The following is a 72,089-nucleotide window of genomic DNA, read 5'->3' on the forward strand; positions in this document are numbered from 1 at the left end:
CCCTTAAATTACTACCATTTTGCTTCTCCTGAATGGTATTAACAAATTCAGCATTGACATTAGAATAAGACACAGGATTAACTTCCAAAACACTTGATTCAGTAGTGAGGTTAGAGTGTGAGCGTACCCCCCCAACAGGTCTACCCCTTCCTGTGTTGCAATGTCCATCATTTCCGCGTGACCAGAAATATTTGCAAGCACTCCCCTGTCCGGCGTCTTTGCATTCATGATGTGTCCCAAGGACGATCTTTTGACGTTTAACAGTTCCTGTGAGAGGCGCCTTTCCAGAATAGTAATTTCGTTGGATAAAAGCGAACTAGCTCTGATAATAAAGTTATCCAGTGTTCCTACTGTGTTAGAGGCTGAAGTTATAGTTTTGCTCCTCAGCTCGCGGCCTGCCATCTCAATCTATAGCAACCACCCAAAGATCAGTTTCTAAAACTTGCAGGTCTCCTTACCTCACCCACGTAGAAGCGGAGAAAGCCAAGGAATATGGCCCGGTCTATCAATCAATCAATCAATCAATCAATCATTGCATTTATATAGCGCACTACTCACCCGGAGGGTCTCAAGGCGCTTCGGGAGGGGGGGTCCGCTACTGCTCGAACAGCCAGGTCTTGAGCTGCTTCCTGAAGGCGAGGGGGTCTTGGGTCAGGCGGAGGTGGGTCGGGAGGGAGTTCCAGGTCTTGGCGGCCAGGTGGGAGAAGGATCTTCCTCCTATTGTGGCTCTTCGGATGCGAGGGACGGCGGCGAGCGCTTGGCTGGTTGATCGTAGGTGGCGTGTGGGAGCGTAGAAGTTGAGGCGGCTGTTGAGGTAACTCGGGCCTTGGTCGTGTAGGGCTTTGTGTGGGTGGGTGAGGAGACGGAAGGTGATTCTCTTGTTGATGGGGAGCCAGTACAGGTCTCTCAGATGTCCGGAGATGTGGCTGCGTCGGGGGATGTCGAGGATGAGTCTGGCTGAGGCGTTCTGGATACGCTGGAGTCTCTTCTGGAGCTTGGCGGTGGTTCCGGCGTAGAGGGCATTGCCGTAGTCCAGGCGGCTGGTGACGAGGGCCTGGGTGACCTTCTTCCTGGTCTCGGTGGGGATCCACCGGAAGATCTTGCGTAGCATGCGCAGGATGTTGAAACAGGACGAGGAGACGGCGTTGACTTGTCTGGTCATGGAGAGGGAGGAGTCCAGGATGAAGCCCAGGTTGCATGCGTGGTCTGTTGGTTTGGGTGCGGCGCCCAGGGCGGGGGGCCACCAGGAGTCGTCCCAGGCGGAGGGTGAGGGGCCCAGGATGAGGACTTCCGTCTTGTCTGAGTTCAGTTTCAGGCGGCTGGTCATCATCCATTCGGCTACGTGTTTCATCCCTTCGTGTAGGTCGGCTCTGGCGGTGGCGGGGTCATTGGTCAGGGAGAGGATCAGCTGTGTGTCGTCGGCGTAGGAGATGATGTTGAGGTTGTGTTGGCGTGCGATGGCCGCCAGGGGGCTCATGTAGACAATGAAGAGGGTGGGGCTGAGCAAGGAGCCCTGAGGGACGCCGCTGATGACTTCCGTGGCTTCTGATCTGAACGGTGGTAAGCGGACTCTCTGGGTCCTTCCGGCGAGGAAGGAGACGATCCACTCCAGTGCCTTCTCCTGGATTCCGACGTTGCTGAGGCGCTCCACTAGGGTGCGGTGGCAGACGGTGTCGAATGCCGCGGAGAGGTCCAGGAGGATGAGGGCCGCTGTCTCTCCGTTGTCAAGCAGGGCACGGATGTCATCGGTGGCAGCGATGAGGGCGGTCTCGGTGCTGTGGTTGGCCCTGAAGCCCAACTGGGAGGGGTCGAGGGATCCGTTCGTCTCGAGGAAGGCGGCCAGCTGCTTGTTGACTGTCTTCTCGATGACTTTGGCTGGAAACGGGAGGAGCGAGATGGGGCGGTAGTTCTTGAGTTCGGTGGGGTCCGCTGTTGGTTTCTTTAGTAGAGCGCTGAGTTTGGCGTGCTTCCAGCTCTCAGGGAAGGTGGCGGTGTCGAAGGAGATGTTGGTGATGTCCTTCAGGTGTGGTGCGATGACAGCGTCTGTTAAAAAGGGTTCCAAAGACAACCGGTAACCAAAGACCCTTTTATGTTGCCCGGCGGTATCGCCTCTATGACCCACCAATATTAATCAATGAAGAAGCAGGCGCTGGAGACTGGAAGGCAGGAAACGAGGATTTTATTCTCTCCGGAGGAGAACACATCAATTCAGACAGCAAGTATCGTCACGAGGTGCTCTAACCACATCTCTGAGGCCTGGCCTCTTATACTAGGGTTTATGACCTTTATTGCACATAACACATTCTCGCAATACTTTAGTACTTGAAAGAACATCCTCGGAATTTCCCCTTCAGACCCGTTCCCACATACATTTACAGTTGGATTCCCCACCCCGGTCACAACAGGTGATGGTTGTCGCACAGCAGGGCATTCCGCCGATTCACGGAATGCATGGGGTTGATCGGATCTCATGGGGTGGGGGCTTTGATCGATTCGGGGGTCTTTTGATGGGGAGGGGAAGCTTCCTACTGTACGGGGTAATAAACAGTATCCGCAGAGCCAGGTGGCGGCCTGGGAACAGGGAAGACAAACGGGGACACAGGAAAAAGGGGGTTTGCATCAAAAGGATCTGAGGCCATGAAAGGAATGAGGGGAGGTGTCGCGCTGGGAACAGGATGGGATTCCGTGGTGAAGCTGCGCTGAAGAGGGGTTTATGACCCAAGGCATGAGAGAGCGGGGGTTGTCAGCGTGCGGGGGAATGCTTGCGAGGTTAAGAGAGAGAGAGACGCGCTGGCTATCAGCGAGGGGCAGGGAGGCCATGGCATTCAAAATGGCTGCCGCTTACGCGCACGAATGGGCTTGAAAAGGGGCAAGATGACGCCGATAATGTTCACCAAGTTTGAGTTAATTTTCCACAGTCCTCCCTTTAACATTTCCAAGACATCTTGCTGGCCTATTTCCTATCTATACCTGTATGCAGCGATCATAAGTAAGGGAGAGAGGACTTAGGCGAAAGAACTGTACATAAACATCACATTATAAACATCATATTGAAAAATCTCATCATTTAGTAGGCGGGTTCATCGTTAAGTTGGTTGCAGAAAAAGTCATCGTAATGCAATATCAGACTAGAATTATGTAGCGAGGGCGTTGGGTACAGATCATAGAATAAGAACTGGTAAGTTATCATATAAGTTAGTCCTTTTTGTATACGGCGGGTGCATAGTCAGTCCAATGGTGGTTGGGAGAGAAATGAGACACAGTAAAAATATATATATCAGAGTTCTCGTTGTCCTTTGTCGTCTTCTGTCGGCACTGTTGAGCACCTGGATTACCTATCAACAGAAATGTTCATGTGGATTGAGTCGTTGGGGGTCTGCGGGTAGGGGTGCATTCTGTTTGGTTTTTCGTCAGACCTCGTAGGAGGAATGCGTTACGGTTTTGGAGCAGGTGCATCTTCTTCCGCAATGCAGAGCATAGATTTGCAATGGAAAATGCAATTGTTCCAGAATTGTGAGATCTGTTCGTTTCTTGAGTCTCTGTGGTGGGCATTTCCTGTTGGTTCCATCATCTTCAAGGTGCTTGGTAGCGGGCAGAACCACAGACTTTGTTTATCTTTTCTTCGGGGGCGACCCTTGGTGGAGTTCTAGGTCACCGTTCTGGGATTTAACATAGTTCGTTGTCTACTTAGTCGGAGCTCCCTCCCTTCTGACGCAGGGAGTACTCTCCTCTGGGTAGCTCAGTAGGATTTGGAGGAACTTGGGAGTTCGGGTGGAAAGGTGCGGGTGTGAACAGTCCTTATGGTAGGTCGGAGGAGGAGGGGATGGAGCAAGGCCAAGTCGGGAACAGATCAGGGGGACGGAGGGTTTGCGACAGGCGGGTCCGTAACCATGTTCAGAGAGCGGGGACTTTTTGGCACACGTTGATCATAGAGCAAGGGCTTCAGGTCAGCCCTTTCCTTAGCTTTGTTTAAAACAGTGCCCCGTCCTGCGACTCCTTACTGCTGTGGTCTCGCCTCGGCCTCCGTCGCTGATGTTTCCACAATCCGCAGTCAGGCCGCGTGCTCCCACATCCGGTCTCTTTCCCCTCCGACAGTGATACCCTTAAATGAGTGTTGAAAAGACAGTCTTTAGAGATTTTGCAGAAAAAGGTAATTACATAAATCTATTTTCTCTCCCAACACCAAGCAACTGGGGTAAGCACTCGCTACATTTGAGATTTTTGCGGCTAACGTATAAACAATTGATGATGGATTTGCTGGATTCCTTACAACTTCCTTTTGTTGGCTAATTCTTTGATGCTTTGATGATTATTACGTTCATTTGTCATATGTTTATTATAGTAGATGTCAGTTCTTCTGGCAGAGACCCATTTCCCTAGTACGAGTCTTGCAAGGCTAGGCTGGTCTTCAGGGCCTTGTATTTTACAAAAAGCGCAACGTGCTATTCACCATAGTCTGATAGGCATCCTTCTGAGGGATGAACATAGGCTAAACAAGTCTTCATTACATCAAAACATCTTATTTTCAGCAAGGCTTACAGCAACAAGGTCTTTCGATTTTCGATCTAATTTTTAACTTTGCATACATCTTTCTAACTTTCTATATAAATCCTCGCAACCTGGTTACTACAAAAACTCGGGGGGTGGTTTGCGATAATTATTAAACTTATCCTCGGGGAAGGTGGGATCTTATGAAAAACGATTAGGAACACAGCGAATCGGAGCAAGGGGCGTTTTTCAAGTTCTCGTTCAGGGCAGCTGATACCAAACTGGGGGCATTTTGGGTAGATGGGGGTGTCTCGATCATTTGCTTACTGTTTGGGGTACGGGGACAATTTTCAATGGGGATGGTCGCATTACCACAGACACATTTTATCATAGAAGCCACTGACAAATAGTTCCCTGAGAGTGGGTCAAATTTAGGGAACCTTAGTCGTCTTACCTGTCCCTTTCCTATCGGTCAATTTAAATTTCATCCATATTTTAGTAGAAAAGGAGAGGTAGTAACGTGGTACCGATACAATTTTATTTAGGACAAATTTGTGCAAATACTTGTGGTATTTGGGGCCAATCAGGAGGTGCACCAGGTTCGCCAATTAGGTGCCAGTTGCTAGGAAGAGGGAAAGTGTGGAGGGGTGGAAGAGTGAGTGAGAGAGAGAGAGAGAGAGAGAGAGAGAGAGAGAGAGAGAGTAAGAGAGAGAGAGAGAGAGAGAGAGAGAGAGAGACAATAGGCCAAACAGTACACGTGTGACATGGGGAATGACCGTGTATTGTTTGGGCTATTCAGTGCGTTACCCAACGTTAGACGTTTCGGGTTTGTGTTAGGATGTAGAAAGCATGCAGTTTTTGGGACAGAAGAGCATTAGATCAGGTAAAAAGGTTGTGCATTGGGTAGAGCGTCCTTGTTGTGCCGTTTTGCAGCGCTAGTCCGTCTCCATGCATCGGGCGTGACGTGGTTCCAGATCCCTTATGATACTCTAATCGGGATTCTAATGTAACCTGCAGAGGGAAAAAGGGGGAAAAAGGGGAGGTAGGGGGACAACATTCGAACACATCAAATGTATGGGCACGAAAGTCCTTTACTTACCACATACTCGTACTTATCTCTTCGGGATATAATCCCTTAGGGTTTTGGTTTCCTAAAGTCATGGGGGCAGGCAATGTGATAGGTGGTTCATGGGGAGGTTCGAGTAAGGCATTAAGGATCGTGTGTAGTGAAAACGCTAAAAAGAGGAATCAGAGGTGCCTAGCGTGAGGTACCCGGTTTTGTAGATGTATCCGGCCATCGGGATCCCTAAATCATTCCCAAAGCTGTGATGTTCTAAGGCATATCAGTTCTTCGTTCAACCCTGTACCTTAGTACCTTCGACCACCATATCTTTATAACATTTTATCAATCACACCGTTTTACTTTACCCATTCTCAGAAGTCGAGGTCCTTCTTCATACGTCAGTTCCTGAGCTTAGTCGCATATCTTGGAGGCAGCGTATCATACCTTTGATTCGACCATCAACCCAGGGCCGAACAACCATTTCTCGGATAACCTTAAAAAAAGAGCAGAACAGTTGCGCACAGAAAAACCCTCCCACCGATACCCGCATTTACAAAAGTATGCGATGCCTATCCGTAGCTTTTTAAGACCTTTATTTGTAGAATTATTCAGTACGTAAAATGTGAGAGCGCAATTCATATTTTGGCCTGACATGTCGTCGATGGAAGCACATACAGTAGGGGGTTATTTTGTAGCACAAGAACATGTAAAAAAGGTCTAATTAATTATTTGCAAGTAACCAAAAACATTTCATTGCGTGACGAAGGAATCAGGGGCATTTCAGTTCATAAATGGAAACACAGTCAAGCTCATCGTAATCACATTTCCTAGATGTAAACCGCGGGTGTGCATCATAAGCGACGTTATGTATCAGTTACAACAAATATCAAAAATAAATTGTTCATTGAAATCAACATTTTACGGAACCCTTCTTAAATGTTCGCCAAGTGAACCCTCCTCCCTTTAACATCGAGTGCACAATGGTTCGTATATATATATATATCTTAGTACATCAAGTTTCATTAGCTAAGGAACACCACGAGGCATCCGTTAGTTTCCATTGATACCAGCGCCATTTTGGGCGAGGCCGGTTTAGTCCGGAAGTAGCATCAGGGGCAAAATATCCCCGGCAATTGGCGGTTGGACCAGAGTCCCTTTCGGCAGTTCAAAAGAAAACTGTGCTAACAGAGGGGCTGGTGGTGTGGACCGTCAATCAAGAGAGGGAGGGGGTAGAGTCTCTTCTTACCGGGTCATGTTGATGTTCAGCCGGAACTTGCTCGAGTTCGTTAGCCCATAATGTTCCTGGGTGGTTCAGACGGAAGCTGATGCAGACACGAGAGCACCGCCATCTTGTTGCTGTGCCGTGGTTATTTCATTTGAGATCAATGCAACTGTTCCTCACCGGAAGCCTGAAGGGGCCGAGGGCTCTTGGGACTTTGGTAGAATCTTCAAAGTCGAGGGGATGTTTGTCGATGGTGGGGGCTTGCGCCCAGGTGGGCAAGTGCCCGAGTTGCAATTTCGGACAAAGTTACTCCAGCGGCCTAGACCCGCCTTTCGAGGGCCCAGACGCCATTTTGAGACCCTGTGGCAGCCACCTTTGCCGTATCCATCAGGAGTGGAAGAAAACTTCTTGTGATGGCGAAAGACAGAGCATCATGCTGCTGGAGCAGGACATTTTGGTTCGGGGCGCCAGGGTGCAGCAGTGGAGCCTTCATCTGGGGAGGTGAGGGAGGCTCACCCGTGCCGCCTTCCTCTCCCGGCGCATCCTACGCCGTCCCTTTGAATCAGGGGTGCACATGATGACCACCCTACACCCCTGATTCCGACTCTTGGGGGACCACTGTACATCCGGTGCTCCGTAAATATGCCCGTCGGACATTGTATGTCCTGTACTAAGGAAGTATACTAGTCGGGCATTGTATGTCCTGTGCTGAGGAAATATGGCCGTCGCCCGGCTGGAGGACATCGGCGTCGGGCCAGGGCAGGGAAGCCTCCTACCTGTGGAGGTGGAAGAGGCTCGTCCGCGTCGCCTCTTCCTCCCTGCCCACCCTGCATCCGTTCGATGGAGAAATTCGTGATGGCCGGACCAGGAGATACAAGGGAGGGGGTCATTTTCATCCGCCCCCTCCCTACTCGCGGTCCGGGGGACGCCATCCCTGGAAGGGTAGTATGGGAAGACCATTTCATTGCCTGCTGTGTGGAGTCTCCGGTACCTTCTCACCAGCGATCTCTTTTTGGCCCATGGTTGCTGGCAGGCCCCGCCCCACACGTGCTATGTGTTTCGGATGGGCGGGACCATCGAACTGTTACATTGGAAGACTTCCGGAGTGAGCATAAAATGTTTTGTATTTTTCCTATTAGTAAAGTTTGTTTTTTTAGAGAGTTCTACTAGTTATTCTATTTACTGTTGGTTGTGTGTTTTACCGTAATTAAATCCTAAGTTATATAATAGACGCTTGGCTTTCTTGAGTCTTTTCTCTAACGGGGGGTTGTTTACACTGGCCTGCAGTTGTGTTTGGTTTTTCAGAGTGGGGGAGCAACAGAGAGCAATCAGTCCCAGAACTCTAACATGTCGTTAAAATTGGTCTGACGAAATCTGTGCCATCGAGCATAATCAAACGGGGTGGTTCTATCTGTCCTGTCCGTACTAGTCTGATTGGTTTTTATTTCGTGCCTTTTCCCTTTCTGTCGGCCTGTCCTTTCTGTTGATCCTCCATTCCTACCTATGCTCTGCAAAGTCGGACATTGGGCTTTCCAGTGCCCGAGACATTTACAGAAAGCACATTGGTTTTGTTTTAAATCTGTCCGTCCTGTGCGTAATGTCGGGGGATTACCTTCGGGTCGTTGTGTTCCGGGGTTGGCTTGTCGGCACATCCCTTTACACCGTTCGCTTTTCATGTCTACTCCTCGGGACTGTGCCATCGCTGGCCCTTCCCTTTGCCTACTAGACGTTTGGAGGGTTGTCCGTCGTGTCCCTTCACCTTCTCCGAATTTGTCGCCTTCCCTTCGTCGTGCGGCTTCTTTGCGCCACATACCGAGACTATCGAGCATAATAGGTGTTGTTTCATTCCTACGAAGGGCTATTTCTACTGTTTCTATTTTGTCGAGATCAAAGGATCCTCTCAGTGGCCACTGCCTTTCTCGATCCTTTTTCGTATATTTATGCCACAGCTCACTATAGGCTATAGCAATTAATCCGTGCTTCATGAACATGTCCTTATTAGGGGTGCCTTCCAGCGGAGCCGGATGGTTCATCTCTAATAAGCGGTCCGGGTAAAACAGGCTACTAACCAGTGGGGAGAAGACAGGCATGACGGATCACAATGGGATAATAGTCAGCACTACCTATCTTATCACTGCGCGCAAAGACTAGACAGAATATTTCTATTCTACGTTGTTTGCACGTAGTGAATACCTCATGAACCAATCTTGAGCAATCAATCAACGTTAGGCCAAAAATAAAAAATCAATATGGTCAATGGGGAGAATAAGTAGGCTCGCAAAGGTTCGCGTCACCTACCCTTTCACTATCTGTAAAGAGGGGACCTATTTTTCCCTGTTTGCAGACAGAGAATCTCCAGAAAACAATCTATAACAGTTAATCAATGGGGGGAAGGGGCAATTGTTCAGTGGGGGAGAAAGATAGGTCCGACGGGTGCGTACCTATCCTTCGCTGTTTATAAAGGGAGAGCCTGTTGTTTCTCCGTTTGTAGACAGTGAATCTCCAATAAATTAACAAAAAGTAATACTAGTATTTTCTCAACAATTATCAATCACTTTCAATTATCTATCACTTTCGCAATTCGTCGTGTTTACACGACCTTACCCGGACCGCATGGACAGTTTCTCGTCTTCCGAATCCAGCGCCCGATCGTCCTCTTCTCTTCGTACTTCTCGTGGCACTCCTGATGGTTCCCAGTCAGGACCGCAGATCACTCGAGAGAGGTCTGTTCGGAACCAGTGAAGTTCGGATGATCGGCTGTCAGACGAGGGTCTATCGGACAGGGTACCTTCCGATCGTTGCAGTCGTTCACTCTGTCGTCGGGACCTCTCCCACTGGATCCACGAGTCGCTGATGGGCCCCACGTTTGGGACGCCAATTGTTAAAAAGGGTTCCAAAGACAACCGGTAACCAAAGACCCTTTTATGTTGCCCGGCGGTATCGCCTCTATGACCCACCAATATTAATCAATGAAGAAGCAGGCGCTGGAGACTGGAAGGCAGGAAACGAGGATTTTATTCTCTCCGGAGGAGAACACATCAATTCAGACAGCAAGTATCGTCACGAGGTGCTCTAACCACATCTCTGAGGCCTGGCCTCTTATACTAGGGTTTATGACCTTTATTGCACATAACACATTCTCGCAATACTTTAGTACTTGAAAGAACATCCTCGGAATTTCCCCTTCAGACCCGTTCCCACATACATTTACAGTTGGATTCCCCACCCCGGTCACAACAGGTGATGGTTGTCGCACAGCAGGGCATTCCGCCGATTCACGGAATGCATGGGGTTGATCGGATCTCATGGGGTGGGGGCTTTGATCGATTCGGGGGTCTTTTGATGGGGAGGGGAAGCTTCCTACTGTACGGGGTAATAAACAGTATCCGCAGAGCCAGGTGGCGGCCTGGGAACAGGGAAGACAAACGGGGACACAGGAAAAAGGGGGTTTGCATCAAAAGGATCTGAGGCCATGAAAGGAATGAGGGGAGGTGTCGCGCTGGGAACAGGATGGGATTCCGTGGTGAAGCTGCGCTGAAGAGGGGTTTATGACCCAAGGCATGAGAGAGCGGGGGTTGTCAGCGTGCGGGGGAATGCTTGCGAGGGTAAGAGAGAGAGAGACGCGCTGGCTATCAGCGAGGGGCAGGGAGGCCATGGCATTCAAAATGGCTGCCGCTTACGCGCACGAATGGGCTTGAAAAGGGGCAAGATGACGCCGATAATGTTCACCAAGTTTGAGTTAATTTTCCACACGTCTGCCTTGTTGAAGATGTGGTGAGGGCAGGGGTCGGTGGGAGATCCGGAGTGGATGGAGTTCATCATGCGGATGGTGTCTTCGGTGTTGGTTGGGGACCAGGCGCTGAGGGTGGTGGTGGGGGGCATTGGTGCGGGCGTGGGGAGCGTTGGTTGTGTGCTGAAGCTGTTGTGTATGTCAGCGATCTTGTTGTGGAAGTAGGAGGCGAGGGAGTTGCAGAGGTCTTGTGATGGGGTGATGTCGTTGATTCCGGCGTTAGGGTTGGAGAGCTCTTTCACGATGTTGAAGAGTTCCTTGCTGTTGTGTGCGTTGTTGTCCAGTCGTTCCTTGAATGCTGTTTTCTTGGTGGCGCGAATCAGTTGATGGTGCTTTCGGGTGGCGAGCTTGAGGGTAGTCATGTTGTCCGGTGTTGGGTCTCTTCTCCAGGCTCTCTCTCGAGGGCTCGGCAGTTCTTCTTGGAGCTCTTGAGTTCGTCGGTGAACCATGGGGCCTTCTTGCTGCCGGGTCTGCTGGGCGGGGTCCTCAATGGGGCGAGGTCGTCTGCGCAGCTGCTGATCCACTTCGTGAGGTTATCGGCGGCCTGGCTGGGGTTTGCTGAGCTGGCGGGAGGGTGCTGGCTCAGGGATGCGGCGAGTTGGTCGGCCGTGATCTTGTTCCAGCTTCTTCGTGCAACCTGTTGCTGGTGGTGGTGGGTCGTGGTCCTTCTGAAGCTGAAGTGGACGCAGCTGTGGTCCGTCCAGTGGAGTCCGGTGGCGTGGCTGAAGGTGATGTCTTTGCTGGATGAGAAGACGGCGTCGAGTGTGTGTCCGGCGAGGTGGGTGGGGGTGGTCACCAGCTGCTTGAGTCCGAGGTTGGCGAGGTTGTCAAGCAGGGAGGTGGTGTTGCGGTCGTTTTTGTTCTCCAGGTGGAAGTTGAGGAGGATGTAGTCGGTAGAGGGGAGGGCGTGCGGGCTGATGAAGTCGGCGATGTCTTCATTGAATTGACTGCGTGGTCCCGGGGGTCGGTAGATCAGGGTAGCTCTGAGGGTGGTCTTGGGGTCGGTGTGGATCTGGAAGTGCAGGTGTTCGGCGGTAGTCAGGGTGTCGTCGGTGTTGGTCGTGATGCGGATGGTGTTCCTGTGGATGATGGCAATGCCTCCTCCAGTCTGGTTGTCGCGGTCTCTCCGGGTGATCTTGTAGCCCTCTGGGATGGCGATGGCGATGTCGGGCGCTGAGGAGGCGTTCATCCAGGTTTCCGTGAGGAAGACAACGTCAGGAGCTGTGGTGTCGAGGAGGTTCCAGAGTTGGACGGCGTGTCTGTGGACGGAGCGGGTGTTGAGCAGGATGCACTTGAGGTGGTTGCTGCTGGTGCTCGGCTTGGCGGGGGCTGGTGTAGTGCAGGTCCAGGTGCAGGCGAACTTGCAGGAGCGGCAGCTGAAGGGTCCGTGGGTGCGTCTCGGGGAGGCCCATTAGCATCCTGGGATTCGGCCGGTGTTGAGTGCGTTGAGGGTGGCGGCGTCGTACGTCTGGCGGGTGGGCTGGGGTCCGCGGGGGCCAGGGGTTCGGGTGCTGGGCGCGGTCCAGGCGCGGACGGGCGCAGACGGGCTTACCTTTGGCGCGCCTTTGGCGCGCTTGGGGCTCGCCCGCTGCGCGTCAACGCTGCGCGTTTGCCACTCTGCCATAAGTGGAGAGTGGGGGGGTGGAGCGTGGGAGGAGCAGCTGGGAGGCGGGAGCGGGGCGGCGAATGGGTGGGAGACACAGGGGAGTGAGCGGGGCCGCAGGGGGGCAGCGGCGGGGGGGTGGCGGGAAAACGCGGCAGGGGCTGGCCTCAGCAGGGGGACAGGGGACAACGGGGGAAGAGGCTGTAAAAAGGACGGGGAAAAACACAGGCAGAGAAGCCTAAACAAACGGAGACACGGCGGTGCTCAGTGGCAGGGGGAGGAAGGAGCAGGCAGCGCAGGCGGGGCACAGCTAGGAGCAGCGGCCGGGGACCAGGGGCACCGCTGGAGCCGGGGAGCAGCGAACGGGCCAGGAGCACGCCTGGAGCAGCAAACGGGCAGTGGCGGCCCTTGGCAGCAGCGGGGGCACACTAAGCTCTCACCAGGAGGAGTGTGCTCGGTGCGTGGGGTCTGGTCTCTGCCGGTCTCGAACGGGCTCAAACGGGCCCGCCCTTGGCCTGGGCTTCGCCCGGCGCACGTCCGCGCACGTACTGCGTTGCGCTAGGGTAGGTCACAAATATAGGTCAATGGGGGAGGGGCGGGAAGAGCACGCAGCCTCGCCGCGCGGGCTGCTGGTCCTCGCAGTCCCGCCGGTCTTTGCCCCAGAGTCTCCTTGCTGCCAAAACGTCCAAACACTAACGCCTTACTCGAGCGGCACCCGCGGATCGGGGTCCGCAAGGCGCTATTTAGCACACCTGTGTGGGGAGGGCGGGAAGAGCACGCAGCATCGCTGCGTGGGCTGCTGGTCCTCGCAATCCCGCTGGTCTTTGCCCCAGAGTCTCCTTGCTGCCAAAACGTCCAAACACCAACGCCTTACTCGAGCTTTCACTCTCTTGGGTCAATAAAATGAGTACAGTAACATGCAATAGTATTTCCATGATGTTATGCTAAACCGGATCACAATAAAAGTCTTCTGACAGTGGGCAACATACCTACCACTACTACTTGAATGACGTGCTCTGCTTTACTTGAACAATCATTTAAAAAGAAGGGAACTTTCTCAAATTGTCAACACACAAAAAATAGCACAGCCATAAATTAATAAAATCATGCATTTAAAAAAAGATGCTAAGATTGGACACGCGCCCTCTCCCTCTGTGTTTCAGAATATGATTTCAAAAGCCGTGGTACAATATGCTACCATCTAGTAATGTGACGCTTAATTGCAGAATCATTTCTGATTACCGGCGTCGATCGGAAAACCTTTGGTCCAGAGCGTATGCAAATGAGGCAAGCGGAGTATGAAGAGCGGCGGTTCCTGCGTGTGACTTTGACAAAGTACCCGTCTAAAGAATGACTTTATACAATCTTAATGGAGTGTACCAGCCGTGGTAGTGCAAGAAGGAGTTCAACCCGGGGGAATTATAATACAAAAAACAGGCGCTTCCATAATAGGAAGCAGGCGTCCATTTTTTTCTGCATTTTCAAGCGCAGCAATACAGAGGTTCGTCATGTGCTACCAATGGCCAGGTTGCTGCAGTTTGAATATTAGTTTCAGCCATTGTTGCAAAACGTCTTCAAATCGAAAAAGTAATAATCTGTGCAGAAGAGACAGAGTTCTTGAGAAGCTCGGTGCTTGTTTTTTTTCTCCCCACTGCCTGCTGTGAATATCATTGGGAAAGGTCACCAGAAACCTGCATTCCTGCACATTATGAAACCCTTGCGAAGATAAAGCCATTGGAGCGTGGCAAATGATAATATGATTTTCTGTAAAATATTAATCTAAGATGTGGTATACATCCCCTGAGCAAACCTAAGAACTGCAGCTTGCCAACAAGGTTGGCAATTTCTCTGATAGATTCGATTTACTCTGGCTTTTTTATCAGTATTCTGGCATATATCTCTTTCTGTTGCTGCCTACCAGTAAACGCAGCACGTTACCACGCAATGGGATTTGGTGGTGTAACGGTGAATGTTTTAGGATCTTTTTTTACTACATACATTGAGTGGCGCAGAGCTTTAAGTGGGCTGGGTCTTATCGGAGCTGGACACCGGCTGTTTTTTAAAGGGGCCTCGAAACAGTTCTCTAGATGTCTCTGTTTGAGCCCTGTGACAAGCGGTCCGTTTTTTTCTGGACTGCAGTGGCAGCAGCACATCGATGTGCACTGCTCACGTTGCTCACTTCTCACTAGTGTGTGCATGCGCCCACTGCTCGCTTCTTACTAGTCTGCGTGTGCTCACACTGCTCACTTTTCACTATTGGAGAAGTTACGGCATGACGTAATTGGGCTCACCGGGCTTCAGCCCCCCCCCCCCATCGTGTGTCAGCCCTCGGTAAGACAGCTTTGCGGGGCGGCGACCATCTAATTGCAGACGCCCCGAGTACTTCACAGGTCTTTAAAATACCATTTACTTGTTAATGAGGCTTTTGATGTGTTTTCACCCCTTCTTAGAGACAATCTGCCTATGGCTGGAAAAATGTGCCCCCCCCCCTGAAATCTTTTTTAGCCTCCCCCCCTGAAATTTGGCTCTAGTTGCCCGCCTGACGTCATGCCAGGTGAGCGTTGTAGGGGAAGGGAAATCCTTTAAAGAGAGTCATTTCCTCTCTGGATTTCCCTTCTCTTTTTGAAACGCGGGAGCAGCAACATTGTCATGGTGTCACCAGGGCTTTAAGTGGAAGCTTTTTCAATGTTATAAACAAGCCATAGTTGCTGCTTATTTATCTTATGCAGAAACGCAACTAGAGACAAATTTCAGGCGGCTGAAGCCCTTTCAGCCCAATGGGTGTTGCGCGCCTGATCTTATGCAACTAGCAACCATTGACAAAGCCAATATTCCTAACTTCTTCTAGGTTTGATGATACTTTTTTTTGTTGAAATTTCTTTATTGATCTTTTTAACAAACAGTATACATGGTCCATGGTACATCAATTATGCATTGCATTATCACATGGGTCCACTTGTTCACGATGAGATAACTACTATGAGCTGTTCTCATTCTGTTTGTCGATTTCTGCTTACTATCCTGAGTGGCCCCAGTTTTAAATCAGATTTACGTCGTTAATGAAATAAAGACCTTTTTAAACCCCCCCCCCCCCTTTAATGTAACTGGTGTCGCCAGGTACTATTTTAACTCCAAGTCGATCATACCTTATTCTAATATTGTTACCTCAGTGTTCTGGTTGTGGTCACCCATTTCATTTTGGGGTTCTCCCTCCTCCAGTGTAGTAGGAGCTTGTGACAATCCCTGTCCTAGGTCGTCTATCTCTCATATCATTATTCCCCATGCCAGCAGTACCTCTGGGAGCTTAGCATCTCGTCTAGTCTTCCTCATATAGTTTTCTGCAACAATTGCTCATTCTTTAGGCTCCTTTTTCCATTTATCCGCCTGTGGGCCCTGTGGGGACAACCAGTGAATCGCTATTCTCCGTTTGGCGATCGTGAGGCCTAATATCAGGAACCGTCTGGTGGTTTTGAATTTGGGGTTCCTAGGGACCAGACCAAGGAGGCAAGTATGTATCTCTAGGGCTGTGGTCCAGCCCGTGATTCTGTTCAGCTGTTCTAGGATTTCCACCCAGAATATTTGTATTACTGGGCAAAACCAACACGGCTGGTGTATATTGGCACCGCGGACACTTTAGGTATGATGAAACAGTAAACTACAAGTCGTGTGGCACATTAGGTTAAGCACAGGTTTTTACCATACGTGTTTTTAAGCCATTTCCTTAATTATATTGGCCACGCCCCTTTGAGAGACCCCACAGTTTTTTTCATCGCACTTAAAGCCCTGGAGTGGCGTTAATAATAATTTAGATACAAGCCCACTTTCCCTATTAGTATACCTTTGAGGTTGATGTTAATTGATTTAAGAGATCTTTTCACACATACGCACGCCTGTTTTTTTTATATTGCTCTTCCGTTTCAAAACATCATGAGCTGATGTATAGTTTAGAAACAGGGACGTAGCTTTCAAAAGTGCAGTAAAGCAATAAACGCAGTGGTAGGTACCAGGCCACAAGGAGGTGAGGTCTGCGCCCTCCTTCACTCTAAAGCATGGCGTTCTTATGCTGAACAAAAACAGGAGAGAGGCACTTTATTGGCTTGCATTAGGTAGTATGACACCCTTGCTAATCCACTGTTTAGAAATGATTTTTTGTATCTACCAACATTAGGTTTGGATATGGAAATATGGAAAATATATTGATCTGCATATTGTATAGGAAGAAATACCCAACTATGGATTGGAAGTTTATCGACTGTTTCCATACGGTGAAGATTGCCTTTAAAGAACAACGTTGTCATATGTATGTCTCAGCTGCAAACGTCTATCGAATTGCAGGGAGGTCAGCATAAATGCATATGTATTTCACGATGTATGTTGGCAGTGCAAAGGATAATTTGCAGGGCAAAGATAATGAGGGTATATTATCAAGGAGCGACGATAAATATTGCAAAGCACACTTAGCACTTACATGAGGCGATAAAAATTCCAGAGATAGTTTTCTACCATGGAAAATGGCGATATCCTAGATGATAGGGCCTGTGGTCTTAGCCATACAGTCAACCCCCCATGTTAGGTATGCCTTAGTCAGGAATTTAACAGACGTTAAATTCCTGCGTTAAGGCATACTTAACACGATTTTATATATCGCTAACCCTCCTTGATAATATCGCAAAGCTGCCTTCGCGATATTATCCCATGTTGTTTTCACAGCCACGCCTCCTTTGCATCTCATTATCGATGCGAGGCGAGGCGAGGCGTGTGAAAAACACCGATAAGTCGAGGAATCACACCCTAGCGTGTCCTTGATGATAATGCGATAATATTATCGCTGCTTTTCGCCCGAAAACAGGCTCTAAAGCGGCAATAATATTATTGTCGCCCCTTGATGATATGCCCCTTCATTCGTTTAAAATTCAAGGGACAGGCTTAATTGAGCGCTGGCAAAATGGCGCACCGTCTGTGAAAAGGTAATGTCGCAAAGCAAAATATTCAAAACGATTTGGTAATTACTGATGGCATACAAAATGTATAAGCAAACAGAAAATTTGCAAACATTTGAAAAAGAAGCAGCACGTGCAGCAAGACAGAACAGGGGAAATAATGTTCAGTGGATAATAAAATGAGGCCCAAATTGCAATCAAATCCTTCAAAATGACAGCATTGTTTGCAACAGTTATAAAGACACGAACCCTGGCACAAAATATATTGGAACTAACCAGATGGAGGGAAGATCGCTTATTTATGAACAGAATCATGCTGCTTGACCATACCGATGAGGGAATCTTCAGCACCCATATATTTATAAGGCCCATCGTGCATGACCTCCTCATGGAGATTGAGCCTATGAAAACCATGGTACAGAGAACAGCCACTCACAGCCCACACAAGCAGATGTCAGTCTCCCTACACTTAGTGGCTTCAGGGAGCTGCCACTCTAAAGTGATCAGGGCAGGCGGTGCAGTGATACGCTTCCAGATAACTATGTTAAAGGCTACACAAATGCATGTCATAATCCATATCCTTTTCTCTAAAACATATGAGAAATAACAGTATGCCGATTGCAGTCTATTTGATTCCATTCACTCCCATCCTCCAAAGTTGGGTCAACAACTAATTGCTACATTATTATATGCAGACGACATTGTTTTATAAAATGTTACGGGCACGGGTTGGCAAAATGTGTTAAACTCTCTACATCAATACTGATCAACCAACGAGTTGACCATAAATCTCGAGAAATCGAAGGTAGTCATTTTTGGGAAAAGGATAATCAAGATAAAGACATGGGGCAGTGGGAGGGCACGTTTGATAAACAGGTGAGGAGGCCTTATTATTTGGTGTAAAGGAGGATTTTTATTTTCAATATGAGCAGTGACAGGAGTTATGGGTGATTTTTCCTGTTCTTAATCCGAAGTGTTCTATGAAGAATCTGAGCTGGTCTAGGATCCCACGGAAGGCTGGACTGGCTCTTCTTATTTGGTGGAAGAGTGGTCTACCCGAAGGCTCATAGGAGAAGAAGAAGAGGAGGAACCGTGAGATAAGGGATTGTTTCAATAGAAGTTGAAATAACCGTCACCACACCGTTGTGTAGATAGAATTCTGTATGTCCTGCTGGGGGATGGAGGAATAGTGAGGGAAGGGCATTTATTCAGTGCCTAAGGAATCAGAGAAATAGTGATTTGGGAAGGTCTTTATAGTTGGTGAAGAATATATAACCTGAGGCAAAGATAACGTCAGAATGCTGCCGGAATATTCGTGCAGATTCTACTTCCCCACCTATGCAGAACGCTCTCCATTTAATCGTGGCCTGTCATGGTTCTACCACCCGCTTCCCACAACCCACCTTCCCTTGAGCCATTATCACTCACCGGCTCCGCCGCAACTCTCCAGAGTTGCGGCCGCTCCCCAGCCTCCTCCGGGCACCACCAATCTTCACACCAGCTCTTGTCCGGTTCTCCGGTTTCGGCTTCGGGTCCCACGTCTTCTCTCTTGGGTCCTGCATCTTCTATCTCGAGTCCTGTGTCTTCTTTTCCAGGTCTCGCATCTTGGCAGTTCCACGCCCAGGGTTCGTCTTCTCTCCTCAACTTGCTTCCTGTTTCCAGTGCGCCAACCGTCTCCGACCCCTCTTCTTGCTGTACGCTTCCTTTCATTGGTGCCAAAAGAGTGTTTCCGGCGTCCTCATGTGTTGTTTCCGGGTCATTGGTGACGCCGACGTTTTGCTGTGGACAGACACGAGAGGAGCATGGTTATGGTAGTTTGATTAAGTCCCGCTTTCGGGGTGTGGCTTGATGTGTCGGTTCTTCCCAGGATGACGTCCCGGTAAGTCCATCCTGATTATCACAGGTGCCATATGTGCGACGAAGTGGCGGAGGGTATCGTTAGCCTCCTGGGCTTAACCACACGCTCCGCCACTTCGGAAAACGCAAGGCTGCACCATATTCACAAGAATGTGGTGCAGACTTGCGTTTCACCGTGCACTGGCGCTAAGTTTCACAACTTAGCGCCAATGCAGGATCCTTGCACCAGAGTGCAAGGATGTCTGTGTGCAGTGGAGGATTGGCTATGTGTAAGAAGGTGCTCCCTCCTGAACATAAACAATCCTAAAATGCCATTTTGTAACTTTCATGTGTGCTGCTTCATGCAGCATACATAAAAGTTACAAAATGGCATTTTCAAAATGTTTGTTTATGTACAGGAAGGGACACCAAGGTGTGAAAAACATTAAAGCCTCATTAACAAGTAAAGGTCTTTTGAAGACCTGTGAAGTACTCTGGTGTGCCTTTGTATATGTCCCTGAGGCTGTTTCAGCAGGGCTCACTTACACGAGCTGGGGGGGCTGGGGGAGGAGGCTGTAGCCCTTTGAGTTCAATGGACTTCGCTGTGGAGTTTATTTTAATTTGTAACGTTTTATATAGCGCTAGTTTAACCTGTAGGTATCTTAGTGTGCCAGTGGAATGGTGGCTGCTGGTCTCGCCTGCTTTCTGCCACCTCTCCTGGGTCCCACCCCCCCCTCGCACTCCGTTGTCTGTGCATTTTCGCACACCCCTGCCCGCATTCTGCTGTCCTTGGATGGATTTCGCACCACCCTCCCCCTGCCAGCACTCCGCTGTCCGTGATTTTTTGCCCCCGCCCTCATGATAATTGGGATTTCTGTGTGAGAATGACAACACTTGTTTGAAACAAACAGACATGGAGAAAACCTTTCAATCATCCTTTGGATTGTCTGTTGCATGACATTACCTGCAAAAGGGGTGAGTGAAACGTGTGGTCCTTTTGCAAGCCTCTCCGCATTATAACTGGGGGTGTTCAAAGTCTGCTTAACTTCCTTTGCACAATTATGCGAAATTTCAGCAATTATGTTCGGAATTCAAAACTGGCATTTGATGATGTTTGTAGCTTTAGACAGGAAGATGCATTTTGTGCATAAAAAAGTGTTAAATAAACACGCACATTAGCTACCCGCACTCTGTCATTCGGGTTGTTCACATGCATACATGTGTGTGTGTGTACATGTGTGTGTATGTGTATGTATGTATGTATGTACGTATGTATGTATGTATATATATATATATATATTTATATATATATATATATATATATATATATATATGGTTAGATGTGTGAAACGGTGGGTGGGTGGAGGATGAATGGATGGATGAAAGGGTGGATGGATGAAGGATGGATGGATAAAAGGTTGCATGGATGGATGTGTGAAAAGGTGGGGGATGAATGGTGGGTGGATGGATGGATGAAAGGGTGGATGGATGAAGGATGAATGTATGTAAGGATTGAAGGATGAAAGGGTGGGTGGATGGATGTATGGATGGAATGAAGGATGGATGGAAGGATGAAAGGATGGATGGATGTGTGAAAAGGTGGGTGGATGAATGATGAGTGGATGGATGTAAAGATCAAAGGGTGGATGGAAGAAGGATGGATGGATGTGTGAAAAGGTGGATTGAAGATGGATAAATGGATGAAAGGGTGGATGGATGAATGATGAGTGGATGGATGTAAAGATGAGTGGATGGATGTAAAGATGAAAGGGTGGATGGATGGATGAAGGATGGATGGATGTGTGAAATGGAGGATGGATGGATGGATGGATGAAAGGGTGGATGGATGAAGGATGGATGTATGGATGAAAGGGTGGATGGATATATGGATGGAATAATGAAAGGATGGATGAATGATGTATGGATGGAAGGATGAAAGGGTGGATGGATGAAGGATGGATAAAAGGGTGGATGGATGAAGGATGGATAAAAGGTTGCATGGATGAATGATGGCTGGATGTGTGAAAAGATGGGTGGATGGATGGACGGGTGGATAGGTAAAGGATGGATGTATGGATGGAAGGATGAAAGGGTGGATGGATGTATGGATGGATAAAAGGTTGCATGGATGAATGATGGATGAATGTGTGAAAAGGCGGGTGGATGAATAATGGGTGGATGGATGGACGGGTGGATAGGTAAAGGATGGATGCATGGATGGAAGGATGAAAGGATGGATGGATGATGGATGTAAGGAAGGAAGGATGAAAGGGTGGATGGGTGAAGGATGGATGGATGGATGTGTGGAAGTGTGGGTGGATGAATGATGGATGGATGGATGTGATGAGGTCTAACAGGCGCATTTATGGTTGTAGATAGTTGTTGATGATGAGGAGTACCAGTTTCTAAAATCTTTTGTCGGAAGTGGGTCCTTACGCCTAAAAAGGTTTTACAAGGGGGTCCTGGCATCAAAAAGTTTGAAGACCTCTGCCCTAAACCTTAAATGCAGATGTTACAGAATCCTGTTTTTCCATTGAAACTTATATACATGACAGTACATATGGTAACCAAAATCTGTTTTTCCATTGAAACTACTATATTTGACAGTGCATATGGCGTCTGTGCTTAGATTCTGACACCGCTCTTGAATCTAGCAAAGTGCAGTAAACAGAAGTAATACAACACAGCCCATTGCAAAACAAGGTGGGTAGTTGAGCGGACAACCAACATTTTAAATTTGCGACTTATGTGCCTCCACAGATCTGGGAGTTTCCTATTTTATGGCATTTTGCCTTACTGTAAATTGGTACAAATTGTGTTGACTTTGAAGACATTTACAATATTAGACGATCTCACATTGAGGTTGAGTAATCAAATGAGGAACAGGATGACAGCCTAGCTGTGCTTTATGGTCATGGCGAGGGCAGCCTGATTGATGAACAAGCAGGAAGTAATGGAGTGGTTCAGGATTACTTCAAAGGTAAACCAAAACCAATGCCAGCTGCAGGGAGTGCCTGTCCCAGGAACCCTTCACACTGCCCCAAGAGCCAAAAGAGCGACAGGCGTTGCTTGCTTCACTTCTGCTATGTAGCACTTCCAGCTGTCCAACTGCCAAGAAGCCAAAACAAAGGCCTGCTGCTGGGCCTGCCTGTGGCAGGAACCCTTCACGCAGCCACAGGAGTCACATGGGGTAGAGGCAGGTCTTTCTTCACTTGCGCTATATAGCACTTCCAGCTGTCATGTAGCACAGAAATTCCAAACCATTGCCGGTTGCAGGACTACCTGCCCCAGGTACCTTTCATGCAAACAGGGCCGGCTTTAGCGCAGGCGGCGCCAAGTGCAACAATCTATTTTTGGTGCCCTCCAGGGCAGGATTGGTTGTAGCGGGCACCATGCAATCCCGCGGTGCGCCGCATGGATGGGGGGTGCGGTTTGGGGCCCCTGGGGCCGTTTTTGCTGCAAAATCGTCTGTGTAACAAAATCGGCCGAAAACCGGCCCTGGTAAAGAGCTCTGCGTAACCCCCAACCCCCTCCGGGGGTGGGGGGGGGAGGGCCGGCCGAGCACTTTGCCAGGGCCGGTTTTGGTTCCCAGACCCTGGTGCCCTCCCCATGACCTCCTCGGATTCCCTCACTACCACCCAGTAAAAGTGCCCACATCTCTCCCTAGCCCCTCTCTCACATGCATTTCATTTGTTTTAAAATGGTAGTAAAGGCTGGTTTTACTAATCCACTCAGCTATCCACATAAAATACAGATCGGTTCTTTGCAGCAGGCATATTAACCTTCTGTGCTACTTTATGGTGAGCCAAAACTGCCACTAGACAAAAATCTGATCTTTCTCTCTAGCAGGAACATTAAATCACAATGGTTATAATGATTTCTTTATTGCTGACTGAACGCTGGATGCACAAGCAACTCTGCAGCAGGTACTTTTAAATCGTAAGTTATCACTAAAGACAGCACCCCGTTGAGGTCAGTACCCCCATCCAGGTCTGCGCCCAGTGCAGCCACACCAGTCGCACCACCCGAAGGCCGGCCCTGCACGCAGCCCCAAAGTCATGAGAGCGAGAGGTGGGGGTTTCTCTATTGCACAATACAGTGGTCCCAGCTCTCCTGCAGCACAGGCCATGCACGGGCTGTGCTCGGACAAATAACGGGCTACGAATGGACCCATCCACCCCTGTCATTGCCTGGAGGACTCAGGGTTGGGCCAACATCCTTGGCCTCATCACAGGAGGTCCTGAGTTTTTATCTGGCAACTCAGGGACATTCTCAGGTATGACTTTGTTGCTTATTTGTTGAGCCATTTCTTAAGTTGTGCCTGACTGCAAACTGGTGACTTTATGAAGCCCCTTGTCATATTTGGTGCAGTAGCTCATTGTCGTTACTTATAATTCTCCAGGCACTTTCTGAGGTCTTACCTGGTTCACCAAGCAGCATTATTCTTATATTAATATTGCTGGTCATGGGGAAGAAGAAAGCAGCTACCAGTTCCCGGGTCGAACAAATTATGAATAAACTAATTAAACATGCTGCTAACAATTGTGTGGTTGATGAAATTGGCAACCTAATTTAGGAAGTGGAGACCATATTATGCTTTAGTGGGAGGTCACCAGGCCAGTGCTTGACACAAACTGATCCAGCAAAATGTTTTAAGATAAAGGATAAAGTGACTTACATACAATCCAGCAAGTCTCCAGATTCACAAACACCACCTCAAAGCCTTAATGTTGCTTTTGAACCCTACGCTCTTAGAGAGTATCATTTGCAGGATGTAAATGTTGTTTCTATGAACAGATTTACTCTTTCAAAACAGGACTACGCTTGCTCCACTCGGGAACTGGTTGCCTGTTCTTTGGTGGCAGTGTGCTGTGCAGTGTGTTTGTGAGCCAAGAACTCTCAATGTTAAACTTTAAAGCAATTCTTAGTTTGACTGCATCATTGAAAAATTAGGTTGAGATATTGAAACATATTGTAGGAAACGCAACTGGTCTACTCTCTAAATATGTTCCAGGTATTACAGCCCAAAAAATAGGGGGCATGGGGAGCACTCCATTTCTTTACATATTCAACATAGTTCCATCGGGTAATTACAAAGTTCACATTTGCGTGCAAGTCGGATTAGTGCCTAAACCCTGTGGCACCTGTGATAAAGTCCAAGAAAAGGGCAGATAAGTGCCCCGACCGACCGCACAATTGCATAGAGCCTATCTGGCTCACATTATCTTCATCTCATATCTTTTTATCCATAGATTTACTTCTTCAACCATTTTGAATCTCTTTATCTGCAATAGTCTTCCAATACTGCCATCCACACTCAGGGTATTAATGCAATTTTTCACGTTTCTAATGAGAATGCTGTGCCCATCCGGACCTCTTGCAAAATCATGACAGATGCTAGGGTTCTTCAAAAACAGCGTTTATTCAAAACCAATGCATTTCGAGCATCAAGTGCTCTTCGTCAGGGTACGCTGGAAATAATACAAAACATAGCATATTTATTGACTGCATTAAAAAAAGCCATATATAGCATGATCAACCTATTAATTATACTTAAAACTCAAGATTGAGCTAACTGTCATTGCGGTCCGTTAATGTTATACAGTGAATGGTTTCTGAAAACATTTAAAACTTATCTTGTATTGTGTCGAGTAATTCCACTTCAAACATCCCATTTAACTAAATGTAATCTCCCCCTTGTCAAGAGACTTTATGAAACTGCTGCTCTCGAAGTGACTGCCCTCTGTAGTCTAACATGCCATTCAGTGTTAACACCCCACCTTCCTTATTCCGTACATTTTATAGTTATTTTACACTTTTACATCATCAATCATGCTCTCCCCTTCCCTACATTCGTTCCACGCACTCTCCCTTTCTTAATCAAAAAGGTCCTCCCTCTCTTATTCTCACAACACTCTTTACTCAAATGTCAAGGTAATCACCCAAAAGTAAAAACGAACGAACCAACGAGTAACCTAACAAATCATGGACCTTTCAACCTCATTTGCAACGAAACAAAACAATTAATCTTTCTTTCCTTCATGTAACCATGTTAAACAACTAACAGCCTCCCACTTCTAATCTCATGTAACCGCATACCTGCTTCTGATGGTCTCGATACTTCATCAGCCCAATTCGTCTCACTAAATGGCCATAGTAATCACCCTTATTTAAATCCCTCCCTCACAAAGTCCCTCCTACCAATTAAAGTGGTAGTTGTTAGTTTCCCGCCTATGTGGCGCTTTTTACATGAACCTGCGATCTACTGAGGGACTACAATTCCCATGACTCATTTCTTTCTGATATTAAAAACATTAGTAATTCCGCTTTGAAATACAGTTTTTTAGTCCATGTTACATACACAATATTCACGAGTGCATAAACACTCTCCAGCCATAATGTCCCAATAAACATAGTTTCTTCCATTAACCCAGATGTATGCTCCGTACGTGTGGAAATTCACCTCCATTCATTTGCTCTTCTGTGATTGGTGGGTGCTACCCCAAGTTGGGTTTAGATTTAGTAATCAAAAAATAGGGGGTATGGGGAGCACTCCATTTCTTTACATATTCAACATAGTTCCATCGAGTAATTACAAAGTTCACATTTGCGTGCAAGTCGGATTAGTGCCTAAACCCTGTGGCACCTGTGATAAAGTCCAAGAAAAGGGCAGATAAGTGCCCCGACCGACCGCACAATTGCATAGAGCCTATCTGGCTCACATTATCTTCATCTTATATCTTTTTATCCATAGATTTACTTCTTCAACCATTTTGAATCTCTTTATCTGCAATAGTCTTCCAATACTGCCATCCACACTCAGGGTATTAATGGCATTTTTCACGTTTCTAATGAGAATGCTGTGCCCATCCGGACCTCTTGCAAAATCATGACAGATGCTAGGGTTCTTCAAAAACAGCGTTTATTCAAAACCAATTCATTTCGAGCATCAAGTGCTCTTCGTCAGGGTACGCTGGAAATAATACAAAACATAGCATATTTATTGACTGCATTAAAAAAAGCCATATATAGCATGATCAACCTATTAATTATACTTAAAACTCAAGATTGAGCTAACTGTCATTGCGGTCCGTTAATGTTATACAGTGAATGGTTTCTGAAAACATTTAAAACTTATCTTGTATTGTGTCGAGTAATTCCACTTCAAACATCCCATTTTGAATCTCTTTATCTGCAATAGTCTTCCAATACTGCCATCCACACTCAGGGTATTAATGCCATTTTTCACGTTTCTAATGAGAATGCTGTGCCCATCCGGACCTCTTGCAAAATCATGACAGATGCTAGGGTTCTTCAAAAACAGCGTTTATTCAAAACCAATGCATTTCGAGCATCAAGTGCTCTTCGTCAGGGTACGCTGGAAATAATACAAAACATAGCATATTTATTGACTGCATTAAAAAAAGCCATATATAGCATGATCAACCTATTAATTATACTTAAAACTCAAGATTGAGCTAACTGTCAAGAGACTTTATGAAACTGCTGCTCTCGAAGTGACTGCCCTCTGTAGTCTAACATGCCATTCCGTGTTAACACCCCACCTTCCTTATTCCGTACATTTTATAGTTATTTTACACTTTTACAGTAGAGTCTTCTCTCCTCTACTTTTAAAACGATTGAAAAACCCTTTTTTGTGTGAGTTGGACATTTGTTTGTTTTTGGGCTATTGTGCTTTTTCTTCTTTGTTTTCAAATTCTTCATTGCAGGATTAATTTCGCATGTGGAATAAGAGTTGAACAAAGTTCATTTGAAATAATATCAAGAATTGTGTGTGGAGTTAACTTATAGTACCACCATATCTGTAACGCTCAATACCCAGGTCCTAGGACTTTCTTTGGGTTACCCCGTATATAATAACAACTTGAATGTTTCAAGCATAAAGCCAAAGTTGGGCGACAAGGTATGGGGAACTCTGTTAGGTTCTTTTGATGTGTATATTTTTCAAGAAACATGGGCTACCTGTGTGGTATACAGATTAGGTTATGGGTATTGTCAAGCGCTAGCTAAAAAATCTAACATGGGCCACCATCAGGTGGCCTGAGTATATGGATAAGGATGTCTTTGTGTTGTAGTATAAAACAAATTGCGACCGGGTCTCCTGATCTATTAGCGCTAAGGCTTTACCCATAGAGCAAGACAAGTATCCTTTTACTTAATCTCAATAATAGAAGCTCTCCACGCTCTGCTGAAACAGTAACATTAAACTGCCTGTGGAACGTTGTAAGCACTCACAGAGGCAAACCTGTTCTTATAATTGTGGGTGACTCTTAATACTACCTTTGAACTATCAATGCTACTCATGTAGGAGACTGAAGAAGAAAACGATAATTGGGACATTCTGAATTTGTTAGCTCCTCTGAGATAAAAAATTTCAAATTGGATCTGTAATTAATAGATATTTTCCTATTGTTTGGAGTCCGTACTTGCAACAGGCGTACACTCTCAGGCAGAAAGGAGGCTCCAATATTTAAGAGAGGATAATATCAAAGTGACATTTATTATATGCTTATTAAGGTATTAGACAGACAAGAAAGTGACCATAATCCTGTGGCATTATACTTAAATGAATCCCTAATTCCTGACTTGCCCAAAGGTGTGAGACCGAGCAGTAGATTTTCTAGTTTTCTGAAATAGTCGGAAAAAATGGCAAATGGACTAGTGTCTGTGGCAATATAACTGTTATGAGCACCATGTATGTGGTAATTAGAAAGAAACTGGAAATTGCCAGCCCTAATTTAGATAATCCGATGTTCTTAATACATGAACTGTTGTTGTTGGAACTAAAATAAAAAAAAATTAAGAACGCAGGGATAGTTAGCTCTTCAAGGAATGGTAAAGAATGGTTTACTGGGACTGTTTCTCCAAGAAGTTTGATAATATTGCTGCTATTAAAATGAGTGTCACAGATTAAATAACAATTTCTAGGCTTCTTACAAAATTGTGATTAGAGAATCTAGAATAAAATGGGAAACATCTAGGATGATCTTTTAGGAAGCAGCTTCTACCAAATACTCGAAAAGCTTCTGCCATTTAGTGTCTCGTAGGGGGAGTAATAGCTCAATGAGACCTGAAATCCATGTCCCGGCCGACGACTGGGTCACTCCAATTGGAGCCCTTTATGGTGACTCCGTGAGTTCAGTCTATTCAGAATTTTACTTAAATATTGTCCATATTGAAGCTGCTGCTTCAATTTTTCCCTAAAGGACAGCAGGAAAGCTTTAGATACCCAGAAGGCAAGTAAACCTTCTGGTGTTTGTAAAATTCCAGAATGCCTTTTTAAGTCTGACCAGATGTATGGGTTCCCTATATTTACACTGTATCCAATGCTGACCCTATCCCGAATACTTGGAATTGAGCAGTGATAGGTAATATACACAAACAGGGATCACATATTGACACCAGCAATTATTGTTCTATCAGCTTCGTCACTAGCCTTCAAAAGATCTTGTGCAGGAAGGTGCTTGACAAACTAACAACTCAGGGCTTTATTACGTCGGGCAGAAACTTTCCGTCTGACTCCTTCTCGGATTTGGTTCTGACCGACTCCCGATCGGCGGTTCCTTCTGACTGATTACGATGCTTCTGAACACTGTTCGGAAGGACTCCCATTGACTTCTATGAGAGCCGGTGTTCCAACCGACAACACAGGCTCCTATGAGGAAAATTGATGTCTGTGCAAAAGATTGAACTCTGCGGCCTGCATCCCATGGTGCCTGCCACGCAGTGTATGGTCTTACAGGGGGGTCACTTCAGTACACACACCGACCCCAACCGGTGGCCTTAGGATGAAAGGAGCCTGCACGGGCCCCCAAAGTCAGTTTCCGACAGCCTTTTTGTGTCAGACAGACTGAGTCGAAAAGACTGTCAGAATCCGACTTCGTAATCGGTTGGTCGGAAATTCTATCCATTGAGCTGCATGAATTGTTTCCGACCGAATTCCAACACAGACTAGGGGAATCCGACTGCTGGTCAGAGCCTTTCTGCACAACATCATAATTGGGCCCTTAGTTGTTGAAAAAAACATTGTTAGTAAGCATGGGCAGATTTTGCGGATCCACGATCCGCGGATTTTGCGGATTTGCGGATCGTGGATCCGCAAAATACGCGGATTTTGCGGATTTGCGGATCCGCGGATTTGGGGCGGGGCTTCCATGCGCGTGCACATGCCTCTTGTGTGTTTAAAAGGTCTGAGAAAGATCAGTTCAGCAGATGAAGAGAAAGAAGCCCCTGGTCACAAGAACAGCACGGGTATTGTGCTCGTGAAAGTCAAGGATGCAAAGGCTTCTATCCAGCATCACAGCTAAAGTTCCACGGTAGATTTGGGATGAAGGCACACCTGCCCAGCCTCGACGACGCTCACGATTGTTTTTGGGCTAATGAATGAGTCACTGAATTTGAGCTTCAACTAGTTTGAGCGACCATGTGTGTGTTACTATGCAATCGCCCCGAAGGGCGCAGGGGTTCCTGAGTGAGCTGTCCATCATAGTGGGTAAATGGCTGGAAGACGGTGCACACCGCGAGTGTGTGAGCGGGACCAAACGTGCGGGGCTTCAATGCGAGTTCACATGCCTCTTGTGTGTATAAAAGGTCAGAGAAAGATCAGTTCAGCAGATGAAGAGAAAGAAGCCCCTGGTCACAAGAACAGCACAGGTATTGCGCTAGTGAAAGTCAAGGATGCAAAGGCCTCTATCCAGCATCACAGCTGATGTTCCACGGTACATTTGGGAAAGGAAATTACACCAGCCTGGCCTGTTGTAACTATTTTACGATGGCGCCGGCAAGCTGCCAGCGCCATCCTAAAATAGTTACTAAATTTGCTTCAACAGGAAGCTCTAATAGATAAAAATCGAGCACCTGCTTTATTTTATCTATTAGAGCTTCCTGTTGAAGCTAACTTAGTAACTATTTTAGGATGGCGCTGGCAGCTTGCCGGCGCCATCGTAAAATAGTTACAACAGGCCAGGCTTCAACTTTTGTCCCCGGAATAATCCGCCGCTCACGGATTTGCGAATTCACGGTAAATTCACGGGAGTTCGCGGATCGCGAATTTACCGAAAATTCGCAAAATCCGCAAGCGGAACGGATTTTCCGCTCATACTTAATTGTTAGCCAATACCAAGCAGGATTTAGAGAACACACAAACACAGTCAACCAAGTTTTGCAATTTCTCTTGATAAAATAAAGAGAATCTGGCCTTTCGGGGGGGGGCAGTTTCTGTTGCTTTCAAAGACCTCAGAAAAGCCTTCAGTATGGTCCCAGTGGAGGGAAGTTCTTCAATTCAAGATTTCGAAGCCCCATTAGACGAATTAGATATACATAGTCAGTTACACTTCACCAACTTTGCCCAGGTTAGGTGGGGTCCCAACGAAAAACATACTCCTAGAATAGCAGCTAAAAAGGAGTCCAATGAGGGTGTGTTTTGCCCCCCACTCTATTCTTCATTTTTATTCAAGGATGTATAAACTGTTTAATAAATTGTGTTAATGACTCCTATGTCTTGGCCGGGAACAAAGTGCCTGTTCTCCTTTTTGCTGATCACACTTTGTTGATATCCAAGAATAGAAAAGACCTGCAGATTTTATTTGACTTAATTGTGGGCCCCATTACGATGGTGGGTGGATTGCCACAGCCGGGCCGGCGGTGAGTACAGCCGGCCCGGCAGTTGCAATCCGCCCATCATATGTCCCTAGTTCACCCCCGCCATATTAGGATGGTGGGGGCACCGCGGCGGACGCAAAGACCTGCCGGCGGAAAAGCCGCTGGTCGAATTCTCAACCGGGCAGAAAAGGACACAATATGGTGGCGGTGTCTGCAAGACACCGCCACCTATATTATGATGAAGGCAGAACATCACCTTTCCATGGCGGTGATACCGTCATGGAAAGGCCTGCAGTTCTTGCCGTTGGGGGCCTTTTGCAGGTTCCCAGGGTGTTGGAGGGGTGGGTGGTGCACATGGGGGTACCTATGGTATCCCCTGTCTTTTCTTAGTGCCTGCCAGGTTGTGCATTGCAATGCTGTTGACAGTCTTTTTATGTTGCGAGCGGGTCTGCAGCTAGCAGGTCCACCCGCAATGTAAAAGGCCCAGAATGCACCCCGAGTGTGGCAGGTGCATTCTGATTTGCATGGCAGTACCGTGCTTCGTTACAGACTTTGCCCGATCGCCATTGTAATGATGCCCAATGTTATTTTGCTCCACAAATGGCCTGGTGATAAACAAGCAAAACCTATGGCTTTTCACCCATACAAGAAGTTTTGTGCTAAACTTGCTTTACATGAGAGTCCTCTGGAAAGAGTTAGGGAGTTAGATTCCCTTGGGATACCAATCCCTGATTCCAACTCATGGCTGAAACAAACTGGAAAAATATATGCTCTACTTAAACTTAGTGTTACAGCAAATAAATGATGGATGGAATGCTGACAATGCAAACATTCTCCCCCAGTCAAAAGATCTGGGTTAAATCCATTGTTATTTTGCCCAATATTTCACCCTAGTTTGGACCCAGCCATATGCAAATCAGTCTTGACCCTGTGCCCCATGGCAACTGTCCAGACTGAAACGCCAGGCTAGGTCCTCCCTGGACTAGAAACAAGCATCCTGGGACCGGTTTCAGGGTGTGTCACCCTTCTTCAGCCAGGGTACCTTGAATCAAGTGGCACCGTGCGCAAGGGACCCACATCTGGGCATACCCATCCAACTTAGGGCAAAAAGTGTTACAGCAAACAAATGTTGGACGGAATGCAGACAGAAGTGACGCAACAGCGGAGTAAATGTGTCACAAGGGGCTTGTAAATCTGCCCCAATGTCATATTAATTAAATCAACCTAGATCAGCTTACAGTCGCCCTTTTTAGGTTTCACTTACAGACAGCTATAGCTACCTATTGTATCCAAAGACTTAGAATTGCCTCTGTGTCCTTCCCTTACTGAGCATCCCATTGCTTTCTTGGAAATTTCACTCCTCTCATCCGGTTCACTGATAGAATATCGATGTTCAAAATATCAATGTTCAAAATATCAAAAAAAAATATAGACTACAAAAATATTGACTCTCATACCTATATAGGTAAGTACAAAAATATCCAATAAAAAATATTGATGTAACAATTGTTGGATAGCGGAGGGGTAAAATTTACTATTCCCACTCCAGTGAGAGCAATGGTAGGGAAAGTGTTGGATAGTGGAGGGGCAAACATTACTATTCCCACTCCAAAGAATACAACAGTAGAGACAATGTTGGATAGTGGAGGTGTAAACATTAGTATTCCCACTCCACTTAATGCAACAGTAGGATAAGTGTTGGATAGTGGAGGTGTAAAAATTAGTATTACCACACCACTTAATGCAACAGTAGGATAAGTGTTGGAGAGCAGAGGGGTAAAAAAAATGTATTCCCACTCCAGAGAGTGCAACAGTAGGGAAAGTGCTGGTTAGCAGAGAGGTAAAAATCACTATTCCAACTCCTGTGAGTACAACAATAGGGCAAGTGCAGGATAGCGGAGAGTTAACTTTTACTATTCCCACTCCAGTGAATGCAACAGTAGGACAAGTGTTGGACAGCGGAGATTTTCTTTTTTACTATTCACACTCAAACACTTATTAAAAAATAAATTATAATTAATGAACAAAATTCAAAAACTAAAAACATATAAAAAGAACATATATTATAATACTAATTACATAAAGCAAAAACCTACAAATAATATATAAAATAATATATAAAATAAAATATTAAATACATTTACAAAATATTATTCTTTTAAACAAGAATATATTTACAAAAAATATTTCTTGAAACATGAATAATTTATTTTATTTCCTACCCTACAATACCACACCAATAACTAAAATCTTCCACATTTTTTAATAAATGTGTTTACATAATTAACATAATTAATAATGAATTAAAACATATTATTAATAAAAATAAATAATAAACATAAATTCACTACACACACTTTAACACTATAATATCCACAACATACACCTAAATTACATTATAAAATAAAAAACACAATTAAAATGTACTTTAAAAATAAAAACTATAACTATTAACAAATAATAATGAAATGATTTAACTGTATTTAATACCCACCCTTTACCAATTTAAATAAACAATTACCCAAAATAAATATCAAATAATTAACATTAATTAACAACTATATATAAGTAATTAAACACACCATTTACTCCTATAAAAACCACAACACACACCTAAAATGTGTTACACTATTACCATAATAAATAACCAATTAATGTAATAACAATATTAACAACCAATTATTAATTCCTCAATTAAAAATAAATTACTTCCCACCCTTTACACTTAGTAACACCACAACACACATCTAAAATGAATTGCAAAATCACCAAAATTAATTACTTAAAATTAACAACCAATTAATAATCAATTAATCATAAATTACTTTACACATTTAACACTATAGCATCTCAATTAAACAAGTATGAATACATGCAAAATAATCAAAACATTTAAATTAAATAAATTCCTTCCCACCCTATTTCCCTATAAACCCACAACCTGCTATGGACCTAAAAACACAAAATTCAAACAAAATAAAAAATACATTTAATAAAATGAAACTGCTTCCCACCCTATTCCCCTCTAAACCCACAACCTGCTACAGAACTATAAAGCACAAAATTCAAATAAAAAAATGAATAACTACGAAAAATGTAACACATATATTCAAAATACAAACAATTTTTATACAAAAAACATACTTCACATACAAATAAAATTTATACTAAAATACATAATATTAATAAAAAAGGATATTTTTAACAACAATATTTTTTCAAACACTTCAATATTTTTTAAATCGATATTACTTATCTTAAGTCGATATTCTTGACCATGATATTCTTGCTGTCGATATTTCTGACTCACAATATTAATGACTCAATATTTGTGCAACTCGATATTTTGTACTCGATATTCTGTCTCTGCACCCTCTCATCCATATTCAATGGTTTTCTTCCACGTCATATGTTTGTTCTGCCCAGTAAACATTTCGGTATATGTTCTGTCCGTATTTTCTGTCTATGCTGTCCCCACCTTTCTTTGTGTGCTCTCTTTATTACATAAAAAGCATTATCAACCCCCAATACCGCCTTTCTTAAAATCGCTCCCAAGCTCCAGTAGCTGCCCATGCTGCACTGCTCTTAAATAGTTTTGAACCACTGATGTAACTCTCCTCTCCTTTACCCCACTTTCTTTATAAAATAAAAAAATAAAAATGTACACCTGCCTACTCTCACTTGCCCTGCAGCCCCCTCAAAACCAACAGCAAGTCGAATTGTATTGGAGGGTAGCTATCCTTAAATGATTTTGATACCATTCCACAATGGTATACATGCTAACATTTTAGAAGAAGAAAGTGGATATTTAAAAAAATCTGAAAAGATTATTTCTCCCTTTGACTTCTATGAGGCCTGCATGGGGTCTTTTGGTCTGGATTGGACGTGAAAGTTTGCTTCTGTAGTTTCGAATATCAGAAATGCAAAAATAATCTTTTCATTTACCTTTAGTACCCCATAGAAAGTACTATAGCAGGCGGAGAGAGTGTGACACAAGTGTTGTACACTGGTCAGCAGGAGCAGGTTACTGGCAGTGAGTGCATTCTCCTATTCATACACAAACCAGTCTGCTGAAGGCAAGCGAAGAATGGGTTTTTTGATCGCAAGGGAGCGGGAGACTCGCCTTAGTCTCACGCCTAAATCGGGAAGGTTGATATTTATGAGATGGCCACACATACATGCTCATGCTCAAAGGCACAGAGGCCATCTTCGTGATATTTTTCATACTCCTTGACAAAATAATTGAACGTTTTTTCTGAAAGGAAAAGAAACATAATTTCAAGATTCAGGCCCTTGCATACACACATGCTCAATGGTCAGCTTTAAATTAATTTTCTTTAAAAAAAAAAAAATCCAGTCCAGGGTGCCTACCATGGATGCATGAGTACATAAGGTGCTCATCAAAAAACAGTGTGTCAATGCTTGGTAGCTATTGGGGGTAGGGGATGCAGTACGCTACCCTGTAACAACAGGTGTCTAAGTCATTACAAGCTAGGAGGAAAGTCAAACCTGGTTCGAAATTGTTTCAGAAATACAGTGTAAGTAGCCCTGACCTTGCATATCCCTGATTCTTTGAATTCTCTGCAGCCCCAAATGTTTGCTCAATATAGTATACTCACAATCATTTGTACAATGTCTACTTAACCACAATCTTTTGACATTCCGCGCACTTAATGTCTGGTCTGCTGCTTCATGTATTGTCCCTCTTTATCCATTTTGTATTTTATACCATCATGTATGTCGTTGATTCCTCAGTTTAGCACATCCAACCAACCACGTCTTGCAAAATAAATCATGAGAGAAACAAATACATCAAAAAATCACTTTTAAATGATATTTTTAACAATGTTTTAAAGCACAACATTAGTCATATCAGCACATTATAAGTGGAAGAGTGCACAATCAGGGTATTTACTCACAAAATGTCATGAAATGTTGCAAAATTGTACATTTTACATGCATGTACCCTAAGAAGGTAAGTATATGTTAAGAGTGCATAACTGGGAGAAACAAAAAGCATGGATTTAAAATGTAATGGTGCTGGGGCTGTCTGTATTGATAACATTGTATTACTACGCAAAGGAATCCTTTTCAGCAGCACTATACAATAAATTGAGAAACAAAACTATAATGTTCTAAACTCATGCCTTGCATTTTGCTAGAGGTTTGTTGATACTGGTTCATAGCTCACTGTGCTACATTAGGATTGCAATGTATGTACTGCAAGTAATAAAGGATATGTGTCAAAAGTAGTAACCCACTGACCTATCTACAATTTGTGATTTGCATGTTACACAATGTGCTTTAAAGGAGATGCATTAACCCTCTATGCAACAATATGAATCAAAACTGGAACTTGAAAAACACAGATCTCTCCAGCAACTGTATTAACCAGCAGAGTTGTCTGTCCATTACTATTGTGCCTTAAGATGTCCTGGGCGCACACAAAAATCTCTGGAGAGGGTATTTTAACCCCATAGAATATTTTAAAATTCAGCCTTTGCAATCAATTAAACCCGAACAGATTTACTGTCACATGTGACCTCACTGATATTTTTTTGCTGTAGAGTTTAATAAAAAATATAAATTGGAAGCTAGTCCCTGGTGTGCATGACTCCATGACTGCACCCCTTTTCTGTTGTCACGTCTTGACCACCAATTTATGAGTTTGCACCTCAATGAGGTCTCTGTAGTTGTTTCATGGTGAATTAGCAAAAAAGTGCATGTGATTCTAAGATCAACACCCACTGTACAAAAGCCCAACAGAGCCATTGATTTCCCTAACTCTCCAAATTCTAACAGCACTATATGTAAAGAACTGCACTCTTATTTGGCTGAGTTCACCCTTGAAAATATTTGAACAGTAAAATATTCAACAAACACCATGTTAGAATATGATAAGGTTGGGGGTGTGGCTTGTGGCCATAGGAGATGGCGGCATCGTAGCTCCCGTGAGGGTGACGGGAAGGCAGACGGCACTTCTTCCCCATTGTGCAATATATTAGCACCAACTTAAACGTATGCACGTCGGAACCTGAAGTGACGCGCTGTTCGGCATCTTTATAACGATTTTGAAGGCGAATGTCTGCATTCCTCCGCTAACGCCTGAACGGCTGCCATTTTATTAGCAAGCTCGTTCTGTGAGGAACTGTTGAAACACGGCCTGCTTCAGGTATTTCTCCTGAACTGACAAAATTCGCCCCACACGCACAATGGCTCTTTCAGTAGAACTGCATATCCTATATGGACTTTAATAATGTTGGCATTGCTTTCTGTCCTATGCAATGGTATTACGTGAGGATATTTCTGTGCCCTCTATGATTACCTCAGGTGCATTATATACTGCATTCAACTAACTGGTGAAGGCGTTTAATTAATGGACTGCATATTTCAATTTTACAGCTTTTCATTTAATATTGGCTTGTGGATTGGAGCGTAATGTTCGGCACCACATGAATACATTTGTGGACACAAAGTAACGGTTTTTGCACCTCAATGGAAATGTTTTGGTTTCTTCACCTAGATAACATTCCATAATGCTTTAGGGTTTTGTCTCCACATATACATTTTGACCTAATCAGATATGCATTGGATTTCGGTTTAGTTTTGGTCACCTTCTAATGTTTGTTCCAACAGTTAGCAATATCCCATGTAATATGTGAATGTGGCTAATGATACTGTTTTGAGTCATGCTAGTATGCTATTATCTCAATGCATTTTATTAGATAGTTTATAGTCTCTTACTAATTAGTGGGTTTTGGTGCACTTTTATTCTCAGCACGGCAGGTATTCTTCCTACCTTTTTTATATGGGTGGACTGAAAAAAGACTTTTCTGTTAAACAAAATACTGTCATATAGTTAATGCTTTTCTATATATTGTGCTAAGTTAGCATGAGTTTATTAAATGTTTAAACAACATATTTTCCTTCGGCTTCAGTTTGCACATGGCACATAATTATTATTGTAGCTTTCAACCTAGACGAAAGATGTGATTTACTTGAGAATAATATGTTATTGCTCTGATATCAGTCGTGCTTGGTACACTTGGTACACTGTCTGCACACTGAGAGCTAAAGCCTCTAAGAATAACCTAACACAAGGTTGCAGGGAGGTCTGATCCTCGCACCACATTAGACATAACACAAATAATGTTGCTGCCAACATTGGGCTCTACGCGAGTTTAAGATAGAGTTACTGAGAATGCAAAAACACACTTGATGGTGCTTCGCATGCAGAGAGTTGGTAGCTGATGATGTGATCTTCTTCTGCTGACATTTAGAGGTATGGGCCCGCCCTGCTAAAACCCAAATGAGACCTTCTTAGATATAATATAGTATGCTAAATAGGGTGCACGAAATATAGGTGATACAGATTTCTATAGATTTTTGCATTACAATATGTTATCACCGTTCGCTTACTATGGATTAGTGACTATGCTGATAACTCTGATTTCTATATTATGTATGTTGGTAATATATAAGATACTGCGTTTGAGAACCTTGCATTGAAAAATAAATATTTCAAACTTGCATGTGTGTTCTTTTACTCCCCGTTGTGGTTTGAAATGATTATAGAGCAAAAGAGTGTTCATGTGTTCCACGATACCTGAGGTATTCAAAGTTCATGTTCTGGTTTGTCTAAGTCATTGGGAGTTCATTATGACCAATGAGACACTGTAGCTAGCTCGGTAAGGGGATTTCTGATACTAAGGTGAGTTTTGGGTCACCCTAATTCACTAAGGTTCTAGATCTCTATGCACAGTTCTGTGGGAGAATGGAAACCCTGCTACAATACTAAACGCCAGCTTTTGATACAGTCCAAAATCCGCACCCACTCCGCCCAAATGGATCCAGCACCCAGTTCATCTCCTAAAACGACGGCCCCAATTGTCAGAAATGGTTCATCAGCAGGTAATAAGACTACAACAAAGGGGCCCATTAGGATGTCGGGCGGACCGGGGCGGAAAAGGTTTAATATGGTGGCAGTGTCTATCAGACACCGCCAGCCATATTAGTATGGGCTTTGGGGAATGCCTTTCCGTGGTGGCAATGCCGCCAAGGAAAGGCAGGCGGTCTTCACTTTGGGGGGCCCCTGCGGGCCCCCATGGTGAAAACGAGGTGGGGGGTGCACATGGGGGGTACCAGTGGTACCCCCCTGCATTTGCATACACAGTGTGGCAGGCACAGCGTTGCCTGCCGCTTTGTGTATGCAAAGGCATCACATGCTTTTTTTGCAATGTTGTATGCGCCCGCCACTGTAGCGGGCGCATCCTAATAACCCCCACGGGACCCCAGCCCTTATGGTTGGCGGTTCCATATTCCGATAGGATGGCGGGCGGACTAAGTCCGCCCATCGTCCTAATGACCCCCAAATCTTTTGGAAATAAACTGTCACGATCACACAGGGTAGAAGGTTCAAACAGGCTTGAATGGCTGAATAAATGTTGTGCACTGCATCTCCCATAACCCCGAGGGAGGTGTTAGTCCTGTTGCTAGGTCTATTCTATACCTTCTTCTTAATCCTTTTCAGCCCGGAAGTCAGTGCTTGTCACCTGCAGCTGACGCTATTGTTTTTGATATCTCTCTCAAGTGGATTGTGCCCTGTTTTTTTACTCTCTGGATCATCGGAGCCTTGTGTTTCCCGAAGCGCTTTCTGTTTCCTACTAAGACATCTTACGTTGCTTCGGAAGCGCTAGACTGCACAGAGTTCTGTTGCCGCTGGTATTCATGGCATTGGTGGTGGGCATGTAGAAGAGCCGAAAGAGAAAACGCTTTCCAGAAAGGATTAGCGAGTCTTTAGGATGACGCTACTTCCTCTGCCGCCCCGTGTGCGCAAACAAAGCCATGCTGTTTGCGAGGATTCAGGTGTGAAAGTGTTTCCTTGCGGTTATAATTCCTGAAGCCCTTCAAGTAAGAGATTATTATTTGAAGGCATTACCCACATCATCTCTGGTTGGCTTAATGATATCAGTGCTCAGAACCAGAGAAAACGTAGTGGGCAATTATTTTATGCTTGCATAGAATCGTACGAACCAAAAGCCCTAAGAGCTGTTGAGAGGCTCGGATTAGGCATTACCGTGACTATTAATTTTTTGAGATCAAGTTCAGATGATCGCTATTACTTCAGGACAATATCAGTGGACTAACTGGTATCAGATAAGTCTGTATTATCTGTTGTGTGCAGAACTTCAAGTTTAGAGAGGAGTTATATTTCTTTACTTCTGCTTACCTTGTTTTTTCTTTCTTTCTTTTTTCCTTTTTTGTGACGTTTTTTGAAAGGTGAATGCAGTAGTTGTTTAAAGTAAGTGACTTGCAAACACACATGACTTTGATAGTACACTGCTGGCATTGTGTGTATCATTAAGTGTGATATGTTTTATCATTCCTGTAGGAGACACTGAGTGAGAACAGAAGACAGAGAGGTCCACATTACTCTGCATCAGTGTACATCTACCACGTTGACTACTGCAAGTTTATTGTTTCTTTGTCCCTTTTTCCCCTTTCCCGACTGTTGTTTATCTGCTGAGTGTTTCATTCCTCACAGGTGACTCTATAAGGGGAAGAAGAAAACTAGCATCACATCGCTCCCACTTTACCCCGCTTACAGGTTAGTGTTAACCTGTACTCTGACATAAACCCTCCATCTCCACCGAAGCAATCTTCTTCTTTTTACATGGACCTCCTATTAGAGGAAATTCGAGCTTTGAGACCATTTGTAGAGGAAATAAATTCTCAAATCCAGGTTCTTACAGATGGTTGGAAAAATGTTGAAGATTGAGTCACGATAGCTGAGCAATCCATTGCAACGCTTAACTCCTCTTTCACCACTACAATGGCTCTCCAATCGCAGATTATAAGTCTCCAAAATCAAATTGAAAATTTGGATAACAGGAATCGAAGAAACAGGTTTTGTATTTATGGCTTGGGAGAGGGTTCGGAAGGCTCAGATCCCATCTCATTCTTTCGAAAGACCCTGCCATCAGTTCTTAACTTACCTGACAATACCATTTTAAATATAAAAAGAGCTCACTGTTTAGGTCCAATGCACTCATCAGCTTCAAACATGAAGAAACCTAGAGGTTGTATACTGTATTTTCTTGAATACACTGATCTTCTTAAAGTTTTACAAGCAGCCAAACTCATGAAAAAGGTGTTTTTCTCAGGTACCCAGCTCTTCTTTTCACAGGACTATGCTAAACCAACAGCAGACTGAATATCTTGCTATGAGGCTTGCACTTCATTCTATCGGAGCTTATTTGGTCTTCTGCACCCATGCTTGTTTAAAGTCACCTATAACAACAGCACCAAGACCTATGAAGACCCACTCCAGTTACAAAGTTTTCTTAATGCGCAATGTCCAAATCAGATGGACACTTCTAATGCTCATTTTAAATGATTTCGCTTATGTTCTTCATATTTCTGCATTTCTCTACAAAGATGTATTGTTCCTAATGCAAATTGCAAAATTCTCTTTTTAGGAATTGCATAGTTAACTTGTCTTAGTTGGATAATTTCTATTTTAGATTGTTGTCCTTTACTCCAAGTTTCAATTCACAGTTAACTATAATCTGTGCACCAATACTAATCACTACTCTTCTTTTTAAAGGTTCTAATTCATTTTATTCATCGAATATGTATACACGTCTGTTTACATCCTGATGTCTTCCCCTCCCTTACCCCATGGACTTTTGACATCTCATAACCCCATGTGGTCCTACACCTCCCCGCCTTCCTCAGTGTTCTGACCCTTTTGTAGGTATGTTTTTTCTATCTTTACTGTTTTTTTTATGGTACTGGACGCAGATTATATGTTGTGTTTTCTCATTCTTTTTTCTCGTGTGCCAATGTTTCATTCCTCTTTATTTCATACCTCATTCTTTCTTGCATCTATTTTCCTTCTTTTTTCTTTTTTTCGCGCTGTCCTGTTTATTTCTTTCAGCTGATTTTGATTATTAATATTTTCATACTTTGTAATTCTCTCTTTTCAATTTTTTACATGGCTATTTCTGTAGTTTTTTTCAGGTACTTTTGTGTATTATGCAAATTATTATGACAATTCACTTTTTCTTCCATTAACTTTATATTATCCATGTCCTTGAATATTATTACATGGAATGTTAGAGGCTTGCATTCCCCAATCAAAAGACAGAGAGTTTTGACTCACCTTTCCAAATTCATCGCAAGTATTGTACTAATAGAAGAATCCCATCTTACTGAGAGTGAATCACTTAAACTTAAGAGAGGTTTGGTGGGTGATGTGTTTTTTTCGCCTGGAAACGGGAGGAGAAATGAGGTAATAACTCTTTGTCATAAAGCATTACATCGAAAAGGCAAAAAATGAGGCTACCCAAAGCACACCTTGTAAATTGCTCTTTTGAATTCTAGCTAGGTAATAGCTTATTCCAGGATCAGTATACCCTCTATTGAATAATAAAGCAAAGTACTACAAACATCAATTTCAAAAACGAAGATCCAGGCGGTTGAAAGTAAATTCACTGTCAATCTTCTTGCGATTTCAACAATTCTTTAATAGTATTCAAACCCGATTTTTATACATATATTGTGTATCATATCAATAGTGTCACGCTTTACACTACTCACATAATATAATCTTAATTGGTGAATTGTGCAGACGTTTCCTTAGGGAACACTACTACCTAATTCTTGCAGCATAAAGCATTAAATGTCAAACTTGTTTCTCAAGAAAGAGATACGGAAGGTAGATGGGTTTTCATCAATCTTCTCGTAGAGAAGGCTCCTTTGTCTTTACTCAATGTATACACTCCCACTAATGGTGATGTTATGATGTTATGTTTTGGTCCTGTATATCCCAGCTGTTGCTTAATAATCCATCAGAAAACTTAATTCTAGCAGGCGATTGTAACCAGGTGATGGACCCACACATAGATAGGAACTCTACATCTCCCTTCCAATCAAACGCAGCACATAAAGCTTTCTTTCGAGCGGTCCAACAAATAAATCTACTTGACTCCTGGAGACTTTGCAATACTTCCACTAGAGAATATTTCTCTTTTTTCCCTCCTCACCATACACAATCTCAAATAGATCATATTTTTATTTCATGTAACCTATCTCAATCTCTTCGAGCTGCAGACATAGTCCCCATTCTAATTTCTGATCATGCACCTGTTTTAATTCAATTGGATACTAACATGTCCAAAAAATGGTGTTTCAATAACTCCTTACTCCTTGATTCCAAATGTAACTCCTCCTTTACATCTATTTCCCAAGACTTTTTTTCAACTAACTTTACAATCTATGTCCCCTTTCACACAGTGTGGGATGCTTTTAATGCTACTGCTAGAGATTTCATTATAGGATATGTATCAAATAAACGTAAAGCATCTCACACATCACACAATACTCCTTTAGCCAGAATTAAATAGCTTGAGCATTCCTTTCACGCGTCCAATTAGAAGGAAGACCTTAAAAAGCTTATCAATGCAAAAATTGCCTTTAACGAGTCCACTACTCAACAAGCTTCTCTTTATTTATTAAAATCAACAGCAAAATACTATGTAGGTCATAATAAATCTGGCAAACTCCTAGCCAACTATTTAAAAATGAAACAACACACACTTAATATTGATTTTATTCTAGATGATAACCAGACACCGAAGCTCAAAGACCCCGAAATTCTTCAGGAATTTGTACTTTTTTACAAATCTATTTACACACCGGAAAGTTCACCCTCAGATATAGACCTATCTCATTATTTTTCCACAATTCAACCACACATTCATCCCCAGCTTGATTTGACGCCTCTGGAGGAAGACCTCTTCCAAACAGAACTGCTGAACACTTGAAAACTTCTCAAAAAAGATAAAGCTCCTGGCCCTGATGGATTCACAGTTGAATTCTATATGCATTTTGCCCACTTTATAATCCCACATTTGCACACTCTCATTTTGTCCTTTATTACATCCTCCAAGTCCACGGGTTCTTTTTCCGAGGCCTTGATCTGCCTCAGTCCAAAGGCAGATAAGGATCCACGGCATTGCAAAAACTATAGGCCTATATCTTTAGTAAATGTAGATTACAATTTTTTTTCGAACGTCCTGGCTCTTAGAATCTCATCTTCCCCTGTTGCTTGGTAAAGAACAGTCCGGTTTCATACAAGAACGCAACATTACTGATAATACACACCTTTTTAAATATTTTATCCAAATCTTCTCATTATCCGGACTCCTTGGCTGCCATTGCCTTAGATGCAGAAAAAGCCTTCGATAGAGTGTATTGGCCTTTTATTTTTCATGCTCTCAAATGGTTCGGCTTAGGCCCCAAAATAATTTATTTGATTGCCCTACTCTATTCAGAACCTGAAGCGGCTATATCCACAAATGGTCTTGTTTCTCTTTATTTCTGGCTAAATCGAGGTGTACGTCAAGGCTGTCCCCTTTACCCCTTTTTATTTCATTTGGCGTTGGAGCACTTTATATCACAAATTCGTCAGAATCCGTTAATTACAGGTTTCCTCTCAGATCCTCAGCAAATTAAATTAGCTGCATCTGCTGACGACATTTTAGTTTTTCTTTCTCAACCACTATCTTCATTACCAGTTTTTTTACAAGAAGTGGATGCCTACGGCCTAGTATCCAGATACAAACTAAATAAAGGAAAATGTGAGATACTTAATCAAATACACTTTTAAAGATGATTTAAAAGCTTCTAACTTTAACTGGAATTCTCAACATTTAAAATACCTGGGTATTTGGTTTTACCCCTCGATTAAAACTTCCATCCAAATGAATATGGACAAATGTGCTGCAAAACTTAAAGAACTCACTGCACATTGGCACCCTCTTTATCTTTCTTGGTGGGGTCGCCTTGACACAATAAAGATGATGTTAACTCCCATAGTTCTTTATATACTATCCATTATACCAGTGTCCATTCCTTCTAAATCCCTTCAAAAAATACATTCTATTCTCATTTCCTTTTTATGGAATGCTAAAAAACCTCGCATGGCATTAAATAAGTTAACAAGACCAAAGTCTGAGTGCAGTGTCAATTTACCCCATTTTCTTAATTATCATAAAGCTTTCCAGTTAAGACAATTATCAAACTAGATTGAAAATCAGAATGAATGTTGCCCCCTTTGGGTAGATCTTAAATCCTCCTTCTTAATTCCTTTCTCTTTTCAGGAATACCTTTCTTTTACGTGCAAACCACAAACAATCTCTACTGCCATCATCAAACTTTCTTGTAAATTATTATCCAATACATCCCATTCCATAATGCAGATTCCTTTCTTAATTCCACCATCTGGCACAATTAACACATCCTTATTAACCGAAAACCCATATATTGAAAGACTTGGAGAAATAAAGGCCTACTTTGTGTACACCATTTCTTTGAACAAGAATTAGCCATTCCATTTACACATTTACAAACCCCTCCTTCAAACCTAAATTTCTACTCTTGCAACATGTAATAATTTACGTATATAATACACTCAAAACACTACCCGTTGATCCATCCCAAACATCCCTTTTCCACTGGCACACCCTTTTATTTGTACATCCTAAGGCCTCTACCATATAAAATTGTTTAATGTTACCCCCAATACCCAGACACAAAACCAAAGTGGAATCCTTATGGGAAGCAGACCTTGCAACGAATTGGTCCATCTCCATGTGGACTAAAATCTGGACAAAACTTAGGAATTCTTCTAGAGCAGCCAGCACAAAACAAACACTTTTTTTGTCTATAACCGTTTGTTTCTTACGCCTAGTCGCTTGTATAAAATTCACACCACAACTTGCAGTATTTGCTGGACTTGTTCCCAGATTGATGCGGATCTCAAACATATGCTTTTTACCTGTAAATATGTATTCTGCTTTTGGGAACAAGTTTGGAACCAAATTAACACTATTTTTCACACAATAGCCTCCTCTCTCTTTTGCAAATATTTTTTTAGGCAGTCTTTCACAGGATTGGAACAAAGATCCATCTCAGATACTTCTTATTGATTTATTAATAGCAGTAGATTTTCAACAGATTTCAAAACATTCAAAAGATTCCTTTAAGTTATCTTATTTTGCATGGTGGTATGCAGTATGTTTCAATCACCGCCTTGATACAGCCCTTGTACACCCTATTTCCCTTGCTCCAAAACGATTATGCCTTGGGTCCCCTCTCACACAGTTTCTGAATGAGTCAGCACAGAAATCTTTCTCACCTGCTACTGCGTTCCAAGAAGTTTCAAGCCTCCATAACTACCTTTTGTTTTCATACACTGTTGTTTATTTTATCACTGTATACAAACCTTATGAACCTTTATTGGCAATATTTTATAGTACTATTATTTGGCATTATAGATTTTCTCTCTCTTTTTGCCTATGTATATTTATGAATAATTGTATTGACAAATTACTTGTTTGTATGGTTGTATGATTCTGTTCAATAAACCTTTTCTTGAACTTAAAAAGAATATGATAAGGTTGCATACAATATTCAAGAAAGTGTATGTGTTCACTATGTGTAGGTGTTTCTCTTTAATACATTAAAATATTTGGAAAACATTGATTACATTAAGTGGTTTTAAACATGAACTTCGAAACACTCTATCACATAGCAGGGGTGACTACACTTTTGTGGATGAAATGCATGCTAGTTCCACTACAACAAACAAATATATGCTGTCTACAATACATTCATTCCTGGTAGTGCCTCCAAATGTTGCTAGTTTTTCCCGTTTTATATAGCATGAACTTGGCCCAAGGGCACTGGAGCACTTTGCAGGAGCACTAGTTGCATTACACAAAGACTCATTATTGAGATTTCTTTTTAAGATATGAAGAAATTATGTGATTTGCCTGAGTCAGTATGTTGAAAATGCACAGCTTGGAAACTCCCTTCCCCCTGAGTCTCAATGAGAGAGCAGGGAAAGTTGTATGTGCAGGCCTCAGTTTGGGTTAGCTAAATTATAATACAATTCTTTCAATAGGACCATCCTCCCCTGTGTTTACTTTGCTGAATGCTCTCAAATTAAAGTGTGATTGCAGCCTCTCACCCAGAGTAATTAGGTTAAATACAAAATTGCTGGATGCAAATATCTGTATATTATGACGCCATTTCAGAAGCTTTTCTTGGGGGCCAAACAAAACAAAATATATATTTCTGCTTGCTTGTTGCTGTCATTACACCACACTGCCTCTGCAATGCATTGCAGGCTCCTGACATTAACAGAGCAAGCAACAATTTAGGCCTGCGAGGTCTGTAATCTGCTGCATACCCAGCGTGCCTATGGCAGTATAGCTGCTCTTCTCTCTGGCCTTTCAAAAGGGCCGCCACTGCTCCTCCCACTTTGCCCAGAAAGTGACAGTTTTTACACAGCTCATCTGAATATGTTCATGTATGTGGTTGAGGAGGGGACTCTTGATGTTGTGCGAGATTTGCAAGTGTGTGTGCTCACTGAAGGAAGGCCTTGTGGGTGCATGTGCACTATAGCATGTTAGAAGATACTATGATCTTTACCAATAATTCACACAGTGCAACAGAGCAACACAACTTGCTGTGCTGCACTGCATGAAAGGGAGACAGCAGAAATGCATCATATCTACTAAGTTATGGCATATTTCTTCTGTCTCCTAGTGCTGGAAATGCTTGTGGCAGCCTAACACCAATGCAGGCACCCTTGTTCCATGCTGCAAGAATGCCTGCGTTAAGAGCAAGATAGTTTATTTTCTGGAAGGTGCACCTTCCAGCACAAAATCAATACTTTAAGGCATTTTCCACTTTATGAGTGTGCTGCAGAATGCAGCACATATAGAAATAGGAAGTAACAAGGAAAAATAAAGATATTTCTCCTTGATACGCCTCGGTCAAGGAGGTGCAGAATTTTGTAACAATCCCTGGCTTGCTGGATTAAGTAAATCCAGGACTGTGTCAAAAACCATGGGTGGATGCATAGGAACGCCTACACTTCACCCATGGAACTCCTCCTTGTCGCAAAGTAACGCAATAGCAGCTATAAGCATTGCCTTGCATTACTTTGGATTTAATAAACCAAGCAGAGCTACACAAGGTGGCTTTGCATGGCTAGGTAAATGCCATTTATTTGGGACTTATTTAAGGTGAGACCGCTTCATACTCAAATTTAAAGATACATTTATTCTGTGAGTTCATCCCCTCATATTTGTTGGGCTGCGATCCTAATAGACTGCGATGTGCTCCAATAATCTGTTGAAGGGACTATAATATAATAAGCCTAACAGTCACTGAGAGAAAGACTATGGCAATGTAAGTTGAAAAAGAATGACCTCAATTAATAAAATACAAGAAGATCAAAATGTCAAGCAAGAGGAACAAAGAAACCAAACTTACATCTCAAAACTCCACTTTCATCTTCAGGAAACCGAATTCATCTCAATGCCGCTCATGTAACTGCTGTTAAATTGGTCACTTAGAATTAGAGGGAGAGATTGTAAAGGATTATTTGTATACAGATCTACCTCCACAGAAGTTCTTCAGGCTCCTTTACATTCTTGGGTGAGAGGTAGAAGAGGACCCAGCCAAATACAGTAGCTTTAGAGAAGAAAGGCAGGACATTTTTAGTTATAAAAAAGCCTTTTCTGTTGTTGCCAGAGGAACCTTTTTTGAGTGTGCCTAGCACCTATACCATTCATTCCAAGTTGCCTGGAGTGGTGTCACCAGAGGCAATACTAATTTGGGCAACTACAAGTTTTGAAGTTTCTCTGGGGCCAGAGTTATCGGATCCTCAGTCATTTGACGAAATAATTCCCCCAGTGATACCGGACCTGGAAAACTCTGAAGAGCTACAGGGCCTGTGCACAGCTGTTGTGCCCTGCCCCAGTAACCCCCGTCCTTCAGCTGTGGGGAGCAGAACATTGCCCCTCAACTGAAGTGAAAGAATCAATGCCCTCCTAATATGCCCACTCCCAGACATCCCCGGGACCGACAAAGAAAACGTCAACATTCACCACGGCTTCAAGTAGGAGGTGCATTTTTGCGCATGTTATTGTCCACAGAAAGGGGAAAAGCATGCAGAATAGGACCCGGTATGGCAGGAGCCTGATGTCATTCCTCATTTACAATTCTGGGGGAAAAATCTCTAATCTCCATTATCACACAGTGAGATAACATCAGGCATCACTACACATTGCCTGGTATCTCTCTGGAGAGGTAATGTGGAACTCGGAAGGAGTCCCTAAGCACGCTACATGAACAGCGTTGCTGGGCTGGTAACCTAGCACACAGATTAGAGGTAATATAGTCAGAGACACTTTGGAGCCTTCGATGGACCAATCATCTCCACATAGAGGTGGTGGGATCTGACAGATCTGGGTTGATGCCGCTAACACACCAATTTGGTCATTGATATCTACAGAATCCCTCTCCGGGACAATGTTGCACCTCACCATGACTTAATATGAAGATACTGTGTGCTTGCTGAGTGGAATCGCAAGACTGTGCAAAAGCTTAATAGTTGCATAAAATGACCTAATAATTTTACAGGTTTGCCCCAAAGACGTTTGAAAAAAAGGACCCTACCAGGTTCACTTAATTGGATCTTTGACACTGTACCACAATTCCTGGAATTCGGAGCACTCAGTGGTACATTATCACATGCCTCTGACTGTGAAATATTGTCAAAAGCAGTGTACACCAGCACTTGCAAGCTGTATCATTCTTAGCATCCTTTTTATCAAATTACAAATACATTATTTTCCATTGAGTAGCTCTGTGTGGCAGTTATTGTGGGGCTTCACTTGATTCAGCACACTCATGCTGCACTATTGGGTTGCATCTGAATTCCCCTTCGATCCATGTGGTATAATTGAGATGCTCCCTTTCCACGTGCTGAACTGCCAGGCTGTTGCTCTCAGGCTGAACCCATGTACTTTTATCTATGTGTGCGAAGATGATGCCTCTTATGCTATGATCTGTATGCTCTGCGATCCTCAGTCACTTTCTTGAGAATGCAAGGTCCTAGATTTAATATTTAAAGCACAGGAGCTCATGTGTTCATGAGCAATTTTTGGGCAACACATGTGGGCTTTTATGATGGCCATGATTCTTTGTAACACTTTGTGTCTTGTGATCACTAGTGAAAACATTAGTAAATAACCTCAAAGAAGTGTTGTGGTAGCCCACCATCCACTGAATCCACACCTAAGCCAAGTGGAAAGTACCCTGCAGTGCACCCAAAAACATTCAGCCTCATCATATTGTGCTCTGACTACAAAGGCCTTCTAAATGTTGTACCCTGCCTTCCCAGCATTTATTCGTAAATCATAGCTGTTTTGATCTTAAAATTCAGAGGTCTATGTAAGAAAAACATGTGAAAAAAGAGGTCATAGTTTTCATGAATGAACACCTGCTTAACTGTAAGTCTACCTTGTTCCATGCTGAGGAATAATTCATGGAACCTGTAGGGTATGGTATCGATACAGTTACCAAGGTATTCATCTAGAATGCACTATCGATCCTTGTTTGAACATATTCCAGTAAGGCTCTACATTCCAGTAAGGCTGTTGAGTGAGTGCACCCTGCACACAGATCCTACCGAACTGTGCTTGTGACTGGAGGTTCACTGTTCAGGGGATAATCCTGGCCCCCTGATGTACCTCCTGAGAAAAAATTGTTGTCCGGAGATTTAAATTTCTAATTTGCGATTTTGGATCATTAGAGGAGTCATTTAGCATAGGTAGACGTTGCTGATTTGGGCCAAACTTTTCTGGATGACATTTTTAAAAAGGGGACATGTGTTGCAGTGATGATGTAATATTTTAGGAACAATGAGAGCTATATATTTCATTTTAGTGTCAGAACATAGGTTTTGGGAGTCAAGTAGTCTTATAGATACAGAAAATAACTCCTCATAGCAATCCTTCGATTATTTTCTAAAATGGCGGCTGTATAATAATGTGTTTTAGCAATCATAGTGATCATTTTTTAAAGTTTTATTTCAGGTTTTCAATTGATTCAAAGTCATAAACATGAGTGAAGCAGGTGGCAGCAGAGGATCAATACCTCTTAACTGAGTGTAGTTGACTTCAAAATCTGAGGACTCCTTCAACAAAGAAAAATGCCTCACATGCCAAACTAATTAGAAAGGGAAGCTAACATCAACTGCGGTTGGACAGGAGAGAGTTTGAGATGCTGCAGAAATAAGGCAAGACAAAGTTCACAAAATATTGAAACTGATGGGTGAAGAGGATCAATTATTTTATCATTGTAACAATAAGTGCTACAAGTGGTATACAGTTGAAAAAAGGTTAAATAGTAACAGAAACCAGTGAATCATAAAAAGAATCTGAGTCTTCTGTGTAAGCAATGACAACCAAACCCAATGTCCATCTACTTAGAAGTTCGATAGCTACCCGTCATCCTCCTCCAACAACTGGTCAGAAAGCAGAGGATCTTCAATGTATTATCTGTGAATAGCCAGAACAGGGGCCAAGGGTACTGATCAAAGAACAAAGTTCAGAGCATTAGCTAAGTATAAGCCCAGACATCCTGTCTACCCATGAGTGTCTAGACATATTGGTTGTGGCAGTGTCACCAGGGTGCAAGTCAGACTCTCTTCAGGTTTCAAGGGATCTAAGAGATGCCATGACTAAGGGACCAACTCATCCACCCACAGTTGCAGCCTTTAAACTGCAGCCAAATGTTGTCGGTTGAAACTACCTTAGGGGTTTGCCAACAAACGACTCCAATCTAAGATATGACCAGCCACTGGCTGCCTCACAAGGCAACTCTGCCGGTCTAAAACAGAAAATGATTCATTCTTGGCTTATCATGCCGACAAATTTCCATAATTTGAAGGAATTATCCAATAATGATAATGTATCCTTTCCCATGTTAGCTGATGCCAGCCCCAAGATTCCATTTGAGCTATTCGGAGCACCAACACTTGTAAACCTGGCTGAGGTTCATAGAGTGTCACACATACACAGTATTAACCTTTTGGGTTCATAAAGTGACTAGTTATGGGAGAGAAGAGGCCAAGAAGCCCTTGTCCTCAGCAAAATTGGCCCAACCAACAAATCTAAAGTAAGATCAAGTCCAAGTTACTATAGTTGATCTGAAAATTTCAAATCAAGATAAAAGAAGCTAGAGAACTCATTTGACAACTCATATTTCCTGCTCAAAATAAGTGGAATTATTACGTACACAATGAATCACAGAGGGAAGAGATAGATTCTCAGACTCGGACAATCAAGATCACTCATTGAAAGAAGATCAAGACACCCCTGCAGTACATGCTGTTCTTTCTGCAATTAGTGCAATCAGTTCTAATCTAAAAGAAATTTCCAACAGCTCTTATTGCCGATGGGTTACATTACTTAAATCAATGCAAGAACACTCAACTGTTTGGAACTCTCTAAACAAAAGCCCAACAGGGATGGAGACAAAACTGAGAAGATTAATGGAGAGCACTTCAAACTTGGCAAGAATTTATGACTTCATTAGTCTGTTACAACTTCCTCCTACAAAAATACGCTCAAGTTAAAAATCAGAACTCATGTCAAATTCCACGCTGAATATGGCAATATCTTGCCAAATGGTGCAGTATCGATTTTTACTTCCTCAAACCTTTGGCAAAATCACTAACTATTCCACTATATTAATAGGTTCTCCAGAAATAACCACTAATTCAAAATCATTCCCTGGAATGCAGAGACAAGAATTAAAAGTAAAGAACTAAGAACAAGATTAAATGAAGCACATTGTGGTGCAGTAGAATCCAACTCAGCTCAAAAAGGAACAATGTTGGTGGTAGGGAATGCATCAAGAATTGATGAGGCTCAAGACACCAATGTAAATTGCTTAAGAACATCTTTTGATACTTATGCAAGCAAACTACAGCTGTAAAATAAAAAATAAATAAAAACCTGGATAAAGTGAAAGCTAAGGTCGCATACACCATAGCTGCAAGCAAAGCACCATAGATGCAAAAAACTTTCAGATTTTTTACTAACACATTGAAAGTTAACTCAGAGTCCTCCCCGTAGCAATCTAAACCAACTAATGGACAATATACAGTTGAAGGCGTCTGTGAGGAATTGGGTTGTTGCTTCACACGGGTGCGAGCCCTGGTTAAGCAACATCTATAATTTCTTGCAGGATAACCACAAAAAGTCACTAAATTAACCTTTGCTTAACCTTGCATAGTTTGGCCCAAAAATCAGTTAGGCTTAACTTAGAGGCAATGTGTAAAATATTTCTGCGAACAACAGGAGATAGCCTATAAACCCAGTTGAGACCTGGGTGAGAAGCATATATAACGAATAACAATGTCTCAACAGGTGTCAATTCAAGGCAAGTTTAAGTATATACACAATATTTGTAGAGGAGCAGAGGGATAAAAAAGAAGGGAGACATTAATTGGTTAGCAAAAATGCTAAGAGTGATTTTATGTACAGAATTGGAAAAAAGCACTATGTTACATTTAATGACATGTAACCTGTCCCACTTGTGCAACTTGTGGTCATGAAAACAGTAACCGGCGCACAGTGACAATTGTGACCCAGCAATGGACGGTGCAAAGGAGCAGTGAAGGGTTATACACAAGACATTAGTAATGGTCCAGTCACATTTAACAATCACTAAGCAACAGTTTTCAGGATTGAGAGACCAAAACACAAATGCGCCTGATGGATTGCACTAGGGAGTCCATGACGTTTCAACCTGATACAAGTCCAGATCATCATCAGAACCAGGTTACATTTAATTGGAAGTGCTGCATAGGGCTCTCTGGAGGGGCATGAAGAGAAGACGCTGGGGTCAGCGTCAATATCAGTACGGAGGGGAGGCCACCAGGAATGACTGGATCCTCCAAGAAAAGAGATCCTCGGTTGGGGGCCATAAGTGGAATGGGACGGAGTGTACAAAGTATCGTAAATTCAGAGGAGGGTACTGTCTGAAGGGTAGAGGCAGTGGAAGTTTCAAGAATGGCGTCCAGATTATTGGCCATCTGGCAGCTGCATCATCCAGATAAACAATGTTCAAACCAACTTGAAACTCAAAGTTCGAGTGGCAACAGCATGTGTCCGTGCTGCTCTAAGGTGTCGGAACCGAATTCAGTTGGGTTTTTATGCAGCACACAAACAGTAATAATCTGAAAACCCAACAGAAGAAAAATCCCAAACCAGTTACTCTTGTAGTCCTGGGTACAGGAGAAGATGTAGGGCTCAATAGCAGGTTTGGTCTCTGAGGGTTCAAGGCAGACTCCAAGCAGCAAAGCAGTTCTTTCAGGTATAACAGCAGCCTTGAAGAGTACAGAGCAATTCACAGCAGCAGACAGTCCTCTGAGAGTCCTTCTGCAGGTCCAGTGGTGAAGATCCTATTTTTATTCCCTAATGTCCTTCTTCTGGAATGTGGGAGAAGCTTCTGAAAAGGTTCTTTGAAGTACATGGAATTTCCTTAGTCCCCTGTCCTGGCTACTAGCTGGTTGTAGTGACAATATGAGGTCTTTTGTGGATGGCAGGGCACACCCTATTCAGTTGCAAATGGGGAAGTTCTCAGCACCACCGCCCATCCTGCCAGCAGATGGAGCATTGGAAAACACCTACTCCCTCCATTGTGTAACTGTCTGGGAGGAATTCAAAACATTTAACTGTCAGCAACCTACACTCAGTCATGTGACCCAAGACAGGCTGCAGGCAGAAAGGGCTAAAGGCAGGAAAATGGCAAATTTCTAAAAGTGGCATTTTCAAAATTGTAATAAAAAATCTGACTTTACCATTAAAGAGGATTTATCATTTCAATTTCACAGGTACCAAGATAGCGTCCTGCTCCCAATTGGAAATGGCAGCTTATTAAATGTTAAAAGGAATCTCTGATGTTATCCTATGGAAAGGTAGGCCTCACAATAACAAAAAATTAATTTTGGAATTTGTGACTACTTGTACATGCAAAATTTAAAAGGACATGTCTACATTTTAATCACAAGGCATCCTGCCCAAAGGCTACCCAGATCCTACCTTAATAGTGACTTATTGTCAATAAAAGGGGAGCTTAAAGCTTGGAAAGAAGATAATATTAAATAAATCATTACACAACCCCCAGCACATCATATAGCTAGTTTTAGTCACTTTCCCTTATTCACCCTCCCTCCCCAAACCCTGCTCATCTAGAGATTTAGTACACCTCATTATCTCTACTAAAACATTCCTGAGCCCCTCCCTCTCAGAGAGGGGGTTGTAGCCCACACTACACCTAGGCTTGTAGTGCGAGGAGATCCCCTATGATGAAGCATGCCACCCACTGGTGGGCGAGAGGGATTGTCCTAAGAAAGGGATACCCCTCCACTGTATTTTCAAACAAGTCCAAGGAGCCTTCATTTGTGTCTTCCAAAGAGGTTATATTGCCATTGTCAAATTGGTAGTTTAAAACTAGATTCAGGCCTGAGACATGTTTTAAAGTGCTACTTAGGTGGGTGGCACAATACGTGCTGCAGGCCTACTATTAAAACACACAAGATGATAGAAGGAATGTTGCACAATGGCAAAACATTCACCTCTAGTCACAGATCTGGGTTGAATCCATTGTTATGTTGCTCACCAAGCCACCCCTGTTCAGACATGGCCATATGCAAATCAGTCTTGACCCTGTGCCTCGTGGGAACAGTCCACCCCAAACTGCCAAGCCATGTCTTCCCTGGACCGGAATCAAGCATCCTAGGACCGGTTTCTGGCTATCAGCCGTCTTCAGCCAGGATAGCTTGACTCCAGTGGCGTAGTGAGCACCTGACTATGTCTGGGCATACCCTTCCCACATAGGTTGAACAGCAAAACACACAAGATGATGGACGGAATGTTGCACAATGCCAAAACATTCACCCCCAGTCACAGATATGGGTTAAATCCATCGTTATTTTGCTCACCAAGCCACCCCAGTTCGGACATGGCCATATGTAAATCAGTCTTGACCCTGTGCTTCATGGGAACAGTCCAGCTCGAACTGCCAAGCCATGTCTTCCCTGGACTGGAATCAAGCATCCTAGGACCGGTTTCTGCTATCAGCCGTCTTCAGCCAGGATAGCTTGACTCCAGTGGCTTAGTGAGCACGGGACCCACGTCTGGGCATACCCTTCCCACATAGGGTGAACAGCAAAACACGCAAGATGATGGATGGAATGTTGCACAAGGGTCAAGACTGATTTGCATACGGCCATGTCTAAACTTGGGTGGCTTGGTGAGCAAAATAACGATGGATTAAACCCAGATATGTGACTGGGGGTGAATGTTTTGCCATTGTGCAACATTCTGTCCATCATCTTGTGTTTTGCAGGCATACTAGTAGCATTTGATTTAAACCCCCTTGGTATATGGTACTCCACTCTACAAGGGTTGTATAAGTAGTAAATTATTGATGCCAATTGGGTATAAACAAATGTAACCATGTTTTAGGAAAGTGAGCACAAGCACTTTAGCACTGGTCAAGAGTTGTAAAGTGCACAGAGTCCTAAGGCCAACAGAAATGTGTTCACTCTGTTTGCTGTGGGAACTAGTCTTCGGAATTTGATAAAGTAACTTGCTACCTAATTTGGTCAAAGCTCTCTAGAGTGGGCATGGACTCTAGTTTTCTACACTTGATAATATCTCTACACTCTGAGTCCTGGATGGTAGCAAGTCAAGTTGTCGTACAAGCAGCATGTTTCCCCTACCATTACAATTGAAAACAGGCTAAAGACAGACTGCATATTAGCCCCTTTCCTTTTTTCATTATATCTTTCTGATTTAGGGAATTGCATTCATAAATCAGAATTTCTGCCATCGAAACTGGAAAATTGTCCGGTCAGCGTGTAAGTAGATGGGAGCCGGGTAAGGCTCGGTTCAGGGTGCCTGGTCCTCTTAGGAGTCTGTATGTAGCAGCGAGTGCGCTGCTGAATCCGTGGACCTGCTGTGATAACCGGCTTCCATCTACTCGCACGCTGCAATTATCAAGGCTCCGATAAGGAGTGACCCCCTTCCGGTCCTGAAAACAGGTCCATTTATCCTGAAAAATACAATTTCTCAGAATCACCTTTCCCAGGCCAGCCGGGATGGAAGTACAACCGGCGGAAAAATCGATCACCACTCAGTTATCTTGCCTATAAGCCCTGAAGAAGTCATGGGTTTCCACCCTGACGTAACACATATTGGCTGGGCAATCGATCTACATTAAACGCAGAGAACAGGTGATACTTTGAGTGTTCCTATATATTACCAGTTTTACTGTCTTTGTCTGGTTTTTCCCAATATTTCAAAATTTCAGATACGCAGAATTTGTTCTGCATACTACTATGACGTGTGCACAGGCCTCTTGTACAAATGTTTAGTTTGATGCTCTCTGGACTTTTGGCCAACCACATTCGAGGTAGTAGCTTGCACCACAACCAGTCAACAAGAGATTACAAAACACTTTGTAGTGGTATCCAACTCAGCCACATAATTCCAATCACATTAGTGCTCCATAAAGTTGGTAAACCATATTGTGACATATTGTGTTCCAGGCATTAATTGTTATGTCGAATATTACGTAAAGAAGAAGTTAATTGTTTTACTTTTATGATTCATCTTATATTCCATCACATTTTCTTGAAATCTGTATTAAAAAATGCAAAAACACTTAATTTCCACAAATTCTGGTAACAATAATAAATTAATGTTGGAAAATGGCCCTCTCTGAAGGGTTCCCTGAAACGTTTTGCCTTCCTCTTTTTCTGACCTCCTTTTTGTTGGCATATGCTTTCTCCTCTACACATGGTATTATTGGTATATACCTGTTTGGCAATTGATGAAATTGGTATATCATTAATGGTGGGTAGTTAGCTCCGCTCCGCCAGTGGAGTTTGCTGAGTTTTAAAACTCTGCACTCTGATTGGAGTGCAAAGTTTTCAAAAACTCCACACTTGCCGTAGAGCAGAATTTACCGGTGCCACTTAGGACTGGGAGGAGTCTAGGAAGACTTATCTCCCAAATGGTGGCTATCCACAGCGGTGCAGCCCGGCCACCGGTCTGTCCTACCTGCCACTGCCTGCTTCCTACTCCCTCTGCTGGCTGCACTCGACTTAGAAGCCTGAGCCTCTGCTGCTCTGGCTCAGAAAGAATTCAATGCAGAAGCCACCCTCAGCCAGCTTAGTGAGTGCACCAGCTAATTTCAACTCAAAGGCCAGCAAGAACTGCAGTGCGCATGTTGCGCATATGCGCACTGCATTTCAGGCATTGGTGGCTAGGAGAGACTGGCAGCTGGGCTGCACATCCGTGGATAGCCGACACCGCACCCACCAAGTGAAGGAGGTGGCTCAGGTAGGAGGCCTTAATGTGTGGGGGGATTGCACGCATTGCACAGACGCACCAAGTGAGACCAAGCAAGGAAGGTCTCACTTGGTGCAAGTTACTCTGCCATGGCACGGAACTCCACTCAATTTCACTGAGTTTTCCAGTAACTCAGTGAAATTCTGTGAAGTACAACTCAGCAAGCTCTGCCCAGGCCTATATGTCATATACCCAGGGCCTGTACATCAAATGATTTGAGTGTATTTTTATTGTATTTAAACTTAATTGTTCAGTTAATTAAAACCATAACAAATTTCCTTTGCACTTGTGACACAATATTAAAATTTTAAAATTAGTTAAAAAATACATGTTCGAAATATACATCAAGATAGAATTCAAATACTCGTTAAAAGGTCAATGAGGTTTCAGAAAATCACACTACAGTATTAGAAGTATTAGTCAATCATCAAGCGTTTTTCAAAGACAAGCAGAAACTTTACAATCTTACAGTTGATTTGTGTGTCCGTAGAGTCCAAGCAGCCTATAATAGCTGACCTGCAGGTGCGTAGTCCCTTAGTCAGAAAGTGATTCTTTAAAAGAAGCATTCGCTTCTGTTTCAGCTTTGTACAATGACAAATAATGTGGATTATATCCTCTTTTTTATACTCTCAGAGCCGACAGGCAGTGGATCCCGTGTGTTTCCAGGCTGGTACTTCAGCCAGCGTTGGGTATTTTCCAAATCTTAGAGCCATCAACCTTTTTTTGGTAAAAGCTGAGTATGTAGAGTCCAAGTAGAGCGCTGGACTAAGAAGTTTGTAGCTGTTAATTGCAACCCAAGAATGTGAACGATGGGAAAAGATCTCCTTGTCAATAAGTAGAGAATGTAATTTGGGGGCTTTGTTTATTACCTGTTTAAATGAGTTAACTGGTAAATTTTTATCCCATAACTGGAAGGTGTGTGTTAATTCCAGTGCTTTAGTCAGGAATTTGTTTGCCTCTGATCTGGTTCCCATTTAAACTTCTTGCCACAAAAATTTGTTTAAGTTGTTATCAGTGGCATTCATTTTGATGCGGTACCAGGTTTTAATGCACGTGTATAGTCTTCCCACTGACTCATTCATGAGACTAAATTCTAGGCGCATTTGCGCTGGTGAAGCAGTGCGGGGAAGTTGAAAAACGTTCTTGTAAATTTTGGTAGTCAAGGTATTTAACAAGGCACCATCCTTACCGTGCATTGCTGCGCTTGCGTATGTTAAGGTGGGAAGGGCTTTAGCTGCAATTACCGTTAGTAGTGGTTTAAACGAGGGGCCCTCTAGTTTTTTGTACAAAGAGCTAAATGCAAAGATCAAGGCTCCGGTTCGTTGCGTAAGGTAATGTTTCTGGGCTTTTAGAGTCATCTTATCGTCAACAAAATATCCCAAATATTTATAATTTGAGACCCTTTCAAGCCTTTTACCTTCTATGCAGATATTGTAGTCTATTGAGCACCGATTAGAAATTAACATTGTTTTTGTTTTAGATAAGTTCAAAGTCAGTTTGTTTGTAGACAAAAAAAGCGAAAGTTCTGTTAGTAGTCTAGTCATACCGACTTTTGTTAGGCTCATAAGTACAATGTCGTCCGCGTAGGCAAGATGTGAGAGTTGCAGGTTACCTAATCTCGGGGGGGGGTGAGCATTGCAGGTGTTTAGTTTGCCGGAAAGGTCCGAAAGAAATAGGTTGAACAAATGAGGCGCCAGGACGCATCCTTGTTTTAATCCGGTTCCTGTGGACACTTTTCTTGACAGTCTCGTGCCATCGCCTAGCTTTACTTGTGTCCATGTGTCGGTGTAAAATAGCAACAGGGCCCTTAGTAAGCTCTCAGGTATGTCCCATGATCTTAATTTAGCCCATAGTAGGTCCCAATCCACACTATCGAATGCAGATCAATAAAACATAAGTTCAGCTCCTGTTTGTTACGCTGGCATTTATCAGCTATCAGGCTTATTGATAGAATATTTGAAATAGTTCCGATGCCCGCCCTGAACCCCGTTTGATTGAGTGGAATCAAATCTCTGTGGCCTGACCAAGTAACCAGGTCTGTTAATAAAAGAGATGCAAAGTATTTTGCTTCCACGTCCTGCAGTGTTATTAGTCGATAGTTAAGTGGGTTGGTTCTTTTACCTCCTTTATATATAGGCGTTATTATGGAACCATGCCAACTTTTAGGAACTTGACTAAGTGTTTGAACATCAGCAAAGAGGTTCTCTAAAAGGGGGCTCCAGTATTCAGGTGCGTGTTTATATACCGCTTGGGGGATACCGTTTGGCCCCGGGGCCCCGTTACTCTTGCCCTTACTAATTACTTTTGTAATCTCTTCCGTAGAGTAGGTTCCGGATGATATATTCGAAATAGGTGCATTGCTTGGATTGATTGGCGACTGTTGTGGACTGTTTTTCACCTCACTTGTCTTTTTTTTTTGATGGTGCACGTAGGGTTGATTCCCTGGAATGTTTAGTATGTTTCCTTTAAATTTTAGCTGGAGGAAGGTAACCCATTCAGTTTCCTGCACGTTTGATGTAAGAATGTTCAGCGGTCTGGTTAGTTGATTTATAGTTCTCTAGAATGTAATTGCGTTCAGAACTTTTCCTTGGTAACTTTTTTGTGCTCCTAGACGTTCTTTTTATAGCGCTTCCGTAGGGCCAAGAAAACGTCCGTTTGACTAGAGTCTTTATTATACGTTTGCAGCTTTTTGTGTGTTTTTCTCAGTTCCTTCCTCAAGTCTCTCAAATCTTTTGGCAATTTGTTGTTTCCGTTTGTTCCTTTGGCCGTGGCTGGAGATTTCATTTTCAGTTTTAGGCTCTCTAAAAAGAGAGACCATGCTTCTATGGCGTTCGTTGGAGTGTCACCTAAGTTGTTCATCGTGTCCACTATTGTTCAGAACCATTCGAATTTGTTTGGATTACACCAGTTTATTCGTTTTTGGTTAGATGAACTTAGTTTGCCTTCCACAGTATGTGAAGATTGAAATCTTTCTGGACACAGATTGAATTTAATGTGTTGCATTGTGTGGTCGCTCATGGGCGAGTATTCAATATAAAAGTTGTTTAATAAAGGAAATAGCGAAAGACTTGCAATTGTATAGTCCAGAGTTGATTGGGAGTGTGGACCGTAAAAGGTTTTTTTGGGCGGTCGATCCTCGTCGGTCCTGCCATTAAGAACACGCATGCCTAAGTATTCTAACTCTGTAACCAATTTTATTCCTATTCGGTCGATTTTGCTCCTGACGCCACCTTGAATCTGTTCTGGAACACTCCAGTGCATGTTATCCGCTGTTAGGATATCATCCTCCTCCAGGGAGTGTATCAGGTTGGAGTTAAAATCACCAGTTATTATAATGTTTCACGCTGGCTCAGTACTACGAAAGTCTGTTATTACCTCGCACAATAGAGGGTTTTATGTGTTTTTCACTCGAATTTTTGGTTGCGTGTAGTAATTGATCAGAATGGTTGTCACCTTGTTATATGCAGTTAATCCTGATAATTTAATTATTTGGATGCTAGGGTCTGGAGATTCAAGTTGCTCTGAGTTAATTTGTAGAGCAGATGTTATATAAACTGAGAGGCCTCCAATCGCTCTACCGTAGGATTTACATTTCTCTGCGGCTACACAGTGGTGTGTAAAGCCTGCCAGTGCGATTTCTTCTTGCTGCCAAGTCTCTTGTAATGCGATTATATCGCAATCCACCCATTCATCTAGGGCTATTCCTTCCTCCAACAATTTTTTTGCTCCAGCGATATTCCATGATACAATGTGTATTCCTTTTTTGGCAGTTTGCTTCGTAGTGTCTTTATTCCGTCAATTTTTCCACTTCGTGTTTAACAAACTAGGAAGCCATTTCCAATCCTCTGTGGGAGATCTGAGTTCTCCCCCTCTTTCTTCGACCTTCTCTTCCTGGAAGAAGACTTCAGTGCTTCTGCCTTGGGCGTTGTGTAGAATTGAATAAACGGACTTTTGGAGAGTCGCTTTGGCCGAATTATTAGTAATTTGCTGGCTTCTGATTTTTTTTTTTTACGGAAACGGGTAACAGGGTGTTACTGGCTGTGTTAATAGAATGCCCCATTTTCGAAATGAATCTGATCTTTCCAATATTGATTGTGCAATCCCAGGGGTCTTCCATGTTGTCAGTGTTTGTTCGTTTATTGAGTTTGTAGATCCTGCTAGGAATTGCACTCGTTCATGGTCTGTGGATCCAATATTTCTTAACTCACTAATTTCCGCTATTAGTTTCCAAACGTTGCATCTGTTCAAAATGTCATGACAACCCTGTGTCTTGTATTCGGGTGCCCAAATATTTTGATGACTCTCGAGATCGGGCTTAGCTGAGTCTAACATTTGCTCGTTGCAATCTGTTTGAATTAATTGCCTGTTATCCTTATTCGTTATGTTAAATCTTAGGTTGCCCTGAATCAGATTGCTCTGTGATCTGTTTGCTAATGTTATATTGTTTTCAGCCGTACCCTGATCTCTCGTTCCTAACTCAGTTCGTATTAGGGTGGTAGGGTTTAATTGAACTCCTGTTTCACTTCGATGCTCTGTGTTTTGTAAGCTGATAACGCTGGCTGAGATCCCTGCTTTGCAAGCGATTTGGTTTGTTATTTGCAAAATTTGTGGCGTTGATTCAGTTTCTGTAGCCTTAGCTTTTGTTGGCCCCTCTGTGTTATCTTTTTCTAGTATTGGAGTGGTGTCTTCTTGGTACTTACTTGATCGGTAAGTTTTTAGCTGTGTAGTTTCGTTGAGCTGAGTGTCACTATTTTTTCTTGTCAAATTTACAGTTTTCATTGTTTTATTTCTAGGGCCGGTATCGGGCAAGAAATTCGCCCTTAGAAGCCCGTCTTGCTGATTTTTACCTTAATGTAAGGATGGTCTCTCGCTTCCCAATGATTGTGAACTCTTGATTTCTTGTTTGTTTAATAGTTGAACCTTAGCATAACTGGTGTCTTTTTCAGTTTCTTCCGATTGAATCTCCAAAGTGTCCTCTTCTTTTATTGATCTTGCTTTTGTATTTAAAAAGATGGGGAAGAATCCAATTCCCGTCTTTGGGTCATTTGCGCATTTCTTGTTCCTAGCCTTCCTTTCCTTTTTTCTTTGTCGCTTTGATAATCCTGGCTTTGTTGATTCTAGATAGTCTGCCTCGGTTGAAATTGCCTCAGTTGGAATTGTAGCATTGGAATCGTCAACTGTAATTGCACTACCAGCCCTGAGCGTGTTATCTGCTGGTTGTTGATGCTCTATTGTAGATGGGCCTATTTGGTCTGACTCCGTGTTGTGGCTGATAAAACGCTTGTTTAACGTGAGTATCTGCTCTAGTACAGTCGGTAGTGAACTTAACTTTTCTAGAACTGGACCACAGGTGCAGATAGGTTCTAAATAACGTGAGTCAGCTTGTACTCTTTTAATTAGAGAATTCAAATTGTCCAATTTGGTGTTCATCTTGGCTATGTAGGATGCAATAACGTTCATCAGATCGATCTGGATGTTCAGTTTATCAGACTGCATAATTAAGGTAGCTGTGGAAGTCTGCAATGCTTGTAGAAGAGGAGCGACCAAATCCAAGGGGCCTGCTTCAACATAAAGTTCGTTCTTGTCCTCTTTACTCAATGATGTTACCTGCCCAGCACTTACAGTTGATGATGAAATTTCACCATTGATGGTCGATCTCAGTAAATTCTCCGAGTTGCTTGAGGGAACTGATTGCTGAGACTCACCGTAGCTGCCCTTTTCTTCGGCTACTATCACCCCTGCTTGGGCTGTGCTTAAGTCAGCCATGGAATTATTCGCTTTGCTACTAACAGTTAGATTATTTTGGGTAGGGCGTGTTTGAGAGAGCTCGTTAATGCTAGATTGCGATGAATGCATGTGATTTTGTTTGATAATATGAATGTTTCCTGTACTTTGGCTTTGATTTGTTGGGCTTATCATAAATGACTGTTGAGCGGATGTCGTGTCAGGTTCGTCAGCTGGAAAATGTACTATAGCAGTTGTAGTTAGGCTGTTCTTTTCCTTAAGTAGGTTTTTATTGCTATCTGGGTTCCCCGGTTGATCTGTGCCTATAGGTTTACTGCGATTATTGCTGAATTGAAACTTTAGTTTCCCTGAAGTGGGTATGTGGAAGGCGTTGTCTTCTTGCCTCGTGTCGTTTACTGCATGATTTGTTGCAGGAACTATAGGTGTCTATAGGCCAACAACGTCCCCTGTTAGGGAGAACAGTGCTGACCATGGATCCTTCAAAAATTGAAAGCGTGAGTCCGATTGATTGTTTTTGTTTAATGCAGATTTTTCAAAGAGCAAAGCTATTGGAGAGATTAAAGGGTTTTTCAGATTAATATTTGCCTTATTTGCTGTTATTTTCTGAAGTCTTCTCCGCTTAGCCGGCCCTTTTGGGGCAGATGACTTTTCTCCGGGGGCTTTCCTTACTTTGCCGGACCTCATAATGAGACTGTAGACTGATTATAACTCTTTTTTTTGGTTGACTAGTACGCTGGAGGACTTGTTTTGCTTGACGCATGGGCTGTAAAGAACGCAATCAGCTTATGGTCTTATGGTCTTATAGGCTGCAAGCTGCAAGCTTCTTCCTATCGTGTCGATCCGTGGGTATCCCAAGTGTAACAAGAGAACTGGGCACGAGCAGGCTCTTATCTCTCTTCGCCCGCTTACCTGTCTCCAATTTGGGGATAAGACAATCAATACACACGTGCTTTGTGTATAGCCACTATTTACTTCTGTTTGCTGCGCCTTACTTGTGGATGGGCTCTTGAATGGGGATGGGGGAGGCAAGATATGGTGAAGTGTAGCTCCAGGGGGGTTGGTCTTAGAGACACGAGCGGAGTGCTCGGGAGGAGCCTCCAGCCAATTAGACCTAGTCAAATTGGCCTGGGCTGCCCCCCTGGCTCTTACTTAGCAGGCGCCTCTATCGGCGTCCACGCTCGTGTTATAGTCCTGGCCCCTGCCCTGTGCTTGGTCGCCCAGCTCTCTTACTTAACCTCTCGGTTTGCCCTCCTTTGTCCCGAGGCAGTAAGTCTGAGCCGAGCTTTTGGTCAGTGATGGTGATGGTGATCGGTGATCGGTGATCGGTATTATTAGAGGCAGAAGCCACTACTCCGCTCGGCTATACTGCTCAGCTCTGCTGCTCTGCTACTCTGCTGCTCTGCTCTGCTGCTCTGCTGTCTTGCACGCTATCGCCACCAGCTGCTCAGTCAACAGTCAGCATACAGAGTACCTGATCAGCATACAGAATTCCCAGGAAATGGCTGTGGCCTCATTAGTATTCTCATTAGTGTTCTGAGGCTATCAGCCGTGTTAATAATAACGAGGAGGTTATCTCGCAGTTTCTGCTATGTTTGGTAGAACGATTGACAACTCCTGCCGCATGTGCTAAGTGATGGCAGCCTTGCACCGCAGGGGTTTACTTTTTTTCACGGTTCCTGCTGCTTGTTGATTCCCGGCGGGTGTTTGCCGAGAGATCCCTCCCTGCCGCTAGACTGTAGGTTGCGGCTTACCACCTCGGAATGCTGGGAGCTGAGGGCAGCCAAGAGCAGCAGTTGCAGCAGTTACCGCGAGGGGAGAGAGGAAAGAGGGTCAGCGGTTCCCTTCCTCCGGGGAGTATTTGGTTGAAGATATAGCTCACCCGCCCTCGCCTCACCTCGCCTCATGCCACAAGCTGCTCCCGGGCCGTCGGTTGTCTCCGAGGGGGCTCGCGGTCAAACGTTGTTTCGAACAACCGCAGTCGCCGTCAGCCCGACAGGTCGATAGTCCGAAACGCAACCAGCCGCAGCTCAGCCACAACTCCTCCACCACCGCAAGAATCAGCCGGAACCGGAACCAATGCACCAGTGAGTGTAGAAGAAGGGAAAGTCGAGTGGGCCTGCAGCACTAATTGTGCCACCCATCTAAGTAGCCTTTTAAACCTGTCTCAGGCCTGCCACTGCAGTGCCTGTTTACAGTTTACTTCCACATCAGCTTGTTATTTAAAACTACTTGCCAAGCTTGAAACTCCCCTTTTATTACACATAAGTAACATAAAAGGAAGGTACTAGGTAGCCCTAAGAACATATGCTGTGTAAATAAAAGGTAGGGCATCTACTGTGATGTTTTGCATGCCTTGGTAGTGACAAACATCTTATTTTGTTGTCTCTACTGTGAGGTCTACTCCTCCAATAGATTAGCATTTGGAATTCCATAATACACTTTTAAGCTTTAAATTCTGATCAGAGACGAGTGGCTTTTTCATGTTTTATATGTTTGGAAATGCAATGACAAAGCCTCCTTACTGGTGAAGTTACATTTAACATTACTGTTTTAGAAAGGCCACTTTAAGAAAGTCGACATTTCTCTGTGCTTATAATTCTGGGTGCTTTGCAGCCTGTCTCCAATGCAACCCTGGGTTGGGTGACAACTACACGTTGTGCACTCCCTTTAGACAGCCACAGACACAGGAAGATAAGGCTCACCTGCATGCTGAGCACTCATCTGCATTCCTCTGCATTCTGATGAGTCTTCTTGGGCAGGGAGGGATGGGAGGGGATGAAACTTACACTACACTTCAATAGGTGGTGTCCTGTCCACACACAAAGCACTGATTTGCCCCCCACAGATAGCCTTGAAGACACACCTTGGTTGAGAGGGATCCCTGTGCACTTTAGAGAACTGCTTTGAAGTCACCTGCTACATCAAAGACACTTTTGGGTATAAGTACTGGGTCTCTGACCTCCTAAAATCAGACACTTCTGGATCTTGAACTGAACCTGTGTCAGAAGGACTACTGTGCTGCTTAAAGGACTCATGTACTGCTTTTATGGAAGGACTGCTTATTTTTCTGCTTGTTGTCCTGCTGCCTGCAACTCCCTGACTCTGCTGAAGGAGAGATGGAATCTTTAATCCCTCCAAGTGACCTCCAAGGGCTTGCTTGCTTGCCTCCTGCTTCCTGAAGTCTCAGGGGGACAAACCACTTCCTCATATTATGGTGGTGCTGTTGGACTCTGCCTTCTGTGAGTCCTACCCTTGCCTGAGACGGCCTTTCCAAGTTCTGGGCATCATAGTGAGTTCTGCAGCTGTTTTCTACAAAATCAATGCATCATCTCCACTGCGCCAGTCGGAACCGATACATCCCCCTTTGACGCAGATGCAGAGGATGTTTGACGACATCGATTTTACAGTCTGCACGGCCCAATGATGCAGCTCGGCGATGATGCATTGCCTTCACCTTAGCGAAGGTCGACAATTACGCAGCGGTCCGACTGTGTGGAAAAATTGGTGCATTAAGCCCTCAGCATCAACGCTTTGCTCCATCCAAGGTACTTTCTCAGTGGACTCTGTGAGGTTGGCTTGAACTTTGGATTTGCACCAGTCCCTCACGCCTCAAGTAAACTTTTCACTAATGGTGCCTTCTATGCACTGCTTTTGCATTTATTCTTTAAAAATGCATATCTCAACTTCTGCGGATTGGATTTTTGTTGTTTTAGTCTTATTTCACTCAGATAGATAATCTATATATTTCTTGACTAGTGTGGATTCTTTTTGTGGTGTTTTCATTGTGTTATTTTGTTACTGTTTATGTGTTGCACAAATAATTTTCACATAGCCTCTTTTGTTAAGCCTGCCTGCTCTGTACCAAGCTATAGGAAGGTGAGCACAGGTTATTTCAAAGTGTGCATCTAGCTTACCCTGACTAGGGTGGTGGTTCCTGCCTGGGTGCATACCTCAGCCAACCAGGAATCCCGTTTCTAACAGTAAACAAGAAATATAATTGCTTGAAATGTAAGGGATCCAAAGAAAAGAAAGAAAATATGTGCTTCCTCTATCCATGTCAGGGAGGGTTGGATTATTTGTATCAGTCAATTAATCAATACTTATAAAGCACAACTTATTACCCGTGAGTGTATTCATGCGCTAGGTTGATGGGCTTAGTTGAAAATCCAGATCTTGATTCTCTTCCTGAAGTCTGTCAGTCAGTTCCTCCTCTTCTTATCAATGATCATCAATCAAAATAGTAGAATCACTGTACATTATTACATAGGAAACTGCAGGGACAGGGATTTCCTCAAATAAAGGTGTGTTGTAGAGGAACAGATGAAGGGAATGAAGAACAAACTAGAACTGAATTAGAGAACATGCACCGGCTACTGTGCTGCAAAGTTCACATTACCAAGGAACATTTCTGTTTTGCTTGACTAGAGTAAGTGAAGGGAGCATCATGAAAAAGAAAAGACATTTCCTAGTTCATCCAGGGCATTTGGAACAGTAATTGATGGATGGAAAATTGTGATGGTCTGAGGTGCAAAAATAAAATGGAGAAACAAGGTAGATGTAGGGTAAGTGCACACTGAGACAAGGCAAGTGTATAAAGAGAAAACAAGGTTGAACGAGTTTCAGAAATACAGAGGGGGAAGGAAATTAAGGGCCAGAATACCTGAAGAAAACATTTTCTTAGTATTCCCTGGGAGATGCCTTCAGTCTTCTCCTTCTAAACTGCTGCTGGTTGATAAAGTTAACAGAGCTTCCTGGGGTGGCAGAAGCTTGGTTCACACCACTTCCTTGGTTTGGGACCAAATGAGTGCAGGCTTCTGTGCAGGCAGGTCCACCAAAACCAAGATAGTCCAGAAGAGCTTCACCATTGCCTTTTGGCTTGCTCTTGCCAAGTTAAAATGAGAGCATTCATCTCCACATTCTGGAAGCTTCACAACTAGGTTCAATCACTCAATCAATTAATCACTTATAAAGAATGGCAAATTACCAATGAGGGTCACGAGGTGCAGGGTTGCTAATTGCTGCAAGGTGATATGTTCATTCGAACAACCAGGTCTTGAGTTCTCTCCGGAATTGCTGGAGTGATGAGGCAACCCTGGGATGCAGGGGAAAATTGTTCCAAGCTTTGGCCTTCAGATGTGAGAAATATTGTGCTCAAGCTATTGGCTCATTGGAGCCAGAAGGCATCCGTGAGGAAAGGGGAGGCAGATCATAGGTGTCTGATTGGTTGGTGGAAGGTCAGGTGGTTGTTAATGTATGTTGGTCCTTCTTTGTATAAGGATTTGTGTGCATGGGTCAGCATCTTCAAATGGCTTCACTTCTGGATCAGGAGCCAGTGTAGCTTCTTAAGATGGGGTGTGATGGGGGTCCATCTGGGGAAGTTGAATTTTGTATTGTCTGAAGTCTCTTCAGGAGGTTTACAGTGATTCCTGTGTAGAGTGTTTCCCATTGTCCAGCTTCCTTACGAAGAAGGCATATGTGGTGGTCCATCTGGTGTCGACTGGCAGCCACCTGAAGATCTTGTGGAGCATGAATAGGGTCCAGAAGGAGGCGGATAAGCCTGCATTTACTTGTTGCTTTATGGTAACCTTGCTGTCCAAGATGATGCCAAGGTTACGGGTGTGATCTGCCTGATCAAGGGCCGGGTCCAGTCTGAAGGCCACCTTGCATCATTCCATGGTGAGGTGGTGTTTCCAAAGATGAGGACTTCTGTCTTGTCTGTGTTCAGCTTGAGGCAGTTGCCCTTCTCCAGTCAGTAACATTCATCATACATCTGTGAATGTGGACTCTGGTGGTGGAGGGGTCTTCTGACAGCGAGAGGATGAGCAGGGTATCGTCGGCCTAGGAAATGATGTTAAGTCTGTGCTACAGTGTTGGACAGGTAGGTTGTGTACGCAAGGAAGAGGGTGATACTGAGGAATGATCATTGGGGGATGCCACGGATGGCCTTCTTGGGTTCTGTGGTGAACGGTGGCAAACAAATCCTCTGGGTTCTTCTTGTAAGGTATGAGGTGATCCATTTGAATGCGTCTCCATGGACTCTGATGTGGTAGAGTTTGTTGATCAGGATGGAATGGGAGAGGACAGGACTCTTTACCATTTGCAAGTGGCTTACCACCTACTTGAAGTGGGTGGTAAACTATGATTGTTTTGTGACCACATTCCGGTTGCAAAACAATTATACATGCCCTTGCGATTAGCTATTAGGAAGTGTTAGAAATGGGGTTTATGGTTGGCTAGGGTATGCCCCTAAGCCAAGCAGAGCCCACCACTCTAATCAAGGTAAGGGAGTTACACACCAAAGATAACCATTGCTCACCCCCTTGGTAGCTTGGCATGAGCAGTCAGGCTTATCCCAGCGCCAATCTTTAAAGTGTTTGTGCTACACACACACACACTAGTGACACTCCACATAATGTTATATAATAATACTTTTCTGTATTGCATATAAAAATAGACCAACACAACATGAACCAATAATCCCTTTGCCAATTAGGCAATTGTCAAAATATCACAGTTAGTGCAATAATATAAAAACGTATATGTTGTTCACAAAATTAAAACACCATCGCTGCTCATAAATGCAAATTCTGAAATACTACTCGCTATCCTGACCCTGAAAGGCAAAAACAACAAATGTCATAACATCAGGGCATGAAATGAAGCCGTTAGGTTAGGGAGATCCTACATTAGTACTCAATATACTGACAGTGCAAGGCATAAACACAACATACTTCCTTACATCAAGGCCCAAAAATGCAAAACATATGGAATTACCTAAGCATCCCCAAGAACGCATCAGTACCATACATATCACCTAACATAATAGAGAGCACCGCTCTTGTGTGCTGCTAATAGATACTTTACAGTAATACAGAACTGAAAACAATCAGTAGGGCAAAAACCATCTGGGCTCCTACTACCAGAGATGTGGCAACTTTCCGGGGGTAAGATCCGGACCTCCTTCATATGAAATCCAAAGCTCCCAGAAACAGGTTATGGCTTAAGCGCATGGCAAGATGGCCGATTTTTAGAGAGACTCTGCCCAGCTGAGCCCTTATCCGCTAATTATCCGCCTGTTCACACTGCATCTACCTGCTGAAATCGAGCGCTGCTCACCTTGGGATAATACTGCCTGTGTGGGAGGTGGTTTTGGCAGCTGCGAACCACCGAAGCGACCGCAGAGGAGGTGAGCCTGGCTGCGGTGGCCTGCTTGCAAGATGGCGGCTCCCGCGATGGGGAAACGACCTTTACAACGACTCATTCACAACGAAGTGCCTGAACCACGACTCCTTAACAACGACTGAACCTGAAACACAAGTCTTTTAACCACTAATGAATTAACAACTACCTCTGGGCAGTAGATGGCACTCTTGGATTGTTTATGAAATATGTATTCCTATTGAAAAAACGGTGGCTGGCTGTATTTTATATGGTTTTGTAGAGTGGATTTTTTTTTAGCAAAGTAAGTTTAGGAAACGCTTTAAAAAAATACTTTAAAATGTAAGTATTTTGGTAAGTATTAAAAGTAAGTATTTTGTGTAATATATATGTATATATATATACATATTACCTACTGGCGGTCGCCAGTAGGTAGTTATAGTTAGGATTTTTTTCAATGTTAAATCTCAAAATTCTATTTGGAATAACTTTGGCACCGGTTGACGAATCTGCCTGAAAATTTCCTGAAAATGGCCTCGTCGAGCTCCGGTCCTTCCTTGAAAGTTTGGGGGGGATACGTCAAGCGGGGGCCAAGATAAAAGGGGGGTCCCAAAACGCGTTTTCCCCATGTTAATTTCCATAGGGCGGTCGATTTCACTTTTAGCCCGAACGGCTGAATGGATTTCCACCAAACTTGGCAAAATTGTAGGGACTGGTAGCCCGATGTGCCTTTGCTATGTCTCAAGATGTGTGCTGCAGTGGATTTTGAGTAATTTAGGTTCAAAAAAATATATATATCTATAGGCGCTCTCCGGTGCGCGCACCGGAGTGCGCTCCTGGCGCGACACGCGACTTGTGCGCAGAAAGCTGATTGGCTCTTGGGTGTCTGTAAACATTCTAAACAGTCTGGAGCGGCCGCCATCTTGTGTCTCGGTAAAATCGAGACACAAGGGGTTTGAAAAAAAAAGGGGCAAATGACCATAAGGGGGAAGAGTAGACCCCCTCTGACCCCCTAGGTTTGATGTGGGGGCTAAAATAGGGTCCTGCGGGGCATTACATTTTTTATTTTTTTTTTCATTTTGCGCGGGGGAAGCGCATGGTACGCGCACCGGGAAGCGAAGCACGGGGAAAATCCAGGACCATATTTATGAAGGCCTTGCGCTGCCAGTTTTGCGCCGCCTGTGCGTCAATTTTTGTGACGCACCAGCGGTGTAAAAAAATGCGCATTGTTACGCTATATTTAAAAAGTGACGCATCTATCTAGATGCGTCACTTTTTAAATATAGTGCAACGAGGCACATTTTTTTACACTGCTGGTGCGATGCGTCA

Source organism: Lissotriton vulgaris, chromosome 12 (genome assembly GCF_964263255.1).
Source record: "Lissotriton vulgaris chromosome 12, aLisVul1.2, whole genome shotgun sequence".
In the NCBI taxonomy this organism is placed as follows: Eukaryota; Metazoa; Chordata; class Amphibia; order Caudata; family Salamandridae; genus Lissotriton; species Lissotriton vulgaris.